General features: G+C 44.1%; 1 protein-coding gene across 1 annotated transcript; it reads right to left on the reverse strand.

The window, feature by feature from the left end:
* Positions 1-4,578: 4,578 nt before the first annotated feature.
* LOC132390337 (NACHT, LRR and PYD domains-containing protein 3-like) lies at positions 4,579-51,635 on the reverse strand. Its single transcript, XM_059962946.1, has 13 exons — positions 51,562-51,635; positions 46,542-46,650; positions 40,638-40,725; positions 36,426-36,518; positions 29,841-30,007; positions 28,761-28,932; positions 20,408-20,473; positions 15,427-17,164; positions 10,226-10,312; positions 5,890-6,060; positions 5,560-5,730; positions 5,233-5,400; positions 4,579-5,070 (listed from the first exon to the last, which is right to left on the reverse strand). Exons 1-13 carry the CDS (start codon positions 51,633-51,635, stop codon positions 4,983-4,985), a joined length of 3,192 nt encoding a protein of 1,063 aa, XP_059818929.1. The 3' UTR covers positions 4,579-4,982.
* Between the last annotated feature and the right edge of the window lie 20,454 nt (positions 51,636-72,089).

Raw genomic sequence — 72,089 nt, forward strand, 5'->3', positions numbered from 1 at the left:
GCCGGGAACAATAAAACCCGTCCTCATAATTCCCCACATCGCCCAATTTCACCTCGCCGGGAACAATAAAACCCGTCCTCATAATTCCCCACATCGCACAATTTCACCTCGCCGGGAACAATAAAACCCGTCCTCATAATTCCCCACATCGCCCAATTTCACCTCGCCGGGAACAATAAAACCCGTCCTCATAATTCTCACATCGCCCAATTTCACCTCGCCGGGAACAATAAAATCCGTCCTCATAATTCTCACATCTCCCAATTTCACCTCACCGGGAACGGCAGAAAAGAATAAAACGCCCGGTCCCGATCTAATCGACATAATCGATAGTCTATATCGTGACTGACGGGTTCCATTCTGTGTGATACCGCACAGATGATTGCCTGCTACCCTAAAAAGGAAAATTTTGTTGCCAACATCTGCATTTTTCGTCTGACAACGATTGTTCAAATGCAAACTCGCAGGTCACTGTCTTTTTCACGAATTTATCCGAGATAATACTTATAATTTCATATTTTATAGGGAATTAGAGAATCGTTCCTGTTATTGCTGATGGACTACATAGTTCAGAGAGATGGGGTAGAAAAAGAATAAAAGGTTGGGGAGATGAGTGGAGAGAGGAGGATAGGGTGGGGAGAGGTGTGGATTGAGGATGATAGGGTGGGGTGAGGGGTGGAGGATAGGGTGGGGAAGGGGGTGGAGAGCGGATAGGTGGGGAGAGAGGTGGAGACAGGAGGATAGGGTGGCGAGAGGAGTGGAGAGAGGAGGATAGGGTGGGGAGAGAGAGGTGGGGGAAGAGATGGGGAGAGAAGTGGGGACAGGGAGAGAGGGGACTGAGAGAGAGGCTGAGGGAGTGGGTAGTGGCTCTCGTCTCCTCTCCTCCTCTTTCTCCCCTCCCCTCCTCAATGTGACCCCTCCCTCTCTCCCCCTCCCCCGCAGAAAATGGTGGTGATCCGCGCCAACCAGCCCGCACCGCCAGACCTCGCCTCCATTTTCTCCGGCAAGCCAGCGCCCACTCCTGCCTTTGACGGGCCCCAGTGACGACTCGTCCCCCTACTCCACCGGACAGACTGAAGGATTCAGGCCGAGCGACCTGAGGCTCAGCCTGAAAGAGGAATCAAGGCGGGCTTTTTGAGACGGAGGGAGGAAGGAGGGGTAACGGTGCTAGCCACATTCCTCCCTGTAGGAACCCCCCAGTTCCGGCTCCCTTGTTACAAGTCGCCCTCTCCCACCCTCGGCATATTCCTGAAACACTCCGCCCGCTGTCCCCTCGGTCTCCCCTCTATCACCGCCCATCTCACCCTGATTGGTGGCCATTTTGTGATGGTTCCCATTGACAACAGCTCTCCCACCATTGTAGAATGGGGCAAACCCTTTTCCTCAACTACTCACTTCCCCTCCTGTTTATTCAACCTCAACTTCTCATCCCTCCTCTCCTTGGTGCCCACTCTCACATCTCTCCATTTAACCTTATGCCGATAACCATATTGTGACGGGGTCTGATCCTCCCTCCAGCACGAAGTGTCACTTCCTCACACACACAATCTTGTCACCCTCCTTCCCATACCATCACTTGCAAACTCCTTCCCTCCCTCCCCTAGCTGTCCTCTCCCCACCACCTCGATGCTCTGCATCGTATGCTGGTTGGCTGCCATTTTGCGATGCCAATATTTGCCTGTCCTCATCGCCCTCTCTCTCTCTGTTACCCAGTGAGTCACTCCCCTACTCACCCCTTCACTCCTGACACCCTTATATTTTCTCATGGGAAATTTCGCTCCCCCACCCGTACCCTTCCCTCCGTCGTTGAGTGAGTCACTCCCCTCTTCCTCCGTTGAGACACTCAACTTTCCATCTCATCAGACCTGACTGGTCCCGACCCCTCCTCCACTTTTCCCCCGATCACGCCCCCTTCTTGCAGCTCGTCTTATTTGCGAAGGAAACGTTCCCACTCATCCTTCCTCCACTATTGAAAAGTCACCCCCACACTCCCCATCCTTTTGCTCCCCACTCTCACCCGTCCTGTTACATCCCCTCCGTTCCCATCACATTCCCCTCCCTCCACGTCCCATTACTTCCCCCCACTCCCCGTCCCATCACTCCCCCTGCCTTCCTGTCTTTTCACACCTCCTCACCCCGTCTTTATCTTCTCCATGTCGGGCACCAGTTTGTGACAGGGAATTTCGCCCCTCCCCTCTCCGTCCCTACTGAGTCAGTGACTTCGCCACGCTCACCGTCTCATCAGTCCACTCCTCGTCCCATCACTCCTCTTCCTCCCAAACCCCTCACCCCTCCCCAAAACCCACATGTATATGTGTATGTGTGAATATCTGAGATATATACATTAGTTTATTCAATGACAAAATTATTAGAATTAAAACATCTATACAATACAATACAACAATCTATACAATACGCAAGAGTATATCAAACACAAATTAAAATACTGTTATTACAATCAATAACACAGTCGATCCCGGGATTGCATCCACGGGCACCGCATGTTCCTTCACCATAGATTCTGTGTGTGACAGTGGCCATTGTAAGTCAGTGTCGCATCCCCTCCATTCCCGCCGCTCACTTTAAACAAGGAATCACTAACCCTAAACTGCCCCGTCAAACATTTTAAGCGAAGCAGCGGACATTTTATGTCAGAGCGTCATTCTCTCCCAGCAGATCATTTTAATCGACCCATTACGCCCTCTCTCTTCACAATGTGCCATTGTCTCCGTTTCGGCCATTTTACCCGGTGCGTCTCACCCTCCCATTTGGCCATTTTACGTCTGTCCATCGCTCTCTCCTTGTCAGCCATTGTGACAAAGGAATCAGGGACTATTTCAGATCGGGCCGCCACGCCCTCTGATTTATAAGTGGGTTACTCCAGTCCTGGGGTCCATTTTCTCTCAGTAAATCCTTAGGTCCCTGGAGACCATTTTCAGTGTGCGCGTCACTCCCTCCACGGTGACAATGTCATGTCGGTGCGTCACTCTCTCCCTGGTGACAATTTTATATTCTGGCTTTAATCCAGAATCCTATTTTTAATCTTCACAGAACTCCCTCCCTGGTGTTAATTTTCAATCAGTTCACAATCCCCACCCTGTCGGTCATCTTAATTCTGCCAGTCACTCCCAATCCCTTGTCAATGTGCCGCTCCCTCCTTGCCGACCATGAGAAACAAGGTGAGCGTCCATCGCCCCCTCCATGGCGCCCATTGTCACTCAGCCCTTCACTTTGTCCCCGGAGACCATTTTGAGTCCTGAGTAACGTCAGTGTTACAATGCCGTCAACGTCCACACGACCCTCGACTTTCAGTATAACTAATCAACCCGTCGGCGTTCTCGTCAAATTCCGTAAACACCGCCCTGAGTTCTGACAAACAGGGAATTCAGACGTCGCGACCAATTTCCAGGATCCCGGTCCCGTTAGAAATGAACAGGAGGAGTTCCAATGGGAGACAGACAGTGGGAGTGAATGGGAAGTGGTGCGTCCCGTTATGAATGCCGATGGTGAGGATTGATGGGAAAGGGGGGCGTTTGATTCGGAAAAGGACGGCTTCCCATTTTCACAAAAGTTTCCTCATCTTCGATTTCATCCTGGGCTACTTCTCGAACCCAGAAATCAATAGTGTTTATTAATTGATAAGGTTCTAATATCCACCTGAACTTGGCTACCCGTTTACGCCCCCTCCCGCCCTCCATGCACCCTGCATCGCTCCCCGCCGTTCCACTTACTTCTCTCCGTCGCTTTCACCATCATCTACTGTGTGTGTGTGTCTGTGTGTGTGTGTGTGTGTGTGGTGTGCGCGTGGACCTCGAGAGTGTGTGATGGGACGGTGCGGAGGGAGATTCACAAAGTGTCTGACCCCGGGAGTGTGTGATGGGACGGTGTGGAGGGAGCTTCACTCTGTGTCTGACCCTGGGAGTGTGTGATGGGACGGTGCGGAGGGAGCTGGGACATCAGTGGACGCAAGTCTGATACAATTGTCCATTATAACTGGTTGCAGGGGACAGGAGGAGGTCAGTTAGTTAGTTAGCCAGCCAGGAAGGGGGTTGGTTGGAGATGAGATCCTGGACACCCAGACTCCGCCAGTCCGACCTCCCTCAGCCTGGAGCTGAGACGCTACTGTGTCAGTGTGAGGAGCTCCGACCCTCTGTTGCAGTGCACAGGGTGTGAGGGCAGCAGAAAAGCTCAAATAAAGCTCGAGTCTGGCACCAGGACAGGAAGTTACAGAGGTTTATTGATTTCTGTGACAAATGTAAATTAAACAATGTGTGAGCTGCTGACGTGCGGGAATAAATAAGCTGCTCCCGACTCACTCACAGTTAGACACAATTAACTGTCCGGCGACAACGATAACAGTTTGAATAATCAGTCCCGTTTCTCACCGTCACTCTGCATCGGGGAACCGATGATTATAAATTCACACTTCAGGGCCGTTTCCGAGATCGCTGCAGATCCAGGGTCACTGCCGAGGGATTTGTCAATTTAACATCATTATCTCGGCCAGGCTGCCGAATGCACCGTCCTCAGCAAAGGGGGCAAAAGGATTCTCTCCCGGCATTATCGCACCCACCCCGGGACACCGGTGTCCCAGACTGAGCCCCGGACCCCGGGCTCTTCCTGTCCGGGTAATTCCCCGGGGTGTCACGTGGGAGTGTCTCGAACACGCACTTCCGGCGGAAGCTGCCACGCCGGACAACAGTCGGAAACAAGTCACTGCGGGACCGTTCCGAGCGACGCACACAACGCGAGGCCCGAGCTGGTTCCGTTAAAACCGTTGGGAATCAGCCCCGGCACGCGGCCGTTAAAGGTAAGGGCGGGAGTTAAGGGGGAGGGCGGGGAGTCGGCCAAATGTCCCCATACCGCGGGCGGGGATGTTCACACTCAGTCCGGGTCTGGGTTCCTCCAGAGATCTCAATTCCTTCCTCCCGGTCTCACTGATCCGATTCCCCTCGGGCGGGGATGTTCACACATTCAGATGTTCACAGGATCACTCTCAGTCCGGGTCTGATTTCCTCCAGAGACTCCAGTTCCTTCCTCCCGGTCTCACTGAACCGATTCCCCCACAGCCTGAAACAGATGGGAGAATAAAGATGAAATAAACAGATCACACAACAGTGTCAGTAACGGGACCGGGGTTAATGTTTCAACAACACTCACAGACAAATATCACCAGAAAACCCGCGGATCCGCTGATATTTTATCACATTGAACATTAACACAAACACTCACCAGATCCACTCCAGACTCGGGAGGGTCAGTATGAGGCGGCGGAGACCGGGGACAGATAGGTCTATCAGCGAGTTTTCACCCAGGCCCAGCCAAGTCAGTGATGGGTTTGTACTGAGAGCGGAGGCGAGATCCTCGGCCCCAGAATCTGTGAGACCGACATTGTTCAGCCTGGAGATGAGAGAGAGTCAGTGAGGGTGAAGGACACAGAGAGACAGGAGATGGTACAAATCCCCAGTGTTTATCAGTAACACAATTACTGATCACATTAATGTTCAGTGTCAGACACCCAGTGACTGTAAACACAATCTCCCACAGTCTGGTACTTACCCCAGTTTCTGTATTTTACACTCTGGGATCCTCAGAGCCTCAGACACCAGTTTCACTCCTGAATCTCCCAGTTTATTATTACTCAGGTACAGCTCCGTCAGTGATGGGTTTGTACTGAGAGCGGAGACGAGATCCTCGGCACCAGAATCTGTGAGACCGACACGGTTCAGCCTGGAGATGAGAGAGAGTCAGTGAGGGTGAAGGACACAGAGAGACAGGAGACAGTACAAATCCCCAGTGTTTATCAGTAACACAATTACTGATCACATTATTGTTCAGTGTCAGACACCCAGTGACTGTAAACACAATCTCCCACAGTCTGGTACTTACCCCAGTTTCTGTATTTTACACTCTGGGATCCTCAGAGCCTCAGACACCAGTTTCACTCCTGAATCTCCCAGTTTATTATTACTCAGGTACAGCTCCATCAGTGATGGGTTTGTACTGAGAGCGGAGACGAGATCCTCGGCACCAGAATCTGTGAGACCGACACGGTTCAGCCTGGAGATGAGAGAGAGTCAGTGAGGGTGAAGGACACAGAGAGACAGGAGACGGTACAAATCCCCAGTGTTTATCAGTAACACAATTACTGATTTTTTTCTTCAGCACGACTGCGCAAGTCGGCAAGTGAGAACAGCGAGAAGAGTTTAAAAGAAAGACAGATTTACAGAGTGAGCGTCAGAGGAGCGGGAGACAGGGTAGGAAGGCTTTGGCTCAACGGGGCTTCGGTGATAAAGGGTCGAGGCGAGGTAGGTTATCTGTTTACAATACAGACAGAGAGTATGTGTGTGAGGCTGGGTTTCTGTGCTCGCTGTCAGATGTGGGAGATCCTGAAGACTCTCAGCCTCCTGGACGGCAACATCTGCACCGGGTGTGTAGAGCTGCAGCTCCTTAGGGACCGAGTTAGGGAACTGGAGATGCAGCTCGATGACCTTCGTCTGGTCAGGGAGGGTGAGGAGGTGATAGAGAGGAGTTACAGGCAGGTGGTCACACCGGGGCCACGGGAGACTGAGGAACTGGGTCACAGTCAGGAGGGAAGGGCAAGAAGCAGGTACTAGAGAGTACCCCTGTGGTTGTACCCCTTGACAATAAGTACTCCTTTTCGAGTACTGCCGGAGTGGGTGGCCTAGGGGTTGGGGAACATCAGTGTCAGTGTCTCTGGCACAGAGTCTGGCCCTGTGGCTCAGAAGGGTGAGGAAAGGAAGAGGGAGGCAGCAGAGATAGGGGACTATAGTTAGGGGGTCAGACAGACGATCCTGTGGACACAGCAAAGAAACTCGGATGGTAGTTTGCCTCCCAGGTGTCAGGGTCCGGGATGTTCCTGATCATGTCCAAGATATCGTGCAGTGGGTGGGAGAACAGCCAGAGATCATGGTACATATTGGTACCAGTGACATAGGTAGGAAAAGGGAAGAGGTCCTGAAAACAGATTACAGGGAGTTAGGAAGGAAGTTGAGAAGCAGGACCTGAAAGGTAGTGATCTCGGAATTACTGCCTGTGCCACGTGACAGTGAGAATAAGATTGAGATGAGGTGGAGAATAAACGCGTGACTGGGGAATTGGGCGGGGGCAGGGATTCTGGATCATTGGGACCTCTTTTGGAGCAGGTGTGACCTGCACAAAAATGATGGGTTGCACTTGAATCCCGGGGACCAATATCCTGGCCGCAAGGTTTGCTAAGGCTACTGGGGAGAGTTTAAACTAGAATTGCTGGGGGGAGGGAACCAAATTGATGTGATGGAGGAGAGGAAGGTCGGCTCACAAATAGAGAGAATTTGGAGACAGTGCGAAAGGGAGGATACGCAGGTGATAGAGAAGGGAGGCACTCAGTCCGATGGTTTGAGATGTGTCTATTTTAATGCAAGGAGTATGATGAATAAAATAAATGATTGTCTGTGTCTGAGTGAGTCTCTGTGGGTGGAAGTTAGGACCAGGAAGGGGTCAATAACTCTACTGGGTGCTTTGTATCGACCATCCAACAGTAACAGGGACATCGAGGAGCAGATAGGGAGACAGATTCTGGAAAGGAGTAACAATAACAGGGTTGTTGAGGTGTGAGATTTTAATTTCCCAGTTATTGATTGGCATCTCCCTAGAGTGAGGGGTGTAGATGGGGTGGAGTTTGTTGTTGACACAATATGTAGATAAGCCTACCAGAGGGGAGGCTGTACTTGATCTGGTTTTGGGAAATGAAACTGGCCAGGTGTCAGGTCTCTCAGTGGGAGAGCATCTTGGAGATTCGGGGATGGGGAAGAGAGATCCCACAGGAGGAAGGGGGATGGGGAAGAGAGATCCCACAGGAGGAAGGGGAATGGGGAGAAGAGATCCCACAGGAGGAAGGGGGATGGGGAAGAGAGATCCCACAGGAGGAAGGGGGATGGGTAGGAGATTCCACAGGAGGAAGGGGGATGGGGAAGAGAGATCCCACAGGAGGAAGGGGGATGGGGAGAAGAGATCCCACAGGAGGAAGGGGGATGGGGAAGAGAGATCCCACAGGAGGAACGGGGATGGGGAAGAGAGATCCCACAGGAGGAAGGGGGATGGGGAAGAAAGATCCCACAGGAGGAAGGGGGATGGGGAGAAGAGATCCCACAGGAGGAAGGGGGATGGGGAAGAGAGATCCCACAGGAGGAAGGGGGATGGGTAGGAGATTCCACAGGAGGAAAAGGGATGGGGAAGAGAGATCCCACAGGAGGAAGGGGGATGGGGAAGAGAGATCCCACAGGAGGAAGGGGATGGGGAAGAGAGATCCCGCAGGAAGAAGGGGATGGGGAGGAGAGATCCCGTAGGAGGAAGGGGATGGGGAGGAGAGATCCCACAGGAGGATGGGGGATTGGGGGTGAGATCCCGCAGGAGGATGGGGGATGGGGGAGAGATCCCACAGGAGGAAGGGGGATGGGGAGGAGAGATCCCACAGGAGGAAGGGGGATGGGGAGGAGATCCCACAGGAGGAAGGGGGATGGGGAAGAGAGATCCCACAGGAGGAAGGGGGATGGGGAAGAGAGATCCCACAGGAGGAAGGATGATGTGTAAGAGAGATCCCACAGGAGGAAGGGGGTTGGGGAAGAGAGATCCCACAGGAGGAAGGGGGATGGGGAAGAGAGATACCACAGGAGGAAGGGAATTGGGGAAGAGAGATACCACAGGAGGAAGGGGGTTGTGGAAGAGAGATCCCTCAGGAGGAAGGGGGATGGGGAAGAGAGATCCCAGAGAGGAATAGGGTGGTGAGATCCCAAAGGAGGAATGGGATGAGGAAGAGAGATCCCACAGGAGGAAGGGGGATGGGGAAGAGAAATCCCATGGAAGGAAGGGGGATGGGGAGGAGAGATGAGAAAGACGGAGGTCACAGGAATAGGGGAATTGGAGCAGGGACCCAAAAGCAGAAAGTGAGATGTGCAAATCTGGGCTGAGAAGTGGCAGATGGAATTCAATCCAGATAAGCGTGAAATAGTTCATTTTGGTAAGTCTAATATGATGGCAGAATATAGTATTAATGGTAAGACTTAGCTGTTTGAAGGATCAGAGAATTTTTGGGGTCCGAGTACATAGGACACTCAATGCTGCTATGCCGTTTGACTCTGTAGTTAAGAAGGCGTACGATGAATTGGCCTTCAGTCATGGGATTGAGTTTAAGAGTCGAGAGGTAATGTTTAAGAGTTGAGAGGTTATGACGGGGATAGATCGAGTTTACGTGGATAGGCTTTTTCCGTTGAGAGTAGAGGAGATTCAAACAAGCGGACATGAGTTGAGAGTTAGGGGGCAAAAGTTTAAGGATAACACGAGGGGGAATTTCTTTACTCAGAGAGTGGTAGCTGTGTGGAATGAGCTTCCAGTAGAAGCGATAGAGGCAGGTTCGGTATTGTCATTTAAAGCAAAATTGGATAGGTAAGTGGACAGGAAAGTAATGGAGGGTTATGGGCTGAGTGCAGCACGGTGAGACTAGGTGAGAGTAAGCGTTCAGCACGGACTACAAGGGCCGAGATGTCCTGTTTCTGTGCTGTTATTGTTATATGGTTATATGTTGCAGCTATACAGGACCCTGATCAGACCTCACTTGGAGTACTGTGCTCAATTCTGGTTGCCTCACTATAGGAAGGACATGGAAAACATAGAAATGGTGCAGAGGAGATTTAGAAAGATTTTGCCTGGATTGGGGAGCATGCCTTATGAGAATAGGTTGAGTGAACTCGGCCTTTTCTCTTGGAGTGACGGAGGATGAGAGGTAATTTGATAGAGCTGTACAAGACAATGAGAGGCATTGATCATGTGGATAGTCAGAGGCTTTTCCTCTCGTGCTGAAATGGCTAGCATGAGAGGGCATAGCTTTAAGGTGCTTGGAAGTAGGTACAGAGGAGAGGTCAGGGGTAAGTTTTTTTACACAGAGAGTGGTGAGTGTGTGGAATGGGCTGCTGGCGGCGGTGGTGGAGGCGGAAACGATCGGATCTTTAAACTCCAGGATGGCTGCATGGAGCTCAGAAATATAGAGGGCTATGGGTAAAACCGAGGAAATTCTAAGGTAGTGACATGTTCGGCACAGCTTTGTGGACCGAAGGGCCTGTATTGTGCTGTAGGTTTTCTATGTTTCTTTATTTCTACTGATCATATTAATGTTCAGTGTCAGACACCCAGAGACTGTAAACACAATCTCCCACAGACTGGTACTTACCACAGTTTCTGTATTTTACACTCCGGGTTCCTCAGAGCCGCAGACACCAGTTTCACTCCTGTATCTCCCAGTTCATTCTGCCCAAGTCTAAACACAAACAGACAGATTGATGAACAAAGTGATTCAAACCGTGGGTCTGAGGGAATTTCTCTCACTCGGGTATTTCAGGAAACATTAAACTCTTCAGTAAAACTCTGATCGGAGTTCCCATCACTGTCAATGTCCCTCACTGCCCAGCTCCAGCATATTCACCGAATGTCGGTAATTTTGTCTGTCGGTGTGACCCTGTTAACTCCACATATTCTGTCCCATTCCCCAATGGAGAGAAAAGTGTTTCTGACCGAATTGCAGAAATGTCAATGGGACACAGCGAAATAGACCCACCCAAGCTAAAGGGATGGGAAAGAGAGATCCCACAGGAGGAAGGGGGATGGGGAAGAGATCCCACAGGAGGAAGGGGGATGGGGAAGAGAGATCCCATAGGAGGAAGGGGGTTGGGGAATAGATCCCACAGGAGGAAGAGGGATGGGGAAGAGAGATCCCACAGGAGGAAGGGGGTTGGGGAAGAGATCCCACAGGAGGAAGGAGGATGGGGAAGAGAGATCCCACAGGAGGAAGGGGGGTGGGGAGGAGAGATCCCAGAGGAGGAAGGGGGATGGGGAAGCGAGATCTCGCAGGAAGTAGTGGATGGAGAGAAGAGGTCCCATAGGAGGATGGGGGAGAGAGATCCCACAGGAGGATGGGGAAGAGATCCCACAGGAGGAAGGGGGATGAGGAGGAGAGATCCCACAGAAGGAAGGGGGTTGGGGAAGAGATCCCACAGGAGGAAGGGGGATGGGGAGGAGAGATCCTACAGGAGGAAGGAGGATGAGGAGGAGAGATCCCACAGGAGGAAGGGAATGGGAAAGTGAGATCCCACAGAAGGAAGGATGATGGGGAAGAGAGATCCCGCAGGAGGAAGGGGATTGGGGAGAAGAGATCCCATAGGATGATCAGGCATGGGGACGAGAGACGAGACAGGAGGAAGTGGGTGGGGAAGCGAGATCATACAGGAGGTTGGGGGATAAGTAGGAGAGATCCCATTGGAGGAAGGGGGATGCTGAGGAGAGATCCAACAGTTGGAAGGAAGTGGGGATGGAAACAGAGAGCCCAGAGGATGAAAGGGGGATGGGAAAGTGAGATCTCACAGGAGGATTGCTACCCATGCCATGTGCTAGTGAGGCTAGAAATAGGAAGATAATGCAGCTAAATACGTGGCTGAGGGGATGGTGCATGAGGGAAGGGTTCATGTTTCTGGACAATTGGGATTTCTTCCAGGGTAGGTGGGGCCTGTTTGAATTGGACAGTTTGTACCTGAACTGGAGGGGACTAACATCCTTGTTGGTAGGTTAGCAAGTTCTGCTCCGGGGATTTTAAACAAGGTTGCAGGGGGAGGGGAACCAGAGTGTTAGAGCAGATAGTGAGGTGGAGGAGCATAAGGGTCAAGCGAGGACTTCTTGCATAAACAGATATCAAAGTTTTGTACGTGATAGAAATGTTCTCAGGTGCATCTATTTCAATGCAAGGAGTATTGTAGGTAAGGCAGATGAGTTTAGGGCACACGATGATTTCGACATTATTGCTATTAGTAAGACTTGGTTTGCAGGAGGGGCAGGACTGGCAGTTTCATGTTCTGAGTTTCCATTGTTTCAGATGTGATAGGGGTAGGGATGAAACGGGGAGGAGTGGCATTACCAGTCAGGGAGAATATCACAGCTGTGTGTAGACGAGACAGCCCGGAGGGCTCGTCTATAGAGGCCATATGGGTGGAGCTGAGGAACGGGAAAGATGTGACCACAATAATAGGGATGTATTATAGACCGTCCAATAGTCAGAGAGAATTGGAGGAGCAAATCTGTAGAGAGTTAGCAGACCGATGTAAGAAACAGAAAGTTGTAATCGTAGGGGATTTTAACTTTCCACATATTGACGGGGACGCCCACTCTAAGAAAGGGTTAGATAGTGTGGAGTTTGTCAAATGTTTTCAGGAAAGTTTTCTAAATCAATATATTGAGGTACCAATGAGAGAGGGTGCAATACCTGATCTCCTATTGTGGAACCAAACAGGTCACGTGACAGAAGTATGTGTAGGTGAACAATTTGGGTCCAGTGACCATAATGTCATTAGTTTCAAGATAATTATGGATAAGGATAGGACTGGTCCGCCAGTTAAGGTTCTGAATTGGAGAAGGGCCAATTTTGTGGAAATGAGAGAGGATCTGGGAAGAGTGGATTGGGATAAGTTGTTTTCTGGCAAGGATGTGTTCCGTAAGTGGAACGCCTTCAAGGGTGAAATTTTGAGAGTGCAGTGTTTGCATGTTCCTGCCAGGATTAAAGGCAAAGTTAACAGGCATAGCGAACCTTGGTTTTCAAGGGATATTGGTGATCTGGTTAAGTAGGTGTTTAGCAGGTATAGGCAACAAGGGACAAATGAGGTACTTGAAGAGTATAGAAAATGTAAGCGAATTCTAAAGAAGGAAATCAGGAAGGCAAAAAGACATGAGGTTGCTTTGGCAGATAATGTGAAGGTAAACCCGAAGGGTTTCTACAAGTATATTAAGAGTAAAAGGATAGTAAAGAACAAAATTGGTCCCCTAGAAGATCAGAGTGGTCGTCTATGTGTGGAGCCTCACAAGATGGGGGAGATCTTAAACAGTTTTTTTGCGTCAGTGTTTACTCAGGAAACTGGCATAGCAGATATGGAATTAAGGGAGACAAACAGTAGTGTCATGGGACATATAGAGATTAAAGAGGAGAAGCTGCTTGCTTCCTTACCGTGAATAAAGGTAGATTAATCACCCGGGCCTGACATGATATTTTCTCGGACCTTGAGACAGACTAGTGTAGAAATTGCAGGGGCCCTGGCAGAAATATTTAAAATGTCCTCAGCCAGGGGTGCGGTGCCGGAGGATTGGAGGGTAGCTCATGTAGTTCCGCTGTTTGAAAAGGGCTCCAAAAGTACACCAGGTAATTACAGGCCAGTGAGCCTGACATCAGTAGCAGGTAAATTATCAGAAGGTGTTCTGAGAGATCGGATACACAAGGATTTGGACAGACAAGGGCTGATAAAAGATAGTCAGCATGGCTTTGTGTGTGGTAGATCATGTTTAATGAATCCTGTAGTGTTTTTCGAGGAGGTTACCAAGAATGCATATGAAGGAAAGGCTGTGGATGTTGTCTACATTGACTTTTGTAAGGCCTCTGACAAGGTCCCACATGAGAGGTTAGTTCTAAAGGTCCAGACACTAGATATCCATGGAGAGGGTGTAAACTGGATTCGAATTGGCTGTGTGGGAGAAGACAGAGAGTGGTAGTGGATGATTGCTTCTCAGACTGGAGGCCTGTGACGAGTGGTGTGTATCAGGGATCTGTGCTGGGACCATTGTTGTTTGTTGTCTGTATCAATGATCTGGATGATAATGTGATAAATTGGATCAGCAGGTTTGTGGATAACACTAAAATAGAGGCGTTGTGGACAGCGAGGGAGGCTTTCAAAGCTTCCAGAGGGACCTGGACCAACTGGAAGAATGGGCCAGAAAATGGCAGATGGAATTTAATGCAGACAAGTGTGAGGTGTTCCATTTTGGAAGGACAAATCAAGGTACGACATACCCGATAAACAGTAGGGCATTGAAGAGAGCGGAGGAACAAAGGGAGTTGGGGGTTCAGATACATAATTCCCTGTAAGTGGCATCACAGGGAGACAGGGTTGTAAAGAAGGCTTTTGGCATCCTGGCATTCATAAATCAAAGTATTGAGTATAGGAGTTGGAATATTACGGTGAGATTGTATAAGACATTGGTGAAGTCCAATATGGAGTATTGTGTGCAGTTCTGGTCACTGAACTATAGGAAGGATATCAGTAAGATTGAAAGAGTGCAGAGAAGATTTACTAGGATGTTGCCGGGTCTTCAGGAGTTGAGTTACAGGGAAAGATTGAACAGGTTAGGACTTTATTCCCTGGAGCGCAGAAGAATGGGGGGAGATTTCAAAGATGTTTACAAAACTCTGAGGGGTATAGACAGGGTAAATGCGACTAGGCTCTTTCCACATAGATTATGAGAGATAAATTACAGGAGGACGGCTTCAGGGAGAAAGGGGAAATGTTTAGGTGGAAACTCTTCACTCAGAGGGTGGTGAGAGTGTGGAATGAGCTGCCATCTCATGTAGAAAATGTGGACTCACTCTTCAGCTTTAAGAATAAATTGGATAGATACATGGATGGTTGAGGACCGGAGGGTTATGGACTGGGTGCAGGTCAATGGGACTAGTGGAATAAGGTTTTGGTACAGACTAGAAGGACCGAATGGCTTGTTTTCTGTGCTGTAGTGTTCTATGATTTTATGATTCTATGTTGATGAGAGATCCCAAAGGAGGAAGGGGGATGGGGAAGAGAGATCCCACAGGATGAAAGGGGGATAGGGAAGAGAGCTCTCAGAGGAACGGGGGGGGGGGGGGGGTTTGTGGAAAAGGCACCCCACAGGAGGATGAGTAAAGAGTAATAGAGAGCCCACGGGAGGAATGGGGATGGGGGCGAGATTCCAAAGAATGGAAGGGAGATTGGGATGAGAAGTCCCACAGGAGGATTCTAAGGGTAAATGATAATACTATAAGACGAGAGGATGCAGAAATTTTTTGTACGTGTGTGTTGGGTCAGAGGCCCTGAGGAGATGCGCCCTCGCTCTTTGCGTATCTGGAAGTGAGCAAAGTCACACACGGGGAAGGGCAGTGGGAGGACAATCTCACAATGGTATTTCTTTCCTTCTCACTGGGACAGTCTGCTGACGGTCTCTTGTCCCTCACCCGGAAGGGGGTGTGAATCTCTGACCCACCTGCTGCAGTCAGTGCTGGTCTGGGTGTCAGTCACAGTGAGAAGGAACATTGTCAATGGACGTGTCACAGGCAGCGAGAAACACGGCCATTCCTGTGATTTACTACCATTAAACCAATGGCCGTTGTTCACAGATCTGATGAAGTCTCCAACATCCCTTCACAAGGATCCACAGAACCCTCCCGTCCTTGGGGAATTACTGACCGATCCCCTGGGCATTTGTCACAATTCTTCACAATCTGATTTAGTACAGTTTAACCCAAATCCCTTTACATTGAAACAACACAATGGAACAGTTTCACACTTCAGAATGGGAGATAAATCAAGTTACCTCAACTCCTGGCACTTGTGCAGCCCGGGTCCCAGCCGTTGGATTCCTTCACACTGAATGTGGCAGTTCTCCAGGTCGAGGTGTTTTATTGTATCACAGAGTCCGATGACATGAGACAGGACCGCGCAGTCAATCGGGGTCAGTGTCATTCCACTGAATGAAAGTGTTTCCGCAGATCCCAGTGCGGCCTGAGCCAGGCCACTATTCTGAGACTCAAACAGGTAGTGCAATGTGTTCAGGAGGCTCCTTTTACCAGCTTCACTCTCTGTGTTTCCACTCCGGCGTTTAACCTCCTCCTTCACCCAGTCAATCACCTGGCAGGTTGTTTGATGAGGAAATGGACCAAGAAACTCCTCCAGGCCCCGAGTTGTCATTGGGGAGGAGAGACCAGCAACAAAACGGAGAAATACCTCAAACCGTCCATCCTTCACGCAGTGGGCTTCAGTGAGGAGTTTCATAATATCTCTGCCATCTGGCATCAGGAATTGTGCGACTGCAGCTACAAACTCTTGGATGTTGAGGTGTGGGAATGTGTACACCACGCTCCGGGCAGAATCCTCTCTCTCCAAAAGCTCCATCAGGAACCCGGACAGGAACTGGGAAGGCTGCAGATTGTAGTTGATCAAATCTCCACCTGTAAACACAATCTTCCTCTCGGACACTCCTCTGTAGGCCATCTGACCAACCCTGAGTAAAACTTCACGGGGGTTCTCAATCTCACGGCCGTGGTTTTTCAGGATATTGCAAATATAGTAGGAGTACAGTTGGGTGATGGTCTTGGGAACTCGCTGCTGGTCCCTGTCGATTTGTGTGAAGAAGGGGCCCAGTGCCAGAGCGAGGATCCAGCAGTAGGAGGGGTTGTAGCTCATGGTGTACAGGATCTCGTTCTCCTTCACGTGTTTGAAAACAGCTTCTGCCACCATCTGATCTTCGAAATGTCTGATAAAATATTCCTTCCGTTCCTCACCAGAAAATCCCAGGATTTCAGCTTCGGTACTGATCTCAGCCTTTTCCAATAAATGTAACGCAGCGGGACGGGTGGTCACCAGCACTGAACACCCTGGGAGCAGCTTGTGCTGGATTAAACCGTACACAATGTCAGACACCTTGCACTTGAATTCAGGATCTGTGCATGTGTACCGAGTTTCCGTGTCTCTCCAACTGTCAGAAAAATTAATTTGGTCATTGAATTCATCCAAACCATCAAATATAAACAGCGATCCCTCTGGGTTCTTCCAGACCTCTCTCAGGATATTCCCAAAGTAAGGATACTGACCCAGAATCAGTTCCTTCAGGTTTATTCGACAGTTAATGGAGTTTAAATCCCGGAATTTGAAACTGAAGACAAATTGGAACTGTTGGTATATTTTCCCCGTGGCCCAGTCATAAACAATCTTTTGTACCATTGTTGTTTTCCCGATCCCCGCGACTCCAGCCACTGCTGCAGAACTCCCAGATTTGGATTTACTCTGGGAAAAGCTGTTCTGGAACAACTGATCAGTCCGGACTTTTTCCAGCTCTCCGCAGAGATGTTTCTCTCTCCACTCCTCGTGGTCTCTGCCTCTTGCCAGCAGCTCATGTTCCACCAGTGTCCGATCTCGAACAGTAGAAATGACCGTGAGCTCAGCATATCGATCAACCAGCTGGAAAACCTTCACCTTCTCCCTCATCAGGATCGTGTTCACTCTCAGTGTTTCAGTTTGTGCCCGCAGAGTCTCCTTGTGTTTCTGTTGAACATCTTCCATGGGAACAGATGCCTCAGCTCAGAACTCAGTATTTAAGCACACAAGAGTTAGCTCACAGCTATTGCATAATGGTTGTTCGTACAGTAAAGTAAATTAAATTAACAGACCGCTGACTGGACAGAGAGGCCTGGTCCAGATAAACACCAGATCATCACATTTCCACATTAACTGTGCTGTGAAGGTGAGTATTTCCCTGGTAGTTTACTGACCCCCAACTGTCCCATACTGGACAACATCTCACTACTGCCACAGATATCATCGCTCCTAAGGAAGTATCTTTTAATCCCTTGTGTTGATGTGGCGTATGGAGATAGAGAAGAAGGTGGTGGGCATTCTGTCAAAGGAACAGATCGGGGAATCACAGCTCACCCTCCCCTCCCACCATCACTGAATCAAAATACAAAGCAGCAGATTTGCTGATCAGAACATGAACTGTGGGTGGGGTGCGTGGGATCTCAAACTGTGTTTGAAACCTGTCGGGGTGTGTGGGGTTATGCACTGTGTCCGGCCTCTGCCAGGGATGTATGGGGAGAGCACAGTGTGTCAGGAAAATGTCAGGTGTGTGGGGTCTCACAGTGTGTCAGGAACATATCAGGTGTGTGGGGTCCCACAGTGTGTCAGGAACCTGCCAGGTTTGTGTGGGGTCTAACAGTGTGTCAGTATCCTGTCAGGGGCATATGGGGTCCCGCAGTGTATCAGGACACTGTCAAGGGCGTGTGGGGTCATAAAGGTTGTCTGTGCCCCAACCGGCATGTGTTGTGTCTCACAGTTTGTCAGGATCCTGCTAGGAGTGTGTGGTGTCTCACGGTTTGTCAATTGATTTTCGACAATAGGTTCAGGAGTAGGCCATTGGACCCTTCGAGCCAGCACCGCCTTTCAATGTGATCATGGCTGATCATCCACAAACAGTACCCCGTTCCTGCCTTCTCCCCATATCCCTTGACTCCGCAATCTTTAAGTGCTCTATCTAACTCATTCCTGAATGTATCCAGAGAATTGGTCTCCACTGCCTTCTGAAGCAGAGCATTCCATAGATCCACAACTCCCTGGGTGTAAAGGTTTTTCCTGAATTCCGTTCTAAATGGCCTACCCCTTATTGTTAGCTGTGGCCTCTTGTTCTGGACTCCCCCAACATCAGGACCATGCTTCCTGCATCTAGTGTGTACAATCCCTTAAAAATCTTATATGTTTCAATCAGAACCCCTCGCATCCTTCTAAATTCCAGAGTATCAGGACCCTATCAGCTGTGTGTGGCATCTCATGGTGTATCACGAACCTGTCAGGGGAGTGTCGCGTCTGACAGTGTGCCAGGACCCTGTCAGGGGTGTGTGGGGTCTCACAGTGTGTCAGGACCCTGTCAGGGGTGTGTGGGGTCTCACAGTGTGTCAGGACCCTGTCAGTGGTGTGTGGAGTCTCACAGTGTGTCAGGACCTTGTCAGGAGTGTGTGGGGTCTCACAGTGTGTCAGGAACCTGTCAGGTGCGTATGGGGTCTCACAGTGTGTCAGGACCCTGTCAGGGGTGTGTGGTGTCTCACAGTGTGTCAGGACCCTGTCAGGGGCGTGTGGTGTCTCAAAGTGTTTCAGGAGCCTCTCAGAGTTGTGTGTGGTCTCACTGTGTGTCAGGACCCTGCCAGCGTTGTGTGGTTTCTCACAGTGTGACAGGACGCTGTCAGGAGTGTGTGGGGTGACTATTCAATGTGTTGGGCTGTGATAGGGAGTGTAGGAAAACACTGATCCTGGACATATTCACTTTACAGAATGTGACAGTGGCAGAAAAGGTGTTCTTCAATAATCAGGGAGTGTATCAGTTTCATATTCAGAAATGGGTTTGGGAATTTCTCTGTCTTGTCTGTTCCCTCTGCAACCAGGATGAAGGACAATGATGATCAAGCTTGTAGCGATTTACTAAACCCGTGTTCAGGGGCACTGAGGGGTTTCATTGACCGGGTGTGGACTGGAACAATATTTACAGAGGTCCCAGAAACGTGAGTAGTTTGTAAACTTCCTGATTCGTCTGTCTCTGCTCCCATATTTAAATTATCATCTTTGGGATTTGTTATTTTAAATTAGAGAGACGGAACCAGGGTTCTGGCCAAGATTCCTTGTATTTCTGGTAAGAGCTGCTCTGTGGTTGAACAGACCAGTTGTGATGTTACCTGCTTTTCTAATTAAAGTGATGCTATTATTACTATTCTGTGACTGGAACTTCAGTGGACACCCAACTCTAAGAAAAGATAATCTGCGGGAACTGGGGGAGTTCAGAAAATGGTTAAGGATGAGGCTGTTCAGGAGGGGGCAGTGCCTGGCAAGAGAAGGTTTTGACTTTTTGGTGTGAAGAAATATAAGATTATTTTTCCATTCTCCAGATCGCCCTTCTCCACTCAGACTCCGGTGGGGATCTGTAGTTGCCGGACTCAGAGCGGTGTGACCACTTTCCTCAAACTCGCCAGCTCTCTGCCTCTTTCCTCCAAATGTCTTGTGAAAACTCTCCCGCTAGCAAACACGTTTCCCTGTGTCTCACTGTGTTCTCTGTCACAGTGCCAACATTTACCTGGTCAGATCTTTTTGGCTCAACAACTGAACTGCCCGACGCAAATTACAACCGTTGGTGGAAACAGAGGTCAAGTTTCAACTTAATGAAATTTGCTTCAGCCTCATCTGGGCCACTGCATACCGTTCCGATCGCCCCACTACCGGAGGGATGTTGTGGCTTAAGAGAGGGAGCAGAAGAGGTTTACCAGGATGCTGCCTGGTTTAGAAGGCATGTGCTATCATGAGAGGCTGGATGAAATTAGGTTGTTTGCTCTGGTTCATCGGAGGCTGAGAGGAGCTCTGACACAGGTTCACAAGATTACGAGAGGCTTAGATAGAGTGGACAGAGAGAATCCGTTTCCCGCGGTTGAAATGTCTATTACCAGAGGGAACATATTGAAGGTGAGAGGGTGTAGAATGAAGGGGGATGTGAAGGATAGCTTATTTTTTAAATCAGACAATCGTGGCTGCCTGGAACGCACTGCCTGGTAAGGTGGTCGAGGCAAATTATTAGAAGCTTTTAAAGGACTTTTGGACAGTCACATGGGTGTAAGGAAGATGGAAGCATGTGGAAATGGTGAAGGAAGGAGAGATTAGTCTTCAGGTTTGTTTGATTTATTTCTTGGCTGTTTCGGCACAATATTATTTGCCTAATGGCCTGTTCCTGTGTTATACTCTTCAGTGTTCAATGCACGTTCACTTACCTTTCAGCTCACTGAGAACCTTTAGTAAAAGTTGAGCGGAAATTGGTCGATGGGAAGGATCACAACCTGTTTGAATTTAAACAAATTGAGGAAATCATTATTGTAAAATTTTAAAGTGTGCTGTATTAAATCCAAATTTAAATTAATCTCTGATATTATCTCACCATATATCTGTATTTCCTTCAGTATTTTGTCCAAATTTGGGACGCCAATCCGCATTTTGGCAAAGGTTTCCCACATCACCCTCCGGGCGCGGGAGCCTTTCTCCATCACCAGGCTCAGGAGGAGTTTAGAACTGTCCGTCCGCTCTCCCTTATCAGCGAGATCAGAGATTTTCTGTGAAGAGTAACAGTGAACGTACTGGGGACTTACAGATTCACACAGAGAATGAGAAGTAAATGATGTGCTCTGTAACGGGATCACACTGAGCAGTCACCCGGACGGGTGCTGATCCTGTCTGGACATGGACTGTACATTCTGAGTGTAGAGCACACGGAGGGACATTCACCATGAACCTGGTCTACCAGTCAATGAGATCCTGGCTGGTCTGTGACCGCTTCGTTAATGTGGCTCCAAATCCAGAAATAATTCCTCACCAGATTTGACCGTGCAAAACAAAATCAGAAAATGACAATGACAGATGAGGAAAGAAGTCAGGAGGGTTTTTATAACAGTGAGCAGTCACAGGAGAAGTTGCAGAAAAGATAATGTTATTCATTTCCTCAGTCCACCAGTGCCCAACATGACAGCGGATTTCCGGCTGACACCTGATGCCTTTGCTTTGCCTTTTCCAGTGGAGGTTTATTCAGTGATTACACATTACAACATGGTAGTATTCCCCGATCCACACTGTTTGCAGTTACGGATTGTCACAGAATGATCTCCAGCCAGAACAGAACACACTCGAGCTCCTGTGGCATCCAGTAATAATGCCCCGGTTCTCACTGAATCCTGCCGTCACACTGTACACTCTTCTCGGAATAAAAATTTCTACCGTATTTCCATTTAAGCTCGTTTATTGCAACATCATTTAACTGTTGCCTACTCTCCTCACTCTGAACATTGAGCCACCAGCAGGAGTATTTACAACTTTTTCAATCATCGCTTGAGATTCACATTTTTAAGAATTATATATATTTATTTCTGATTTGTTTTAATGCTTTATTATCCAGTGAGTGAGAGTTCCGACACCCATCAGTCCTGTAATGTGTGAAAATTCAAACCCGTTCTCCCTCCCACTCACCCGATGTTCCTCTCCGCTGAACTGATTCTCGGCCGTTAACGCCAGGCTCACTCCGTGCACCCCACCTTCCATCATCTGCTCCAGCCTGTCCTGGTAGATATCCGTCAACTGCAGCAGCTGGAAATCGTTCCAGCTTGACAGGAGCTCGGTGATCACTGAGCTTGGACCTGTGAAGGAAAATTAGGAGCATTAAAGAAATTTCAACACCATACTGGGTGGTAACATTCTCTCTGGAACCTAAAGATCACAACAAAACACAGTCCGGGGGAGGGGGGGGGGGAACACGTGATGACGTAGGATCGAGACGCGGGAAACCAGCTCTCCCATAAAAAATCAGTAAATTAATGTTTACGTGAAGAAAAGTTAGTAAATACTTTCTAAAAGTTACTTATAAACTACTCCGCATTGTTTCAAACTGTGTCTCACAAACAGAAGATAAAGCAAACTACTACCGTGAAGACAAGGCAAGTTGGAACAGAATCAAGGGCTGCTGCTGCCAGAGAACCACGGGCTCAGGTACATTTCACCTGCGGTGATACAGAACAGGAAACTAAGGCAACATCGACCATTTCCAAAGAAAAATACCAACAAGAACTGCGCAAACGCGAGCAACCTGAACTACAAATCCCTGTTACGATTGAAACCAGAAGTGAAAGTGAATCTGCGGCAGATTCAGATTCTCTGGATAAATCAGACGAAGATGGAGGTAAACGTTTTTCTGGAAATATAGAAAAAACTTTGATGCAAATAATGCGTGAATTAGAAAAAAATAAACGCATTAAAAGAAATCAAAAAAAGATAAATATGGAGATTATGTTTGATAAAATGATAAAAAGACAGTAAAAAATGGAAAGAGAATTATAGACTTGGAAGCCACAACAGAAGACATGGTTGAAAGAATGAATAAAACGGAAGATAATATCTCTGCCTGGACATCAGAAAGAAAACAATTGTTGGAAAATGTGGATAAGCTAGAAAATTTTAGCAGACGAAACAATACTAAGATTGTTAGACTTAAAGAAGATATAGAAGGAGAAGATCCAATAAATTTTTTTGAAAAATGGATCCCTGAAAACTTGGAAATTGAAGAAGAAATTGAACTTGAAAGGGCTCATAGAGCCTTAAGTTCAAGACCTCAAGCTGATCAAAATCTGCGATCAATTTTGATAAAATGCTTAAGATACCAAGATAAAGAAAAGATCCTGAAGGTGACTGCCCGATGTGCCAGAAAGAGTAAAGGGACATTGGTGATAGAAGGGAAAGCAGTTCTTTTCTATCCTGATATAAGTTATAACCTTTTGAAGAGAAAGAAGGAATTTAACCCAGTGAAAAAAGCTTTATGGGAAAAGGGTTATAAATTCATAATGCGTCACCCAGCAACACTGATAATTTTGTTGGAGGATGGAAAAAGATTTTTTACTGATTATCGAGAAGCGGAGGAATTCGCACGAAAACTCCTCGTTATTCGCTAACTACACAGATATTTCCAAGCGTAAAGGATTAAACATGGATACAGAGACAGTGAATGGAATTGATGGACATTTAAGGATGATACAGGGGGCGAAAGGCAAAATTTAAGAAATATTAATTGCGAGTAGCATTTTTTCTTTTTTTTTCTTCTCATAAATATACTTTTCTATGTCGCGGGGGAGCTGGAGGAGCTTTGGATCGATTGCTACGGGATTCACGTGTGTAATCATGGCGATTGCCATGACCTGTACAACAGATAGGAGTAATGTTGTGTTCTTTTTTATCCAAAACATTAGTAGAGGGGTATTTTGTTTTTTTTCTTTATAATCTATTTTTCTTCTATCTTTTTTTGCCTGGATGATCGGTGGGGCACACATAGCAACATGGAGAATGTTTAAAAAGATTCCCCAAGGTACCACGAAAGTTGAAAGATTAGGTATTATGATAGATTGGAGTATCCCAATTAAAAATAATGACTAATTTACTAAATTTTCAAAGTTTTAATGTTAATGGGCTTAATGGACCTGTGAACAGAAAAAGAATCTTAACACACATTAAAAAAATGAAAATAGATATACATTTTTTTACAAGAAACACACTTAATAGAGAAAGAACATCAGAAATTAAAAAGAGATTGGGTTGGAAATGTTATTGCAGCTTCATTTAACTCATAGGGGAGAAGAGTTGCAATTTTGGTTAATAAAAATTTACCAATTAAAATACAAAATGTATTAATTGATTCAGCGGGGAGATATTTAATTATACATTGTCAATTTTTTTCAGATCTATGGACTCTTATGAATATTTATGCACCACATGAAAATGATGTAAAATTTATACGTCTGTTTGAATTTGGTTAATGCATGACAAAATATTAATAGGTGGAGATTTTAACTTTTGTCTAGATCCAGTTTTAGATAGATCAACAAAGGTTGTCGCAAAATTAACTTTATCATTGATGAAAGATTGATATATGGAGAATTAACAGAAAAGTAAGAGATTATTCATTTTATTCAAATAGACATCCTATTAACGAATATTCAAGATAGAGTGAAAAACATGGAATATAAAGCAAGAATATTGTCAGATCATTGATAATGACAATGATAATGATAGAGGAATCAATTTATAGATGGAGATTTAATTCTATATTACTAAAACATCAAGATTTTTGTGATTTTATGAAAAAGCAGATTCAGTTTTTTTTAGATACAAATTCACATTCAGTTGATGATAAATTTATATTGTGGGAAGCAATGAAGGCATATTTGAGAGGTCAGATAATAACATACTAATAAAATTAAGAAGGAATATATGATAGAAATAGATCAATTGGAAAAAGAGTTTACAAAATTAGAAAAAGAATCTCAAAGATATATGACAGAAGAAAAACGAAGACAACTTGTTAATAAGAAGTTACAATATAATACGCTTCAGATATATCGAACAGAAAAAGCAATTATGAGAAGTAAACAGAGATATTATGAACTAGGTGAAAGATCACATAATGTTCTTGCTTGGCAGTGAAAAACACACCAGACTTCTAAAACGATAAATGCAATTCGAACAAGAGTAAATAAAATTACTTATAAACCTTTGGAAATTAATGAAACTTTTAATAACTCTTCCAAAATTGAATTCGGAAGAACAGAAGGGATTAGATATACCTTTTACATTAAAAGAGGTCGAAGAAGCTCAATGATCATTTCAAAGTAATAAATCCCCAGGAGAAGATGGTTTTCCACCTGAATTTTATAAAAAGTTTAAAGATTTATTAATTCCTCCTTTTATGGAGATAATACACCAAGCGGAAAGAATGCGTAAACTTCCAGAATCTTTTTCGACAGCTATTTTAATAGTATTGCCAAAAAAAGATAGAGATCTTTTAAAGCCATCATCATATAGACCTATTTCTTTGTTAAAGACTGACTATAAAATAATAGCAAAGATCTTATCTAACAGATTATCTAAATACTTACCAAAATTAATACACAATGATCAAACAGGATTTATTAAAAATAGACAATCAGCAGATAACGTAACTCAGTTATTTAGCGTAATTCATTTGGCTCAAAAGAGGGAGGAAATGAGTGTGGCAGTTGCTTTAGATGCAGAAAAAGCATTTGATAGATTGGAATGGGATTTTTTTATTTAAGGTATTGGAAAAAATATGGATTAGGAGTATCCTTTATAAAATGGATTAAAACCTTAAATACTAATCCCAAAGCTAAAGTAGTGACAAATGGTCAAATTTCAACACCATTTCAGTTAACAAGGTCAACTAGGCAAGGTTGTCCATTATCACCTGCTTTATTTGTGTTGGAGATAGAACCATTAGCTGAATTAACTAGAATGGACCCAGAAGGGTTTCAGAGTTAACCAGGAGGAATACAAGATTAACTTATTTGCTGATGATGTTCTGTTTTAACAAACCCATTGTACTCGTTGCATCAATTATCCTCTAGATTCAAGAGTATGGGAAAATATCAGGCCACAAACTGAATTGGGATAAAAGTGAAATTTTACCTCTTACTAAAGGAGATTATAGTCAATGTCGATTAATAACTCAATTTAGTTGGCCGATAAATGGTATAAAATATTTAGGTATAAGAGTTGATAATGATATAAAGAACTTATATAAATTAAATTATTTACCATTATTGAAAAAAATTCAAGAAGATCTTGATAAATGGATGATATTACCAATAACATTAGTAGGTACAGTAAATACCATAAAAATGAATCTATTCACTAGATTACAATACTCATTCTAATCACTGCCAATACAATTACCCTAGAAGTTTTTTCAAGAGTTAAATAAATATGTGAGGAAGTTCCTTTGGAAAGGTACGATGTCAAGAATATCGTTGGAAAAATTGACGTGGAAATTTGATCTAGGAGGGTTACAACTTCCAAATTTTTAGAATTATTATAAAGCAAATCAATTTAGATATATTGCATCTTTTTTTGAGAAAGATAGACCGGCATGGATTAGAATAGAACTAGATAAAATAGGAGAAAATACACAAGAAGATTTTATATATAAATGGGAATCTAAATGCATACAGGAAAAGAAAGAATCTCCTGTATTAAAACCTTTGATTGATTTCTGGAATAAGATAAATGTTGATGATGAGATAAAGAACTCTTTATTAGCAAAGAGATCTTTAATTCAAAATAGACTTATTCCTTTTACAATGGATAATCAACTTTTATATAATTGGTTTCAGAAAGGGATTAGATATATAGGAGATTGTTTTGAAGGAGGTATATTAATGTCATTTGATCAATTAAAGAATAAATATAAAATATCAATCAACACTTTTGTTAGTTCCAATTAAGGGCTTATTTAAGAGAAAAATTTGGTCAAACAATGTTATTGCCAAAATATAATGAAATAGAAACTTTAATTCAAAAAGGAAAAACTAAACAAATTATTTCTTGTATGTATAGTTTGATTCAAAAACAGGCAATTAAACAAGGAATTCATAAGTCAAGACAAAAATGGGAAATTGAATTGAATATTAAAAATTAAGAAACAAATTGGTCAAGACTATGACTTGATAGTATGACAAATACAATAAATGTCTGGTTAAGATTAGTGCAATATAATTTTTACATCAATTATATATTACACCACAAAAAATAAATAAATTAAAACCAAATTTATCTGATCAGTGTTTCCGATGTAACCAAGAAATTGGTACTTTTTTACATTCTACTTAGTCTTGTTCTAAAATTCAACCTTTTTGGACAAATTTCAGAGTTTAACTGGAACAAATTATTGGAACACAACTTCCACATAACCCGATATTATTTTTATTCGGCGATATTGAAGGGATAAAACCGAAACCCAAATTGAATAAATATCAGAAAGAATTCATAAAAATTGCACTGGCAGTAGCCAAAAAGTCTATTGTAGTTACTTGGAAATCAGATTCATACTTAAGTATAGATCGTTGGAAGAATGAAATTTCCAGCTGTATTCCACTTGAAAAAATTACTTATAATTTAAGAGATAAATATGAAACATTTTTGAAAATTTGGCGCCCTTATTTACAAAAGACAGGATTAAATATATAGGTGCTCCGAAGATAAAATAATTGGTTATTTGGGGAAAGAAATAAATATATATACTAAAGTTATTATGAATTCCATGGAGCATGTGGGGATCTTCCGATATACAGGCATTCTTTCTTTCTTTCTTTCTTTCTTTCTTTCTTTCTTTCTTTCTTTCTTTCTTTCTTTCTTTCTTTCTTTCTTTCTTTCTTTCTTTCTTTCTTTCTTTCTTTCTTTCTTTCTTTCTTTCTTTCTTTCTTTCTTTCTTTCTTTCTTTCTTTCTTTCTTTCTTTCTTTCTTTCTTTCTTTCTTTCTTTCTTTCTTTCTTTCTTTCTTTCTTTCTTTCTTTCTTTCTTTCTTTCTTTCTTTTTTCTTCTTCTTCTTTTTATTTTCTTCTATAGGGATGTTAGGGGGAGGGATTAAGGGGAGGGGGAAGGGTAGATATTTTTTTTCTTTCTGTAATCATTTGAAAACTCAATAAAAATTAAAAAAAAACAGAACAGTCCGAAATATATATGTGGGAGAACGGGTTTGAGCCGGAGGGTAGGGGTCGACGGGGGTGTAGGAGGTGGTATAATTCCATCTGTTGAAGTCTGCTGTTTCATGTCCCCAGGAATATACCTCTCTGTTTGGAAAGGACTCTGCTTATTGCTGAGAATACAGTAACCCATCACCATCACTCTCCTGGTACTGCCCATCACCACCGCTTTGCTTTGGGTTACCAAATTTACCTGGTCAGATCCTGTTGGCTCAACAACTGAACCGCCCAAAGCAAATTACAACCGTTGGGGGAAACAGAGGTCAAGTTTCAACTTAATGAAATTTGCTTCAGCCTCAACTGGGTCATTGTGTACCGTTCCGATCACCCCACTACCGGAGGGATGTTGAGGCTTTAGAGAGGGGGCAGAAGAGATTTACTGGGATGCTGCCTGGTTTAGAAGGCATGTGCTATCATGAGAGGCTGGATGAAATTAGCTTGTTTGCTCTGGTTCATCAGAGGCTGAGAGGAGCTTTGACACAGGTTCACAAGATTACGAGAGGCTTGGATAGAGTGGACAGAGAGAATCCGTTTCCCGCGGTTGAAATGTCCATTACCAGAGGGAATATATTGAAGGTGAGAGGGTGTAGAATGAAGGGGGTTGTGAGGGATAGCTTATTTTTTAAATTAGACAATCGTGGCTGCCTGGAATGCACTGCCTGGTAAGGTGGTCGAGGCAAATTATTAGAAGCTTTTAAAGGACTTTTGGACAGTCACATGGATGTAAGGAAGATGGAAGCATGTGGACATGGTGAAGGAAGGAGAGATTAGTCTTCAGGTTTGTTTGATTTATTTCTTAGCTGTTTCAGCACAATATTATTTGCCCTGAGGCCTGTTCCTGTGTTATACTCTTCAGTGTTCAATGCATGTTCACTTACCTTTCAGCTCACCGAGAATCTTTAGTAAAAGTTGAGCGGAAATTGGTCGATAGGAAGGATCACAACCTGTTGAAATATCAACAAATTGAGGGAAATCATTTTTGTAACATTTTAAAGTGTGCTGTATTCAATCCAAATTTAAATTAATCTCTGATATTATCTCACCATATATCTGTAATTCCTTCAGTATTCTGTCCAGCTTTGGGACAGCAATCCGCATTTTCACAAAGGTTTCCCACATTACCCTCCGGGCGGGGGAGCCTTTCTCCATCACCAGGCTCAGGAGGAGTTTAGAACTGTCCGCCAGCTCTCCCTTATCAGCGAGATCAGAGATTTTCTGTGAAGAGTAACAGTGAACATATTGGGGACTGACAGATTCACACAGAGAATGAGAAGTAAATGATGTGCTCTGTAACGGGATTACACTGAGCAGTCACCCGGACGGGTGCTGATCCTGTCTGGACATGGACTGTACATTCTGAGTGCAGAGCACACGGACGGACATTCACCGTGAACCTGGTCCACCAGTCAATGAGATCCTGGCTGGCCTGTGACCACTTCATTGACATGGCTCCAAATCCATAAATATTTCCTCACCGGATTTGACCGTGTAAAACAAAATCAGAAAATGACCATCACAGATGAAGAAAGAAGTCAGGAGGGTTTTTGTATCAGCGTGAACAGTCTCTGGGAAGTTGTAGAAAAGATGATGTGATTCATCTCCTCAGTCCGCCAGTGCCCAACATGACAGCGGATTACCGGCTGACACCTGATGCCTTTCCTTTGCCTTTTCCAGTGGAGGTTTATTCAGTGATTACACATTACAACATGGCAGTATTCCCCGATCCACACCGTTTGCAGTTACAGATTGTCACAGAATGATCTCCACCCAGAACAGAACACACTCGAGCTCCTGTGGCATCCAGTCGTAATGCCCTGGTTCTCACTGAATCCTGCCGTCACACTGTACACTCTTCCCAAAATAAAGATTTCTAGCGTATTTCCATTTAAGCTCATTTATTGCAACATCATAGAGCTGTTGCCTACTCCCCTCGCTCTGAACATTGAGCCACCAGCAGGGGTATTTACAACTTTTTCAATCATCGCTTGAGATTCACATTTTTAGGAATTATATATATTTATTTCTGATTTGTTTTTATGCTCTATTATCCAATGAGTGAGAGTCCCGACACCCATCAGTCCTGTGATGTGTGAAAATTCAAACCCATTCTCCCTCCCACTCACCCGATGTTCCTCTCCGCTGAACTGATTCTCGGCCGTTAACGCCAGGCTCACTCCGTGCACCCCTCCTTCGATCACCTGCTCCAGCCTGTCCCGGTACAAGTCCGTCAACTGCAGCAGCTGGGAATCGTCCCAGCTTGCCAGGAGCTCGGTGATCACTGAGCTCGGACCTGTGGGGAAAATGGGGAGCATTAAAGAAATTTCAACACCATACTGGGTAGTAACTTTCTCTCTGGAACATAAAGACATAAAGATCACAACAAAACACAGTCCGGGGGAGGGGGGACACGTGATGACGTAGGATCGAGACGCGGGAAACCAGCTCTCCCGTGAAGAATCAGTAAATTAATGTTTACGTGAAGAAAAGTTAGTAAATACTTTCTAAAAGTTACTTATAAACTACTCCGGATTGTTTCAAACTGTGTCTCACAAACAGAAGATGAAGAAAACTACTACCGTGAAGACAACACAAGTTGGAACAGAAGGCCCGCTGCTGCCAGAGAACCGGGGCTCAGGTACATTTCACCTGCGGTGATACAGAACAGGAAACTGCGGCAACATCGACCATTTCAAAGAAAAAGACCAACAAGAACTGCTCAAACGCGAAGGAAGGAGCATGAGCAAACGCGAACAACCTGAACTACAAATCCCAGTTACGATTGAAACCGGAAGTGAAAGTGAATCTGCGGCAGATTCAGATTCTCTGGATAAATCAGACGAAGATGGAGGTGAAAGTTTTTCTGGAAATATAGAAAAAACTTTGATGCAAATAATGCGTAAATTAGAAAATATTAAACGCATTTAAAGAAATAAAAAAAAAGATAAATATGGAGATTATGTTTGATAAAATGATAAAAAGACAGGAAGAAATGGAAAAGAGAATTATAGACTTGGAAGCCACAACGGAAGACATGGTTGAAAGAATGAATAAAATGGAAGATAATATCTGTGCCTGGACATTAGAAAGAAAACAATTGTTGGAAAAAGTGGATAAGCTAGAAAATTTTAGCAAACGAAACAATATTAAGATTGTTAGACTTAAAGAAGATATAGAAGGAGAAGATCCAATATTTTTTTTTGAAAAATGGATTCCTGAAAACTTGGAAATTGAAGAAGAAACTCTAATTGAAATTGAAAGGGCTCATGGAGCCTTAAGATCAAGACATCAAACTGATCAAAATCCACAATCAATTTTGATAAAATGCTTAAGGTACCAAGATAAAGAAAAGATCCTGAAGGTGGCTGCCCAATGTGCCAGAAAGAGTAAAGGGACATTGGTGATAGAAGGGAAAGCAGTTCTTTTCTATCCTGATATAAGTTATAACCTTTTGAAGAGAAAGAAGGAATTTAACCCAGTGAAAAAAGCTTTTTGGGAAAAGGGTTATAAATTCATAATGCATCACCCAGCAACACTGATAATTTTTTTGGAGGATGGAAAAAGATTTTTTACCGATTATCGAGAAGCGGAGGAATTCGCACGAAAACTCCTCGTTATTCGCTAACTACAGATAGAGATTTCCAAGCGTAATGGATTAAAGATGGAGACAGAGACAGTGAATGGAATTGATGGACATTTAAGGATGATACAGGGGGCGAAAGGCAAAATTTGAGAAATATTAATTGTGAGTAGTATTTTTTTCTTTTTTTCTTCTCATATATATACTTTTTTTTGTCATGGGGGAGCTGGAGGAGTTTTGGATGGATTGCTACGGGATTCACGTGTGTAATCATGGTGATTGTCATGACCCGTACAACAGATAGGGGTAATGTTGTGTTCTTTTTTATCCACAACATTTGTAGGGGGGTATTTTGTTTTTTTCTTTATAATCTATTTTTCTTCTATCTTTTTTTGCCTGGATGATCGGTGGGGACACACATAGCAACATGGAGAATGTTTAAAAAGATTCCCCAAGGTACCACGAAAGTTGAAAGATTATGTATTATTATAGATTGGAGTAACCCAATTAAAAATAATGACTAAGTTACTAAATTTTCAAAGTTTTAATGTTAATGGGCTTAATGGACCGGTGAAAAGAAAAAGAATCTTAACACACATTAAAAAATGAAAATAGATATACTTTTTTTACAAGAAACACACTTAATAGAGAAAGAACATCAGAAATTAAAAAGAGATTGGGTTGAAAATGTTATTGCAGCTTCATTTAACTCATAGGGGAGAAGAGTTGCAATTTTGGTTAATAAAAATACAAAATGTATTAATTGATCCAGCGGGGAGATATTTAATTATACATTGTCAATTTTTTTCAGAACTATGGACTCTTATCAATATTTATGCACCACATGAAAATGATGTAAAATTTATACGACGTCTGTTTGAATTTGATTAACACTCATGACAAAATATTAATAGGTGGAGATTTTAACTTTTGTCTAGATCCAGTTTTAGATAGATCAACAAAGGTTGTCACAAAATCAAAAGTAGCAAAATTAACTTTATCATTGATGAAACATTGATATATGGAGAAGAATTAACACAAAAGTAAGAGATTCATTTTATTCAAATAGACATCCTATTAACAAATATTCAAGACAGTGAAAAATATGGAATATAAAGCAAGAATATTGTCAGATCATTGATAATGACAATGATAATGATAGATAAAGAGGAATCAATTTATAGATAGAGATTTAATTCTATATTACTAAAACATCAAGATTTTTGTGATTTTATGAAAAAGCAGATTCAGTTTTTTTTAGATACAAATTCACATTCAGTTGATGATAAATTTATATTGTGGGAAGCAATGAAGGCATATTTGAGAGGTCAGATAATAAGATACTAATAAAATTAAGAAGGAATATATGATAGAAATAGATCAATTGGAAAAAGAGATTACAAAATTAGAAAAATAATCTCAAAGATATATGACAGAAGAAAAACGAAGACAACTTGTTAATAAGAAGTTACAATATAATACGTTTCAGATATATCGAACAGAAAAAGCAATTATGAGAAGTAAACAGAGATATTATGAACTAGGTGAAAGATCACATAAGGTTCTTGCTTGGCAGTTAAAAACAGACCAGACTTCTAAAACAATAAATGCAATTCGAACAAGAGTAAATAAAATTACTTATAAACCTTTGGAAATTAATGAAACTTTCAATAACTCTTCCAAAATTGAATTTGTAAGAACAGAAGAGATTAGATATGCCTTTTACATTAAAAGAGGTCGAAGAAGCTCTATGATCATTTCAAAGTAATAAATCCCCAGGAGAAAATGGTTTTCCACCTGAATTTTATAAAAAGTTTAAAGATTTATTAATTCCTCCTTTTATGGAGTTAATACACCAAGCGGAAAGAATGCGTAAACGTCCAAAATCTTTTTCGACAGCTACTTTAATTGTATTGCCAAAAAAAGATAGAGATCTTTTAAAGCCAACATCATAGAGACCTATTTCTTTGTTAAACACTGACTATAAAATAATAGCAAAAATCTTATCTAACAGATTATCTAAATACTTACCAAAATTAATACACATGGATCAAACAGGATTTATTAAAAATAGACAATCAGCAGATAACGTAACTCAGTTATTTAGCATAATTCATTTGGCTCAAAAGAGGGAGGAAATGAGTGTGGCAGTTGCTTTAGATGCAGAAAAAGCATTTGTTAGATTTGAATGGGATTTTTTATTTAAGGTATTGGAAAGATATGGATTAGGAGTATCCTTTATAAAATGGATTAAAACCTTAAATAATAATCCCAAAGCTGAGGTAGTGACAAATGGTCAAATTTCAAGACCATTTCAGTTAACAAGGTCAACTAGGCAAGGTTGTCCATTATCACCTGCTTTATTTGTGTTGGGGATAGAACCATTAGCTGAATTAATTAGAATGGACCCAGAAGGGTTTCAGAGGTAGCCAGGAGGAATACAAGATTAACTTATTTGCTGATGATGTTCTATTTAACAAACCCATTGTACTAGTTGCATCAATTATCCTCTAGATTAGAAGAGTATGGGAAAATATCAGGCTACAAACTAAATTGTGATAAAAGTGAAATTTTACCTCTTACTAAAGGAGATTATAGTCAATGTCGATTAATAACTCAATTTAGTTGGCCGATAAATGGTATAAAATATTTAGGTATAAGAGTTGATAATGATATAAAGAACTTATATAAATTAAATTATTTACCATTATTGAAAAAAATTCAAGAAGATCTTGATAAATGGATGATATTACCAATAACATTAGTAGGTACAGTAAATACCATAAAAATGAACCTATTCACTAGATTACAATACTCATTCCAATCACTACCAATACAACTACCCCAGAAGTTTTTTCAAGAGTTAAATAAATATGTGTGGAAGTTCCTTTGGAAAGGTACGATGTCAAGAATATCAAGAATTGACGTGGAAATTTGATCTAGGAGGGTTACAACTTCCAATTTTTTAGGATTATTATAAAGCAAATCAACTTAGATTTATTGCATCTTTTTGAGAAAGATAGACTGGCATGGATTAGGATAGAACTAGATAAAATAGGAGAAAATACACCAGAAGATTTTATATATAAATGGGAATCTAAATGGATACGGGAAAAGAAAGAATATCCTGTATTAAAACTTTTGATTGATTTCTGGAATAAGATAAATGTTGATGATGAGATAAAGAAATCTTTATTAGCAAAGAGATCTTTAATTCAAAATAGACTTATTCCTTTTACAATGGTAATCAACTTTTATATAATTGGTTTCAGAAAGGGATTAGATATATAGGAGATTGCTTTGAAGGAGGTATATTAACGTCATTTGATCAATTAAAGAATAAATATAAAATATCAATCAACACGTTTTTGCTAGTTCCAATTAAGGGCTTATTTAAGAGAAAAATTGGGTGAAACAATGTTATTGCCAAAATCTAATGAAATAGAAACTTAATTCAAAAAGGAAAAACTAAAAAAAATATTTCTTGTATGTATAGTTTGATTCAAAAACAGGCAATTAAACAAGGAATCCATAAATCAAGACAAAAATGGGAAATTGACTTGAATATTAAAAATGAAGAAACAAATTGGTCAAGACTATGTCTTAATAGCATGACAAATACAATAAATGTCTGGTTAAGATTAGTGCAATATAATTTTTACATCAATTATATATTACACCACAAAAAATAAATAAATTAAAACCAAATTTATCTGATCATTGTTTCCGATGTAACCAAGAAATTGGTACTTTTTTACATTCTACTTAGTCTTGTTCTAAAATTCAACCTTTTTGGACAAATTTAAGAGAACAAATTATTGGAACACAACTTCCACATAACCCGATATTATTTTTATTCGGCGATATTGAAGGGATAAAACCGAAACCCAAATTGAATAAATATCAGAAAGAATTTATAAAAATTGCACTGGCAGTAGCCAAAAAGGCTATTGTAGTTACTTGGAAATCAGATTCATACTTAAGTATAGATCGTTGGAAGAATGAAATTTCCAGCTGTATTCCACTTGAAAAAAAATTACTTATAATTTAAGAGATAAATATGAAACATTTTTGAAAATTTGGCGCACTTGTTTACAAAAGACAGGATTGAATATATAGGTGCTCCGAAGATAAAATAATTGGTTATTTGGGGAAAGAAATAAATATATATACTAAAGTTATTATGAATTCCATGGAGCATGTGGGGATCTTCCGATATACAGGCATTCTTTCTTTCTTTTTTCCTCTTTTTCTTTTTATTTTCTTCTATAGGGATGTTAGGGGAGGGGGGAAGGTTAGATATTTTTTTTTCTTTCTGTAATCATTTGAAAACTCAATAAAAATTTAAAAACAAAACAAAACAGTCCGAAATATATATGTGGGAGAACGGGTTTGGGCCGGAGGGTAGGGGTTGACGGGGGTGTAGGAGGTGGTATAGTTCCATCTGTTGAAGTCTGCTCTTTCGTGTCCCCAGGAATATACCTCCCTGTTTTGAAAGGACTCTGCTTATTGCTGAGAATATAGTAACCCATCACCATCACTCTCCTGGTACTGCCCATCACCACCGCTTTGCTCTGGGTTACTGTCTGCCTGCTTGGTCAAACCCTTCCTCAGCAAATCTCTGGCAAATCTCACAAAATACTGGAGGTACTCAGCAGGTCAGGCAACATCTATGGAGGAGAATAACAATCAATGTTTCAGGCCAAGGCCCTTCATCGGACTGGAAATGAGGGGACAGAAATTCTAGATATTGTTACATTACTTTCTGTTCCCCGTGGTCCTGATCTGAAATGTTGACTGTTTATTCCTGTCCATGGATGCTGCCTGACCTGCTGAATTCTGCCAATATTTTGTGTGTCTTTTTGTTGCACAAAACTTTCAGCATCTGTAGAATGTCTTGTCTTCTGGAGTAACTCGCTATTTTAATGTGCATCACAATCTGTTAGAGGAGCATGAGCAGATGGTAACTGTACTCCTTCCACATGTGACTGTGTTTCCCCCAGAGATGTTAACTCTCTCTCTAATCACTCTGGTCAGTTTTCACAAATATTTGGAGAATTGCCATTATTGAATTAAACCCAGGCGGAGAATCCGCAGAGTATTTATAAATTAAAATACTTCGCCAACATACCCGTGTCATTTCCTGATGTTGACGTCACTGGAGCTCCTCCACTGCTCGAACCTTGATCCATTTTGTGGACAGGAGTTTTCAGTTTTTGCTGCTCTGTAACAAAAAACAAATAACAGTAGGGTCAAACATTAATTGTGTTTAAAGCAAAACACTGTTTTGTTTTTAAACTGAGGTGAGCACTTCCAAACATCTTGGGCCCATCCACTGAACACGTGACATGGCCGGATCCACCTGCACCCACCCACCAACAGTCACACAATGTCCATCTCCACTCTACATGGATTGTACACTGGGCCAGGATTCTCCAGGGTATCTACTCGCTGTATTGCAGGCAATTCCCTTTTAGGAACCAGTCTTATGTCCTGGACCGGGAGTGATGAGTCTCCGGAATGGCAAGCGAGGTTGAGCAGACAGCGCCCACTGCTTTGGTCCGCCTACCGCTGGTGGCGCTGTGGTGAGTAATGGCCAACTGTTCCAGCAGTGTGGGCTGAAACATTTCTGCTGACGATGAGACTTCTATTCCTCTTGTCACTGGATTTTACAGATTTCTCAGTCACAACTGATTCCCACCGTCTCCTTTCAGGTTAACATCGCCTGGCATTGACACCAATGGCAATATATGATTTGTGTCTATACAGAAACACACTGACAACCTGAACAATGCAATCTCACACATAGCACCATGACATCTTGTCCTGAACCACTATAGTTTTTCCGGCAGGACTTTAAAACTATTATTAGCACCAAAACTTGGTTAAGATTTCTTTGAGCATATCACCTGGCTATTATCAGATAGTTAGTTATATGACACCTTGTTAAACACAATGTTGACATGCCATACATCCAAAACAGTCAGTTCGGAAAAATTGTCAATATAATTAAAACAGAATGATGGAATTATTCAACAAGACGAGAGTATGTTAATATTTCATGTGGAGGACCCTGTATCAGAGCTGAGCGTGTGTGCAGGAGCCATGTGTCTGTTCTCTATCAGCATTGTATTCTGCGTTGTGTATTTATGATGCTTTTTTATGGTAACAAGTCGCATCAGTGGGGGTGTGATAAATGCAAAGGGAATCAGTTACATAGTTTGCTTTTTTTCCATGCAGTACACAGGTGGGGACTGACCGATGTCATGTATTTTGTTACTATTAACTCAAATACGATGAATTTATGTTTGGGTACAGATCAGTTTCATCGCTTCAAGATTGTATGTTTACTGATTGCTAATAAAGGATGGAATACATATCACCGACTTTTGTAACAATCATTATTGGAGTTGAGGGTGCATCATGCAAGTACAACAAATCCACGGGGGGTCGCTAGCAATGGCAAATTAGCTTGGTTAAATTTCACCGCTACGTTCTCAACAAATGTTTCTCAACCTGCCGATCATTGAAATATTCGGAGATACTGAGTATTTTGCTTCAGTTTTCACCAGTGAAAAGGACCTTGGCAATTGTGGGGATGACTTACCGCAGACTGAAACACATGAGTGAATGAACTATAAGAAAGAGCATGTGCTGGATCTTTTGCGACGTATTCAGTTATATAAGTCACCGGGACTGAACGAGACATACTCCATGCTACTGTAGGAATCGAGGGAGGAGATTGCTAAGCCTCTGACGATGATCGTTGCATCAACAATTAGGTGGGGAGAAGTACCGGAGGATTGGAAGGTTGCAAATGATGCTCTCTTGTTCAAGAAATGGCGTAGAGATAATTCAGGAAATTACAGACCAGTTAGTCTTACTTCAGTTGTGGACAAGTTTTGGAGAAGATCCTGAGAGGCAGGGTTTATGAACATTTGGAGAGACATGGTCTAATTAGGGATAGTCAGCATGGCTTTGCAAGGGCAGGTCATGCCTTATGAACCTGATTGAATTCTTTGAGGATGTAACAAAACACACTGATGAAGGTAGAGCAGTGGAAGTACTGTATATGGATTGCAGTAAGAGGTTAGCTACGATTCCCCAGGGAAAGCTCATTCAGAAAATAACGAGGTACGGGATCCAAGGAGACATTGCTTTGTGAATCTAGAATTGGCTTGCCCACAGAAGGTGAGGGTAGGTTGTAGATGGTTCGTATACTCCATGGATGATTGTGACTAACAGCGCTCCACTGGGATCTGTTCTAAGACCTTGATCAGACTCTGTTTGGGAGTACTGTGTTCAATTCTGGTCACCACACTACAGGAAACAATATGGATGCTATCGAGACAGTGCAAAGGAGATTGACAAGGATGTTGCCTGGATTGGGGAGCATGCCTGATGAGAATAGGTTGAGTAAACTTGGCCTTTTCTCCTTGAAGCGATGGAGGATGAGAGGTGACCTGACAGAGGTGTTTAAGATGAGAGGCTTTGCTTGTGTCGATAGCCAGAGGCTTTTTCCTCCAGGGTTGAAATGGCTAAGAAAAGGGAGCATAATATTAAGCTGCTTGGAAGTAGGTACAAGGGGTATGTCAGGGGTAAGTTTTTCACACAGAAAGGGAGGGGTGTGTGGAATGCACTGGCAGTGACGGTGGTAGTGGTGGATAAAATTCGGTCTTATAAAAGACTCTTAGACAGGTACACGGTGCTTATAAAAATAAAGGTCTATGCTGCAAGGAAATTGTAGTCAATCTCGAGAGCAGGTTACACGATTGACACAATATTGCGGGACGAATGGCCTGTAACGTGCTTTAGATTTCTATGTTATATCTTCTTTACATTTTACCTACCGAGCTGCCAAGATGATCGTCACTAATCAAATCTCACTGAGATTTCTCAGGTCCTTTTTGAATTTGTTGCCAAGTGAGCAAGTACGGGAAGGTACAGGTACAGAGAAACATTGACTTGTGGCAGCATCACAGGCAAGTACATTCAGATAACACACAGAACAGCAATTATACAATTCTGTGCCACTAACAATATGAACATACAGTCTCCCACTGTTTGCCCACCGAAGAGGTGAATATCTCTGCTTGCCACCTCTGTGGGCTCAGACGTTTCCATAGACGAGCCCCACATTTCATTTTTTCGCTGTCAATGGGCTCCTTCCCGCAACCTGCTCCTTGATCCCCCACCGGGGCAAACAACCTCTCAGACTCCATCCTACTCAACCCCTCACATCATATTTATCCTCTCAGTTAATTCACCCTCCCTCCTCCTCCTGCTGGGTTCCCTCCCTCCCCAGGGAGATGGCAGCAATCCAGTAGGCCGAGTGGTCTCCTCATACCTCTCAGCGATACATCAGACACTGACCGAAGGAGAAGCTTCTTAAACACCCCCAGCTTCCCTCGGAGGGATATTGAAATAATTCAAAAATGGGACATTTACTTTGGGATTTGTTCCGCTTTGACAAATTTATTCGTGGCGGGAGTATGAGATGTCCTTAGCGAGGGTAATGCCCTCTTGGCTGGTCCATCTCTGTTATTGGGTGCAACCAGTGACTGACATCGCTTTGCACCAATGGGAAGAGTGTAACTCCTCTGTAGACTGTGGGGTGGGGTGGATGATTCAGGGATTTGTTACCTTAGCCGGTAAAGTTCAACTGTCTGTTGAAGGCTGCTCTTGCGGGTCCCCGGGAATATACGTCTCTGTTTGCAAAATACTCTGCCAATTCCTGGGAATATAGTAACCATCACCAACCTGGTACTGCCCATCACCACCACTTTGCTCTGCGCTACTATCTGCCTGCCTGGTAATCCTCTTCCGATGCAAATTTCTGGAATATCTCACAAAATGCTGCAGGTACTCAGCAGGTCAGGCAGCGTCTATAGAGGAGAATAAACAATCAACGGTTCAGGCCAAGGTCCTTCATCGGACTGGAAATGAGGTAACAGAAATTCTAGATACTGTTACATTACTTTCTGTTCCCCGTGGTCCTGATCCAAAACATCATACGTTTATTCCTCTCCATGGATGCTGCCTGACCTGCTGAGTTCAGCCAATATTTTGTCTTTGTGTTGCCCAAAACTGTCATCATCCGGAGAATGTCTTGTCTTCCGGAGTAACTCGCTATTTTAACGTGCATCACCAATCTGTTAGAGGAGCAGGAGCAGACGGTAAATGTACTCCTTCCACGTGTGAGTGTGTTTCCCCAGAGATGTTAACGCTCTCTCTCATCACTCTGCTCAGTTTTCACAAATATTTTGTGAATTGCCAATGTTGAATTAAACCCAGACATAGAATCACCAGTGTGTTTATAAATTAAAATAATTCGCCATCATACCCGTGTCCTTTCCCGATGTTGACGTCACTGGAGCTCCTCCACTGCTCGAACCTTGACCCATTTTGAGGACAGCTGTGATCAGTTTGTGCTGCTCGGTAACAAAAAAAAAATAATGACAGGAGGGTCAAACATTAATTGAAAAACTCGGTTTTGTTTCTAAACGGAGGCAAACACTTCCAAACATCTTGGGCCGATCCACTGAAGCTTTGTCATGGCCGGATCCACCTGCAGCCATCCACCCACAGTCACACAATGTCCATTTCCGATCTCTCCATGCATTGTACACTGGAGCAGGATTATCCAGGGTATCTACTCTCTATATTGCAGGCAAATCCCTTTTAGAAACCAATCTTGTGTCCTGGACCGGGAGTGATGTGTCAACGTAAAGGCAAAGCAGGCTGAGCAGACAGCGCCCACTGCTTTGGTCCTCCTACCACTGGTGGCGCTGTGGTGAGTAATGGACAAGTGTTCCAGCAGTGTGGGCTGAAACATTTCTGCTGACGATGAGACTTCTATTCCTCTCGTCACTGGATTATACAGATTTCTCAGCCACACCTGATTCTCACCGTTTCTTTCATTCTGATATCCTCTTGCATGGACATCTATAGCAGTATATGATTTGAGTCTATATAGAATCACTCTGACATCCTGAACAATGCAATGTCACACATAACATTGTGACATCTTGTCCAGAACCACTACATTTTCTCCGGAAGTATTTTATGATCATTATTATCTCCTAAACTCTGGTCAACATGTTATTGAGTATTTAAAGACAAATACACTGCAGATGCTGTGGCCAAATCAACACGTACAAACAGGCTGGATGTACTCAGCAGGTCAGGCAGCATCCGGTGAAATGAGCAGTCAACGTTTCGGGCCGAGACCCTTCGTCAGGACTGAGGAAGGAGGGGGCAGAGGTCCTATAAAGAGGGTAGGGGAGTTTGAAGGTGCAAGTGAAAAAACAATCAGAGGAAAGATCAAGGGCTGGGGGAGCGGATAGGCAGGACGTGAAGAAGGAATGTAAAGGGTATGGGTACCCTTTACTACTACTATGGGTAGTAGAAGGAGGCAGAATCATGAGAGAGCTGAATCCGATGTTCATATCAAGGGGCTGGAGAGTACCGAGACGGTATATGAGGTGTTGCTCCTCCAACCCGTGTTTGGCCTCATCATGGCAGTAGAGGACATATGTATGGACATATCCGAATGGCAGTAGAGGACATATGTATGGACATATCCGAATGGGAATGTGAAGCAGAGTTGAAGTGGGCGGCAATCGGGAGATCCTGTCTGTTGTGGCGGACCGAGCTAAGGTGCTTGACGAAGCGGTCCCCCAATCTGCGTCGGGTCTCCCTGATGTAGAGGAGGCCGCAATAGATTACCCCAACAGACACACATGTGAAGTGTTGCCTCACCTGAAAGGACTGCTTGGGGCCCAGAATGGTGGTAAGAGAGGAGGTGTAGGGACAGGTGTAGCACTTACGCTTGCAGGGATCAGTATCCGGTGAGAGATCTGTGGGGAGGGACGTGTGGACCAGGCAGTCACGGAAGGGAACGATCCCTGCGAAAAGCAGAGAAGGGTAGAGGGGGAAAAATGTCCTTAGTTGTGGGGTGATGCCCTCACACGCATGTCCTCCATTTCCCGCACTTCGGCCCTCACCCCATCTTCTCGTCACCACAACAGGGACCGTGTTCCCCTTGTCTTCACCTACCACCCGTCAGCCTCCGGATCCAGTATATTATCCTCCGCGACTTCCGCCACCTTCAACAGGATCCCATACACATCATATACCTCTCTCATGATTCTGCCTTCTACTACCCATAGTGCTTTCCCCTTACTTTCCTTCTTCACCTTTCCTGCCTATCCGCTCCCTGCTTCCCCTCCCCCACCCCTTGACCTTTCCTCTGATTGTTTTTTCTCCTGGCACCTATCAGCCTTCTCCTTCCCACCCTCCCCCCACGAAACGTTGACTGTTCCTTTCAACGGACGCTGCCCGACCCGCTGAGTTCATCCGCCTTGTTTGTATGTGTTCTTGAGTGTTTACCCGGCTATTAGCAGCTTGTAACATCGCACCTTTGTTAAACACAATGTAGACACGCCATACATACAAAGCAGCAAGTTGGCAAACATCTTTAACATAATAAAACAAAAATGCTGGAATTATTCAACATGACAGAGAGTATGTTAATATATTTCAGGTGGAGGACCCTGTATCAGAGCTGAGTTCTGTGTAGGAGTCAGGTATTATTCTCTATCTGCATTGTAGTCTGTGTTGCATATTAATAATTTTTTTTTTGTTACTCAATCTGTTCCACAACTCTCCGTGCCCTCCCATTCACTATACCAGTCCCATCCTGGACTGACTGTCCAAATGCTCCAACCCTCTCTTGTTCGAGTTGAAAACCATTCGACATTTCTCAGACCATCTCCATCACTAACCAAGATGTCTTTGAAATTTATTGTAACCTGTTGCAATATCAACCAGACTCCCGAATTTAGTATCAAACTTGATACCGTGCCATGTGCATTCATATACAAATCAATGGCACGAATAACACATTAACGAGGTCTCGACACTGAAACGCACGTCCCACTTGTCACAGGCCTCCATTCGCTAAATTCATCTTCAGTGATCACCCTCTGCTTCTTGTTCTCGAGCCCGGTGTGAATCCACCTCGCCAGCTCCCCGTGAATCCCACGTGACCGAACCTTCCCGATCAGCTGCCAAGCGGGATCTTGTTACAGACTTTATCAAAGTTCAGATGAACAACGTCACTGCCCAACTTTCACCCAACTCTCTAGTTAACTCTTAAATAATCTCCAAAATACTTGCCAGATATGATGTCCTATTGGGCGGTGTAGATGGTGACTTCCCCATAACCAATGCCCAACCGCCCGGGATTTCAGCTTCACCGTAGACTGAGGAAATTCCGATCCCAACTGCAGAATTACCAACCTGGACTGAAGCCCGTATACTACCAGTTCCATATCCTCAGAGTCACCGGCCCAATATCATCACCCATACAAAGACGCTTTGGTGCCGGTGATTTACCGTGGTGTTCCTGCCATTTCCGATTGACAAAGTAAGATGAAATTGGAACCTAATGACCTTCTGCCGAGGCTGGTGCTCAGGCTGGTTCCCCGGTCTGTGCAGAGGATGCGGATGCACTTCAGCCTGACCCCAGAAGCTAAACCGAGCACATTTGATCACAACCTTCCTGCTGTTTGGGATCTTGCCCAGCACAGCGGGCTACTATGTTTCCTGCAATGTAGCAGGAACGAAATGTAAAGTTATAAAGTAGAAAATGCTGGGAACTCAGTACATCAGACTACATCTCTGAAAGGACAAATGGTGGAAGACCCAGTTCTAGAACTGAGACTGTCCCAGATGTGCCGATCTGCTGAGCGTTTCCAGTATTTTCTTCTCTTCACTTTAAATTTCCTGCAATTGTGATATTTTCTCCCTCTTCATTTTAATACACAGACAGTAAACTGATTGCAACCCTAAACTGTAAATACCATCCCACCCCAACCAATATTTTATTTCTGAATTCATTCCTACCCTGGTGTAATACATCCCATACAGCCAATGCTCACAACATCCTTTCCTCCCACTATCAATCACTCTGTAACATTTGCTCCTGAGGCCACTGTCTCTACGCTGAGAGGCGGTGACCACAGAGCGATAAAAACAGCAACACTTGCTGCAGCTCTGACGGGCCGTTACCCTGGAAACAGAGGAAGTGGCTCACCGAAAAGAACCGAAAAATGAAGTAACAAACTCAACATCAGATGCTATGAGTTCCATTATGAGAAAGATTAACACTGCAGACATTTTGTAACGGTGAATCCAAATTTGAAATGGCTGCGTTTACCCTGCCACGTGCTGTGTTCAATTAAACCTCTGGTATTTCGAGCTAGCGGAAAACCAATTCTGGAAAAGATGCAAAACAAAACTTCACAATGACGACAAAGATGAAAGAGAGATTGTTGAAATATATCGTTGCAGCAATGATTGCAGAGGCTGAACAAGATGGTTGATATATATCATTGAGGTGCTGGGATGCAGACTGGACAGAGGTTGAACAAGATGGTTGATATATATCATTGAGATGGTGGGGTACAGGCTGGACAGAGGTTGAACAAGATGGTTGATATATATCATTCAGGTGGTGGGATACAGACTGGACAGAGGCTGAGCAAGATGGTTGATGTATATCATTGGGGTAGTGGGATCCAGGCTGGACAGAGGTTGAACAAGATGATTGATATATATCATTGAGGTGGTGGGATACAGACTGGACAGAGGTTGAACAGGATGGTTGATATATATCATTGAGGTGGTGGGATATAGGCTGGACAGAGGATGAACAAGATGGTTGATATATATTATTGAGGTGGTGGGATACAGACTGGACAGAGGTTGGTTGATATATATCATTGAGTTGGTGGGACAGAGGCTGGACAGAGGTTGACCCAGATCGGCAGGGGATGAGCAAATGGAGCCAGATCGGAGAATGGGATCAAGGGCGATCTCTGATGTTCCTCCCGCAATACACAGACCCTGAAATAATAGTACGCACTGGTAGATAACAGATTCCTATATAACAAAACTAGAACAAACAATAACAATTTTGGTATATGCCCTTTTCTACTCTCCACACTTTATCAATGAAACCACAGAAAGTATCCCATCCCGATACTTCACATCTTCATCCGGCTACTGCTCTTCCTTTAACTGAATGAAATAGCGGAGAACTGTGGACACAGCTGAGCACATCATAGAAACCAACCTCCCCTTCATGGAGTCTGTCTACACTTCTCACTGACTCGGTAAAGCAAACAACATAATGAAAGATCCCCACAACCCTGAACATTCTCACTTCTCATGCTCCATCGGTGCGAAGATAAAATAGAAGAGAAACATGTCACCGGGCTCAAGGACGGTGTCCATTCTGCTGTTAGAAGCGAACAGCGTGATGAGTGGACTCCTGACCTCACAGTCTAAATCGATGTGACCTTGCACCACATATCTACCTGCACTGCACTTTCTCTGTAACCAGAAAGATTTGTTTTACCTCAATGTACTGCTGCAATGTATTGATCTGTGTAGAGAATAGCGGAGACACGATTTTCATTCTACCTCTGTACAAAATAAAGATTCCTTATTTCAATCGTTTGGGGATGTTAGACAGCCTGGGTTTCTCCTTTGGAAATTACACATTTCCGGGAAACCCAGATAAATGAACAATTAATTCTCGCATTAATGGGGCCAGGTATCGGGAAACACGGTCAGCATTTCGACAAGTCGTATCAATGGAAAGAAGATGGAAATAAACTTCCCAGTCCCCCGAGAGGACATGAGCGATCTGGATCTCACTGTCCAGTCTGAAAGGGGAAAGATGGAACTTCTCATATACGTGGTGCAGTGTCCCGCGGGTTCGATTACTCTTTTTAACCCTCTCTGTCTGCAAGAACACAACGGGCCGAACGGCCGCTTCCAGTGTGCTGGAAATATGTAAAACAATTATTGACCCCAGTTGTCGATCCAGGTGAAGTTTGGATCCGATCCCGGGCAAGGTGATGGAGGTAAATTTCCCCAGGTACATCTTAATGGATGGGTTCAGTCCCGGCATCACCACCTCATCCCGCTCCTGGGACCAGAACACCAGGGGCGGAGCGGCGGGTCATCTCGGGCGGTTCGGTGTGAAGGTCCCGTAACCCAGACCGACCACGACAGGTTGTGTCCAGGAAGCGGGACGAGACCACCGGTTCGAGGATGTTAACGGGACTCCCTGCCCATCATCAGGTGCCCCCCTCCCTCCGGGATCGGCTTCAGTACTCACCGATGGCAAAATGTCGGTCGCGTTCATCCCTATTGATCGGTTATCAATACTCACCGATGAGAACTTGATCAATTGTTCCCGCTGACAGCGATCGGTCCTCCGGCTCCCAGCCGACGACCCGGTTTTACAGAGAACGGAATGAAAACCATCGCCCATCCGGAGACTGTGAGAGCGGGGGCGGGGCCTCGGAAGCGAAAACCTCAAATGCTGCAGATCTGCGTTTGGAATGGGAGCGAGAACCTGGATCACGTGACGGGTGGAGGGTTTCCCACCTGAACCAGTGACTCTGCTCCTCGCCCCTCACACACTGCCCGAACTACGAAACGCATTTTACATATTATTTCTTATTTATCCCAGCTACACTTTTATTCTCTGCATCTTCCCCGTATCCATCGCTCCACCAACCGGTTCTCAGAGTTACTGGATCAATTCTCATCCCGGTCCGACACTGAATTCCCAGCCGAAGAAGAATTGTGCAGGTTTCATTGAAATCACGTCTACGTTTATAAACACTAATTTCTATTCACATTCCCCCGGAGCCTCACTGGACAGGAACACTGAAACATCAAGTGAGAAACAGGAGGAGGTGGCCATTCAGCCCCTCTAACCATCAACAAGATGGCGGCTGCTCTCCCATCTCACCCACCGCCTTATCCTGATTTCCTCGATCCCTTCAGTCTCCACACATCTGCCGGCCTGTGTTTTATGTGAAGACGATCACTGATCTTCATCGTCCTCCAGGAATCAGTCTGGTGAATCTCTAAAACAGACACTCTCTACCTTCTTATAATCCTCCGTGAAATTAAATTCCATTTCTGCAGCCCCATGTTGCCCCAACCACTCACCACCCTCCCCGTCGCTATTTCCACCTCCCCCCTCACCTGGATCCCCCTCTCACTCTCCAGCTCTTGCCCCATCCCCACCCTTCACCTCTTTTCTCTGACTATTTCCCGCCCACTCCCAGTTCGGAGGGAGGGCCTCGGCCCGAAATGCTGACGGTCCATTTCCCTCCACAGATGCTGCCCGACCCATTGAGTTCCTCCGGCAGTTTCTTTGGTCTGTATAACCCGTGTTAGTATGGGGAGCGGGATTTTACACCATATTCCAGGTACAATCTCAACAAACCCCAAATAATTGTTACGGTAATTGCCACACTTAAACACGAGAAAGCTTGCAAATGCTGGAAATCCAGAGCAGCACACACAAAATTCTGGAGGAATTCAGCACAGCAGGCAGTGACTATGGAAAAACGTTTTGGACCACGAGCCTTTTTCATTCCTGAGGAAGAGGGGGAAGTGATCTGAATACAAAGGTCGGGGGGAGAGTGGGGATAAAGAGGGGATGTGGAAGGTGATAGGTGAAGTCAAGTGATGGTCTGTTCAAGGGCTGGAGAGGAAAGAATCAGAACGTTGTCAATAGGAGAAAGGGAATGAGGGGACCCAGGGAGAAATGAAAGTTCAGAATGGGTGGGGGGGGGTTTGTTTACTGGAAGGAGAATTCAATATTCATACAATCAGATTGGAGGGTACCCAGATGGAATATAAAGTGTTCTTCCTCCACCCTGACGGCGGTTTCTTCTTGGTACAAGAGGAGGCCATTGATCGAGACGTCGGAATGGGAATCAGAAATAAAATGTTAGGCCACTGCAAAGTCTCCCTTGTGGCAGATGATACAGAGATGCTCGACAAAATGGTCTCCTAATTTATGGCTGGTCTCACCCATGTAAACGAGGCCGCATCGGGGGCACTCGACAAAATAGATGACACCAGCAGATTCGCAGGTGAAGTGTTGCCTCAGCTGGAAGGAATGTTTTGTGTCTGAATGGAGATGAGGGTAGAGTAAGTGTAGAACTTAGGCCACTTGCAGGAATATGTGGCTGGAGAGAGATTAGTGAGGAGGGATAAATTAACAAGGGAATTATGGAGAGAGTGATCCCTGTTGAAAGAAGAGGGTGGGGTGATCGAGGAAGATAAAATATGTTTAGTTGGAAGATCTCTTTGGAGATGGTGGAAGTTGCAGAGGCGGAAGGGGTGGTAGGTAAGGACATGTGGAACTCTATCACTATTACGGGTGGTAGGAAGATGGAGTGATCACTGAGTACGGTAAATGTGAGTGAGGAGAATATCAATACCCGAGGGAGGACAGCAACATCCTGGAAACAGATGCAGCAGAAGCAATGAAACTGAGAAAAGGGTAGAGCATGTTACAGGCGATAGGCTGGGAAGAGGTATGGTCGAGATTATCATGGAAATCAGTAAGTTTATAAAAGATGTTGTTTGACAACCTGGCTCTAGAGATGAAGAGATCAGGAAAGGGCACCGATGTGTCAGAGATGGACCAGCTTACACTAAATAGCTCTTGGCAGGCTAATGTAGAGACTGCAGGAGCCCTGGAAGACACGGATGTTGCTGGCGTTTAAGGAGCCGAGTAACAGGGCTACATTGAACAAGTTAGAAATTGATTCCGTGCAGCAGAAGAGATTGTGATTCTAGCGGAGGTTCCCAAACTTTTTTTATGTCACAGACCCCTACCATTAACCGTGGTGTCCGTGGACCCCAGACTGCGAACCCCTGCCAAATGTATACAAAGGATACCGGGGCTAGAGGTCTGCAAACTATGAGGGTATAAATAGGGTGAATTCATGTAAGCTTTTGCCACACAGGTTGGGTGAGGTTATGTGTTTAGGGCAAAAAGTGAAATATTTAATGGGAATCTAAGGAGGAAGTACGTCACACAGCGGCTGGCAAGAATGCAGAATCAGTTTCAATTGCAAAATTTAAGAGAATTTTCTATGGGCACACGGATAAAGTAGGTATTGAGGGCTATGGTCTGGGTGCACGTGGATGGGTCTAAGAAGAGAATGGCAGAGACAAGATTGGCTAAAATCCCTGTTTCTGTAAGAGAATGAATTACATTGTGTGTCCTACACAATTCCATTTTCCAGGAGACATAATTCATTCCAACGTAATGTTCTAAAAAAACGCTGCAAGTACAAGAAACACTCAACAGGTAAAGAATATCTGTGGAGAGAGAAACAAAGTTAATGCTTCAGCTCCAACTCGCTGCGTCGGAATGGCTTCAAACATTTTCTGATTTGAATTCAGGTGTCCAACAACTTGAGTATTTCTTTCATTTCCAGTTGTCACAGACAGCTGAAAGTAAGTGGGAATTTCCAAACACGATGAGAATGCGGATCCCGAGGTAGATGAACAACGATGCAAACACTGAACAGGTACCTCTGCGGTGTCTCTGGTCTCTCTGCTCCATTGTATCTGCGACCTTTGGCTTTAGACTCCCCAACCCTGGGGAACAATCCTTGGTATTTTTGACTGGACATCAATGGCTTTGCAGACTACGTTTGGAAAAATAGCGCTGACTACATCAGTCACGTCCCCATCCCTGGCGGATGTTTCGAGGCCCGCAACTCGAGCAAGTCACGAAAGCTATCCTCTCCGAGGAGAGCAGTCACACATTGTAACAGCAGCAGATGAGAGGACTCTGCAGAGATTCAATCCCTGTGAGGCTGTCGGGCCAGAAATCATCCCAGGCCAAATATTCGGGCAGTGTGGACACCAGATCACTGATGACTTCATGGCCATCGTCAACAATTCACTCATGTGTCTTCAAATCTACACCTTCAGAAGCAAATTACTACGGACTGGCCTCTTCTTCAACGTCAACGAGACAAAGGAGATGGTTATCCATATCAGGAGAACTTGCACCACTCACATATCTTTACATCAGCAGCATAGCTCTGGAAACTGCAAGCAGTTTTAAACTCCTGGGCATACTCCTACACACACACACACACACACACACACACACACACACACACACACACACACACACACACACACACACACACACACACACACACACACACACACACATATTATATACACTCTGGTGCCAGAAAATGGCCAGTAACAACATAACACCATGAAGGCTCCCGCCGACCCTGTCCATGAACTATTTGTTCCACTCCCATCAGGGAAGAGGCTACGTGGCATTCACACCAGGAACAGCAAACTCAAAAAATATTTAATTTCCGCAAGCAAACAGACTGATCAACGCTTCCACCCTCTAACCCACCCTATAGAACTCCCATCAGCACTAGATTAACATTTCTTTTCAGTCGCGGCATGTCCAGACACTCCTCTGCTTAGCTTTATTTCTTGGACATACAATCAATGTATTAAGCTATCATATGGTGTGTGTGTGTGTGTGTGTGTGTGTGTGTGTGTGTGTGTGTGTGTGTGTGTGTGTGTGTGTGTGTGTGTGTGTGTGTGTGTGTGGTGTGTGTTATTGTTTATGTTAAAGAATCCTGAATCTTGAAACCTGGTGGAAGTATCACGACCAACCACATAATCTATACTCACTCTTCATTTTATAAACTCCTACAACGTCACGCTCAATCCCCTGTGCTCCATGGAATAAAGATTCAGCTCCACTAACATGTTAGGAGGCCTGTTTCCGTGCTGTGATAGTTATATGGTTATATGGTTAACCTCTCCCCGAAACTCGGCCCTCTAGATCAGGCAGCATCGTCATCAAACTCTTCTGTGCTCTGTGAGCTTGATAATGTCAGTACTACGATAGCGTGAACAAAATTGTACATAATACTGAATGTAGCGTCACCAGTAATTTACTTAACTAGAATATTATGTCCATAATCCAGAACACAATGCCCTGAATGAATAAGGCCAGAATAAGTAAAGACTACCATTCGACCCTCTATTCTTGCCCGTTAACCTGCAGTGAACTGTACACTTGGACTCTCTGGTCGCATTGTTAAACAACATTCTGTCCCCGCCCATTCACTATATCAGTCCCAGCCTTGTTTGACTGTCCAAAATGCACCATCTCTCATTTGTCCAATATGAAACCATTTGCCATTCCACAGCCCATCTTCATAACTGGACAGGATCCCTTTGAAATTCATTGTAACATGTTGCAATATCAACCGGAGTCTCGAATTTGGCATCAAACTTGCTAACCGTGCATTGTATATTCATATAAATAACAATAGTATGAACAATGAGTTACCGAGGTCTCGACAAAGTCAGGCACATACCTCTCGTCATTGGCCTCCATTCGCAAAATCACCCTCTGCTGCCTGTCCTCGATCCCGGTGTGAATCCACCTCATGTGACCGCACCTTCCAGATGAGCTGCCATGGAGGATCTTGTTTGACGCTTTGCTGAAGTCCGTTTAGGCAAAATCACTGTCCTACTTCATCTATCTCCACAGTGACCGCCTCAAAAATCTCCAGAAAACTCGACAGGTGTGATGTCCCGCTGGGTGGAGCGAATAGCGATGTCTCCATAACCCATGTCTAACGACCCGAGACTTCAGCCTCGCTGCAGACAAAAGAAATTCCAGTCCCAGCTGTAAAATTGACAACCTGGATTGAAGCCCGTATACTGCCAGTTCTGCATTCTGAGAGACTCCATTTATATTATAAGCGACACACAGACAATTTGTTGCCGGAGATTTGCCATTTTCGATTCACAAACTAAGATGGGACGGTAAATTAAGAATCTTCTGCCTGCGCTGTTGCTCAGGCTGGTTTACCAGGCTGTAGATAGTGAGAGCATACGGATACACTTCAACTTGGCTCCAGTATCTGTCTTTGATCACTGACTTCTTGTTGTGTGGGGTCATGCCCTGCACAGTTTGCTGCGATGGTTCCCTCAGGGTATCAGAAACACAATGTAAAATTATAAAATAGAAAATGCTGGGAACTCAGCACACCAGACTACATCTGGGAAAGGAGAAATGCCGGGAGACCCAGTTCCAGAACTGGGACTGTTCGAGTTGCTGCAGATCTGCTGAATGTTTCCAACATTCTCTCTTATCTACTTTAAATTTCCTGCAAGAGCAGTTTTTGATTATTTTTAATGCGCAGATATTAACTGACTGGAGGGTTGCGGATATTTTCCCTTATTCATGAAAGTGAGTAGAGATAGCCCAGGAAATTATACACCATTGAGACTTACTTCAGTGGTTGGGAAGCTGATCGAGAAGATCCTGAGAAGCAGGATTTATGAACATCTGGAGAGGCAAGATATGAATAGGAATAGTCGCCATGCCTTTGTCAAAGGCCTTATGAACATGAATGATTTGTTTGAGTATGTGACTGAGCACATTGATGAAAGTAGAGCAGAAGATGTAGTGTATATGGACTTCAGCAAGAGATTTGATAAGGTACCCCTATGCAAAGCTTATTGAGAAAGTAAGGAGGCATTGGACCCAATGAGACCTTGCTTTCTGGATCCAGAATTGACTTGTCCACAGAAGGCAAAGAGGATGTTTGTCACCAGTGGAATGCCTCAGGGATCTGTTATGGCAACACCTCTCTTCGTAATTTTCAGAAATGACCTGGATGACGAAGTGGAGGGATAGGTTAGTAAATTTGCTGACGACCCCTAGGATGGGGGTACTGTGGATAGTGTGGAGGGCTGTCGAGTTTACAGCGGAACATCGACTGGGTGAAAAACTGGGCTGAGAATTGGCAGATGGAGTACAACCCAGATGAGTCTGAGGTGGTTCATTTTGCTAGATGATCTATGGTAGTAGAATATAGTATTAATTGTCAGACTCTTGGCAGTGTGGAGGATATGTGTGATCTTGGGGCCCGAGTCTATAGGACACTCAAAGCTGCTGCGTATGCTAAGAGTGGTTCAGAATGCATGCGGTGCATGGTCTTCATTAACCGTGAGACTGAGTTCAAGAGCCGAGAGTTAATGTTCCAGCTATATAGGACCCTGGTCAAACCCCACTTGAAGTACTGTGCTCATTTCTGGTTACCTCACTATTCGAAGGATGTGAAAGCTATAGAAAGTGTGTAGAAGAGATTTACAAGGATGTTTCCTGGATTGGGGAGCATGCCTTCGGAAAACAGGTTGAGTTAACCTGGCCGTTTCTCCTTGGAGCGATTGAGGATAAGCGGTGACCTGATAGAGGTATATAAGATGATGAGAGGCAATGACCCTGTGGATAGGCAGAGGCTGTTCTCAGGGCTGAAATGGCTAATACGAGAGGTCACAGTTTTAAGGTGCTTGGAAGTAGGTACAGAGGCGATGTCAAGGGTAAGGTTTTCTTTTATGCAAGCAGTGGATTGTACGTTCCACGGGCTGCCGGCAACGGTGGTGGAGACGGATAGAGTAGGGTCTATTAAGAGAAACTTGGATACGTATGAGGGGTAATTGATATGTTCGCGGCCTAAAGTAGAAGTCATTTTTAGAAAACCGTGCAAATTTACTTTTCAACATAGTCCCATCCTACATGTAAACACTTAGTCCAGCGGTCGTGGAGTATACGGATCCTTTCATTGTAGAAGTCAGCATCTTGGACTGCCAGAGTGGTCGCCAGTACGAGTGATTGATAAGTTTGTGGCCGAAGGTAGAAGGAACATATCAATCACCTACATGTAGCTTAGAAAACAGAGGGCTACGAGTAACCCCAGGAAATTAATAAAGTAAGTAAATGTTTCGGACAGCACTTTTGGCCGAATTGCCTGTGTATTATGCTGCAGGTTTTCTATATTTCTATATTCCCAGCTCATTCCATACAGCCAATGCTCACAGCACCCTTTCCTCCCACTATCATCCTGTTGCATTTGCTCCCGAGGTTACTGTTCTACGCTGAGAGGAAGTGAACACAGAGCGATGAAATTGTGCAACACCTCTTACAGTTCTAGTGGTTTGTTACCATGGAAACGGGGGAAGTGGCTCAACAACGGTAACTGAAAAAAGAAATAATAAACACAACATCACATGCTATGAGTTACATTGTAACAAAGGTTAACACGACAGCCACTTTGAAATGATTTATCTAAAATTGTAAATGCTGCTTTTACCCATGTCTCGTGCTGTATTGAATTAATCGTACAGTAGTTCTAGCTAATAAAACATGATTCCTACGCTCGTGATCAATAATATATTGCCATAAATATACCAAATGACAGCCTCAACCACCATCGGTGCAACAAACTCCACAGTTCCACCACTCTTTGGCTGAGGAAGTTTCTCTCATCTCAGGTTTAAAGGGAAACTTCTTGATTCTTGAAGCCCTTTAGACTTTTACTTCCTTCAGAAATTACTCAGAGTAACCAGTAGCTCTCTATTTTTCTGAGCTCTATGTCTCTATTCAAGAATCTCTTCAAAAGGCCTATCGTTTCCTGCTCCAACACTGTCGGCGACAGCCCATTCCATGCACTCACCACCCCTTAATTAAACGTATTACCCCTGAAATCTCCTCTGTATCTACTTCCCTGCAACTTAAAACTGTGCCCTCTCATGTTAGTGTCATACGGGGGCGATGAAAGCGGACCCAAACGCAAGACACAAGCGCTGAAACACTAGGAACTAAACTATGTTTGGTGAGAATGCTGGGAATGCCAATCAGCGAGGACAAAATGATAACACGAAGGTAGACGAAGAGTGACAAACCGGAAGCCTGGACTTGGAGTTGGGACTAGAACTTGACAGGGAACTTAGGTCATGATTCGCTTCACATGTCCTGGCAGGAACTTGGCTCGGACATAGCCTGGACTTGACTCGGAGTTGACTCGGACTAGACTTTGACTTAGCTATCGCATTGGCTTGGAACTGAGCTCTGGACTTGGACTTGGAACTTGACTCTTCACTTGGACTAGGCTTAGACTTGACTTCGACACAGGACATGGAACACTGATCCAGGGTTCCTTCTTGGACACAGGACATAGGGCCGTGACTCTTCGTAGACACAGGGCACAAAACACTGTGACCGTTTCCCATTCAGGGTAGCGGCAAACGGCCGGACCTACCCAGCGGAGGAGAGAACATGGGGAAGAAAACGACACAACAATAGACTGTCCTTTTAACTTGACACGAAAAGACTCCAAGTAACGGCAATCCTCCGACGTGACCCAGGAAACACAGACAGCGGCTCCAGTCTCAATCTGGTGGGTTAACTTGACGGGAATTCAGAAGAGGTTACTGACGAGGACGGCCCAGCAAGGAATCAATGGAACACACAGCAATTTAAGTTGCCAGCCCGAAAAGAGAATCGGGTGCCTCAATTAAGGTGCCGAACGGAACAAGGGAGAAAAGGAATAGCCGGAATACGCAATCCACGGACCGGACTGTGAAGCGAAATGCGGTCTTCACGGACCGGACCGTCAGATTTAGCTAGCTATTTCAGCCTTGGGAAAAAGACTCTGACTATCCACATGATCAATGCCTCTCATCATCATTTACACCTCTATCAGGTCACCTCTCATCTTCCGGTGCTCAAAGGAGAAAAGAACGAATTCACTTAACAAATTCCCATAAGGCACGCTGCCGAACCCAAACAACTCTCTTTTCGGGCTGGCAACTTAAATTGCTGTGTGTCCCAGTGATTCCTTTCTGGGCCGTCCTCGTCAGTAACCTCTTCAGAATTCCCGTCAAGTTAACCCACCGGAGTGAGACTGGAGCCGCTGTCTGTGTTTAATAAGTACTTCAGATCTGCCTTCACTAAGGAAGACACAAGCAATCTCCCAGATGTATGGATGGGCCAAGGACAGAGGGTAACAGAGGAAATGGAAGGGATTGACATTAGGAAGGAAACGCTGATGAGTAGACTGATGGGACTGAAGGCTGACAAATCCCCAGGTCCAGATGATCTGCATCCTAGGGTACTAAAGATGGTGGCCCTGGAAATTAACGGACGCATTGGCAATCATTTTCCAATGTTCCTTAGATTCAGGGTCAGTTCCTGAGGATTGGAGAATGGCTAATGTTTTCCCACTGTTTAAGAAAGGAGGGAGGGAGAAAACAGAGAACTATCGACCTGACAGCCTGACATTGGTGGTGGGAAAACGCTAGAGTCCATTATTAAAGATGGAATAGTAGCATATCTAGATAGCAGTGATAGGATTGGGCCGAGCCAGCATGCATTTACCAAGGGTAAATCATGCTTGACTAATCTGTTGGAGTTTTTCGAGGATGTAACCACGAAGTTAGACGGGGGAGATCTAGTGGATGTAGTGTACCTCGATTATCAGAAGGCATTTGATAAGGTCCCACATAGGAGATTGGTGGGTAAAATCAAAGCTCATGGCATTGGGGGGAAGACATTGACATGGATAGAAAACTGGTTGGCAGATAGAAAGCAAAGGGTAGCGGTGAATGGGTGTTTCTCGGAATGGCAGGAGGTGAATAGTGGGGTGCCACAGGGCTCGGTATTGGGACCCAAGCTGTTTACAATTTACGTCAACAATTTAGATGAAGGCATTGAGAATAACATAAGCAGATTTGCTGATGATACTAAGTTGGATGGCAGTGTGACATGTAATGAGGATGTTAGGAGAATTCAGGGTGACTTGGATAGGCTGGGTGAGTGGGCAGATACTTGGCAGATGTAGTTTAATGTGAATAAGTCTGAGGTTATCCACTTTGGGAGTAAGAACAGGAAGGCAGATTATTATCTGAACGGTGTAGAGTTAGATAAGGGAGAAATACAAAGAGATCTAGGAGTCCTTGTTCATCAGTCACTGAAGGTGAATGAGCAAGTGCAGCAGGCAGTGTAGAAGGCTAATGGAATGTTGGCCTGTATTACAAAGGGAATTGAGTACAAGAGCAAGGAAATCTTCTTGCATTTGTACAGATCCCTGGTTAGACCACACCTGGAGTATTGTGTACAGTTTTGGTCTCCAGGGTTAAGGAAGGGCATCCTGGCTGTAGAGGAAGTGCAGCGTAGATTCACGAGGTTAATTCCTGGGACGTCTGGACTGTCTTACGAAGAGAGGTTAGAGAGACTGGTCTTGTACACGCTGGAATTAAGGAGATTGAGAGGGGATCTGATTGAAATATATAAGATTATTAAGGGATTGGACAAGATAGAGGCAGGAAATATGTTCCAGATGCTGGGAGAGTCCAGTACGAGAGGGCATGGTTTGAGAATGAGGGGTAGGTCATTTAGGGCAGAGTTAAGGAAAAACTTCTTCTCCCAGAGAGTTGTGAGGGTGTAGAATGCACTGCCTCGGAAGGTAGTGGAGGCCAATTCTCTAGATGCTTTCAAGAAGGAGCTAGATAGGTATCTTATGGATAAGGGAATCAAGGGATATGAGGACAAGGCAGGAACCGGGTATTGATAGTAGATGATAAGCTATGATCTCAAAATGGCGGTGCAGGCTCGAAGGGCCGAATGCTCTACTTCTGCAGCTATTGTCTATTAACATCTTTGCAAGTCTCCCATGCAGCCTTTCTATGGTTTCCACATCCTTCCTGCAGTGAGGTGATCGGATAGGGTAGGGTCTTTTAAGTGTTTTTTGATACGTACATGGATCTTTGGCAAATAGAGGGCTATGTGTATCCCCAGGAAATTTCTGAAGTGAGTACATGTTTCGGACAGCACTTTTGGCCGAAGGGCCTGTGTATTATGCTGCAGATTTTCAATATCTCTATATTCTCAGTTCATTCCATACAGCCCATGCTCACAGCATCATTTCCTCCCACTATCATACTGTTGCATTTGCTCCCGAGGTTACTGTCTCTACGCTGGGAGGAAGTGAACACAGAGTGATGAAATTGGGCAACAGATTTTGCAGTTATACTGGTTTGTTCCAAAGGAAACGGAGGAAGTGGCTCAACAAAGGTAACTGAAAAAGGAAATAACAAACTCAACATCACATGCTATGAGTTACATTGTGACAAAGGTTAACACGGAAGCCATTTTGAAATGATGAATCTAACATCGAAAAGACTGCTTTTAACCATGCCTCGTGCTGTATTGAATTAATCGTCTAGTAGTTTTGGCTAACAAAACATGATTCCTACTCTAGTGATCAATAATATATTGCCATAAATATACCAAATGACAGCCTCAAACACCATCTGTTGCAACAAACTCCACACGTCGACCACTCTTTGGCTGACGACGTTACTCTCATCTCAGGTTTAAAGGGAAACTTCTTGATTCTGAGGCTGTCCTCTCAGATCATATACTCTCCTTCTGATGCAAACATCCTTCCCTTGTCCAATGTCACCATGCTGTTCAGTATTCTCTGGGTTTAAATAAGATCCCGTCCACCTCCATACTTCTGAAATCCATAGAGTACAGGCCCAGTCATCAAACGTTTGTCAGACATAAACCCTCTCATTCCTGAGATTATTCTTGTGAACCATGAGAGCAACAGTTGTACTGAACACATTTCCATGAACAACAGGGAAAGTGGTACCAGGAAAATTCACAGGGGAAAACTGTGGTTTCTTCACTGTTCCACTGAGTATCACAAAACAAGCGCTTGTGCACAGGAGCTTTTCCAGAGGAACAAAGTTAGCGATTTCGGTTCACAACCGTACTTCAGAATAGCTTCAACTATTTCATGATTTCCAGCATCTTAAGTTTCTGCCTGTTTTCCACCGACGAGAGACAGATGACAGTGAGGGGGTATTTCCACACACAGTTTGAAGACCAAACTCACCGGTCTATTTCTACTGTTGTGAACACAGAACAGCCCATTTACTCACAGACTCTTTCTGTGATAGATGAAATGGAAACTCATCCTCTCCTCAATATAGCAGTCATTGCTCCCAAAGAAACCCCAGATATAAACATCTGAGCTTAGAAAATAGATACTCACTCAATAACACATATACCTGCGCAGCTTGATCCCCGGGTCCATTGTACTTGGATCTAAAACTGTGATATCCCAGGACTCTGTGATATCTCAGGCCAACAGTTCTGTGCAGAATCTCTACTTCCTTTAGAAATTAATGACGGTTACCCATAGACCTCTATTTATCTAAGCTCATCGTCTATCCACAAAGGCCCTATATTATCCGCCTCCACCACCGTCGCCGGCAGCCCATTCCATATACTCACCACTCTCTGCGTAAAAATATTACCCCTGACTACTCCTCTCAATCTACTTCCCAGCACATTAAAACTCTCTTGTTCGTGTCATACGGGGCCAATGGAAGCGGACCCAAATAGAAGACACAGACACTGAAATACCGGGAACTAAACTATATTTATTAAGAATGCTAGTGAAGCCAAGAAGCGTGGACAAAATGATAGCACGAAGGTAGACGAAGAGTGAGAAACTGGAAACATGGACTTCGACTTGGGACTAGAAGTTGACAGGGAACTCAGGTCGTAACTCGGGACTCAGGGCGGCAGACTCATAGTTTCAGCCTGCCACATCTTGACTGGGTCTTGGCTTGGACTTGACTCGGAATTGACTCGGATTAGACTCGGACTTGGCTGTCGAATTGGATTTGGAACTCAGCTCTCGTCTTCGATTTGGAACTTGATTCTCGACTTGGACTTGGACCTAGACTTTTGACTTGGACTAGGCTGAGACGTGACTGAGACACAGGGCGCAGATCACTGAGCCGATGCTCCGCCTTGGACATAGAGCCGGGACTCCTCTTAGACACAGGGCACGAAACACTGATCCGGGGCTCCTCCTTGGACACAGGACATAGAGCCGGGACTCTTATTAGACACAGGACACGCAACACTCAGGGTAGCGGAAAACGGCCGGACCTACCCAGCGGAGGAGAGAACACGGAAAGACAAAACCACACAAAGATAGACTTTTCTTTAACTTAAAACAAAAAAGATGTTCAAAATAACTACAAGTCGCTGACGCCGCCCAGTTACCACAGACAGCGGCTCCAGTCTCACTTCGGCGGGTTAACTTGACTGGAATTCTGACGCGGTTACTGACGAGGACGGTGCAGCAAGGAATCACTGGATCACACAGCAATTTATGCTGCCAGCCCGAAACGAGAATCGGGTGCCTCAATTAAGGCGCCCTACGGAACAAGGGAGAAAAGGAATAGCCGGAATACGGAATCCACGGACCGGACTGTGAAGTGGAATGCGGTCTTCACTGATCGGACAGTGACAGTCAGCCATTTCAGCCCTGACAAAAAGCTTCTGAATATCAGTGACTCTCATTATTATATACACCTCTATCAGGTCACCTCATCCTCCGGTGCTCCAAGGAGAAAAGGCCGCGTTCACTCAATAAATTCCCATCAGGCATGCTCCCCAATCCAAACAACATCCTTGTAAGTCTCCCCTGCACCCTTTCTATGGTTTCCACGTCCTTCCTGCAGTGAGGTGACCAGAACTGAGCATAGTACTCCAAGTGGGGTCTGACCAGTGACCTATATAGCTGCAACGTTACCTCCTGGTTCCGAAACTCAGTCCCACGGTTGTTGAAGGCCAATACACCATATGTCTGCTCAACCACAGAGTCAAGCTTTGAACAGCTGTGTAGCAGCTTTAAGTGTCCTATGGACTCGGACACCGATATCCCTCTGATCATCCACACTGCCAAGGGTCTTAACATTAATTCCATATTCTCCCATCATATTTGTCCTACCAAAATGAACCACCTTACACTTATTTGGGTTGAACTCTATTTGGCACCTCTCAGCCCAGATTTGCATCCTATCGATGTCCCGCTGTAACGTTCGACATCCCTCCACAATATCCACAAAACACCAACAGATGTGTCATCAGCCAATTTATTGACCCATCCCTCCACTTCTGCATCCAGGTCATTTATAAAAATCACGAAGAGAAAGGGTCCCAGAACAGATCCTTGAGACACCCCACTGGTCACCGACCTCCATGCAGAATATGACCTGCCCATAACCACATATTGCCTTCTGTAGGCAAGCCAATTTTTGGATCTACAATGCAATATCCCCTTGGATCCCATGCCATCTTACTTTCTCATTAAGCCGTCCATGGGTTACCTTATCAAATGCCTTGTTGAAATCCATACACACTAAACCTATTGCTCTACCTTCATCAATGCATTTAGTCATATCGTCAAACAATGCAATTATGCAGGTCGCCTTTGACAAAACAATGTTGACTATTCGTAATCATGTTCTGCCCCTCCAGTTGTTCATAAATTCTGCCTGTCAGGATGTCTTCCATCAACTTAGCAACCACTGAGGTAAATCTCACTGGTTTATACTTTCCTGAGCTATCTCTACTCCCTTTCTTGAACAAGGGAACGACATCCGCAACCCTCCCATTCCCGGGAACTTCTCCCGTCCGCAGTGATAATGCAAAGATACTCGCCTAAGGCCCAGCAATCTCCTTCCTCGCCTCCCACAATAGCCTGCGGTACATCTCGTCTGGTCCCGGTTACTTATCCAACTTGATGCGTTCCAAAAGCTCCAACACATCCTCTTTCTTAATAGATACATGCTCAAGCTTTTCAGTCAGCTGTAAGTCATCCTTACAATCGCCCAGATCCTTTTCTGCAGTGAATACTGAAGGAAAGTATTCATTAAATACCTCTGCTATCTCCTCCGGTTCCAGACACATTTTTTCCACTCTCACACTTGATTGTGCCTATTCTCTCATGTCTTATGCTTTTGCTGTTCACATACTTTATTAATGCCTTAATCCTGCCCTGCAGTCCTTCACGTGGCCCCTTTTGACTCTCCTAATTTCATTCTTCAGGTCTTGCCTGCTAGCCTTATAATCTTCTGGATCTCCATCTTTACCAAGTTTCTGAACAATTCGTACGCTTTCCCTTTCTTCTTGACGAGTTTCGCAACAAAATTTGTACACCACGGTTCCTGTACTCTAACATTCTTTCCCCGTCTCATTGGAACGTACTTACGCAGAATCCCATGCAGCTATCCCCTCAACGTTTGCCACATTTCGTCCGTACATTTCCCTGAGAGCACCTGTTCCCTATTTATGCTTCCATGTTTCCACCTGGTAGGCTTATTTTTCCCCTTACTGAAAATAAATGCTGTCCTAACCTGTCTCTTCCTATCCCTCTCCAATACTATGGTAAAGGAGATAGAATTGTGATCACTATCTCCAAAATGCTCTCCCACTGAGAGTTCTGACACCTGACCAGTTTCAGTTCTCAATAACAGATCAAGTACAGTCTCTCCTCTTGTCGGCCTATCTACAAATTATGTCAATAAACCTTCCTGAACACATTTAGCAATCTCCACCCCATCTAATCCCCTTGCTCTAGGGAGTTGCCAATCAATACTTGTGAAAATAAAATCTCCCACAACGACGACCCTGTTATTATTACACCTTTCCAGAATCTGCCTCCATGTCTGCTCCTCGATATCCCTGTTACTATTAAGTGGCCGATATAAATACACAGAGTAGAGTTCTTGACCCCTTCCTGTTCCTAACGTCCAAGCACAGAGATTCAGTAGGCAATCCCTCCAAGGATATACGGTGTGTCGGAAAGATAGGTTAGTCAGTAGAGGGGATGGAGTGGCCTGTGTATAAGGATATACGGTGTGTCGGAAAGATAGGTTAGTCAGTAGAGGGGATGGAGTGGCCTGTGTATATACGGTGTGTCGGAAAGATAGGTTAGTCAGTAGAGGGGATGGTGTGGCCTGTGTATAAGGATATACGGTGTGTCGGAAAGATAGGTTAGTCAGTAGAGGGGATGGAGTGGCCTGTGTATATACGGTGTGTCGGAAAGATAGGTTAGTCAGTAGAGGGGATGGTGTGGCCTGTGTATAAGGATATACTGTATGTCGGAAAGATAGGTTAGTCAGTAGAGGGAATGGAGTGGCCTGTGTATAAGGATATACGGTGTGTCGGAAAGATAGGTTAGTCAGTAGAGGGGATGGTGTGGCCTGTGTATAAGGATATACGGTGTGTCGGAAAGATAGGTTAGTCAGTAGAGGGGATGGTGTGGCCTGTGTATAAGAAAAAAATATTAAATCATGTGAAAAGTATGACATAGGATCGCAAGGAGTAGGGTCTTTATGTGTTGAGTTAAGAAATGGAAAGGATAAAAGGACCCTAATGGCAGTTTTATAAAGGCCTCGAAACAACAGTCGGAATGTGGATTAGAAATTAGAGCAGGAAATAGAAAACGCCTGTAGGAAGGGCAATGTTATGATAATAGTTGGGGATTTTTAACATGTAAGCCTGGAGAACATGCAAGGTAACCTCAGGGTAGCAGAAACACAGTGTAAAATTATAAAATAGAAAATGCTGGGAACTCAGTACATCAGGGTACATCCGTGAAGGAAAATGGTGGAAGACCCAGTTTCAGAACTGGGTCTGTCCGAGATCCTGCCGATCTGCTGAATGTTTCCAGCATTCTCTATTTTTACTTTGAATTTACTGTAACAACTGTTTTTGTTGATTCTTAATGCACAGATATTAACTGATTGGAAGGTTGCGGATGCTGTTCCCTTATTCAAGAAACGGAGTAGAGATAGCCCAGGAAATTATACACCAATGAAGTTTACATCAGTGATGGTAAATTTGTGGAGAAGATCCTGAGAGGCAGGATTTCTGAACATTTGGAGATGAATAATATGATTAGGAATAATCGGCATGGGTATGTCAAAGGCGGGTCGTGCCTTACGAGCCTCATTGATTTTTAATGATGTCACTGAATACATTGATGAAGCTAGAGCAGTACATGGATTGTATATGGATTTCAGGAAGGCGTTTGATAAGGTACCCCATGCAAGGCTTATTGAGAAAGTAAAGTCGCAGCGGATCCAAGGAGATCTTGCTTTGTGGATCCAGAACTAGCTTGTCCACAGAAGGCAAAGAGTTGTTGTAGTCTGCATTGAGGTTGCTGACCAGTACTGTGCCTCAGGGATCTGGCACCCTTCCCTTAGCAATTTTTAGAGATGACCTAGATGAGGAAGTGGAGGGATGGGTTAGTAAATTTGCCGGTGACACTTATGTTGGGGCTATTGTGGATAGTGTGGAGGGCTGTCGAGGTTACAGCGGGACATCGATTAGATGTAAAACTGGGCTGAGAAGTGGCAGATTGAATTCAATCCAGAAAAGTGTGAGGTGGTTCATTTTGCTAGTTCATCTATGATGGTAGCATATAGTATTAATTGTCAGACTCTTGGCAGTGTGCAGGATCTAAGTGACCTTGGAGTCCGAGTACATAGGACACTCAAAGCTACTGCGTAGGTTAACTGTGTGGTTCAGAAAGCATACGGTGCATTGGCCTTCATCAACAGGGGGACTGAGTTCAGGAGCTGAGTGCTAATGTTGCAGCTATATACGATCCTGGTCAGACATAACTTGGAGTATTGTGCTCGGTTCTGGTTACCTCACTACCCGAAGGATGTAGGAACTATAGAAAGTGTGCAGAAGAGGTTTACAAGGATGTTTCCTGGATTTGGGAGCATGCCTTCAGAGAAAAGTTGAGTTAACTTGGCCTTTTCTCCTTGGAGCGACGGAGGATGAGAGGTGATCTGATAGACGTGTACAAGATGATATGAACATTGATCGTGTGGATAGTCAGGCGCTTTTTACCAGGGCTGAAATGGCTAATACGAGAGGGAACAGTTTTAAGATCCCTGGAATTAGGTACCCAGGCGATGTCAGGGGTATGTCTTCTCTTTTACACAGACAGTGGTGTGTACGTGGACAGGACTGCCGCCGACGTTGGTGGAGGCGGATAGAGTAGGGTCTTTTAAGAGCATCTTGGATATGTACATGGATCTTAGAATAGACCATAGGGCTATGGGTCTACCTAGGAAATTTCTGAAGTAAGTACATGTTTCGCACAGCACAGTTGGCCGAAGGGCCTGTGTATTATGCTGCAGATTTTCTATATTCCTATATTCTCAGTTCATTCCATACAGCCAATGCTCACAGCACCCTTTACTCCCAATATCATTCTGTTGCATTTGCTCCCGAGGTTACTGTCTCTGCGCTGCGTGGAAGTGAACACAGAGCGAGGAAATTATGTAACATTCCTTGCACTGCTAGTGGTTTGTTACCATGGAAACGGAGGAAGTGGCTCAACAAAAGTAACTGAAAAAGGAAATAACAAACTCAACATCACACGTTATGAGTTACATTGTGACAAAGGTTAACATGGCAGCCATTTTGAAATGATGAATCTAAAATTGTAAAGGCTGCTTTTAACCATGCCTTGTGTTGTATTGATCTAATCGTATCATAGTTATGGCTAATAAAACATGATTTCTATTCTAGTGATCAATAATATATTGCCATAAATATACCAAATTCCAGCCTCAACCACAATCTGTTGCAACAAACTCCACATGTCGAACACTCTTTGGCTGAGGAAGTTTCTCTTATCTCAGATTTAAAGGGAAACTTCTTTATTTTGCGGCTGTCCTCTCAGATCACAGGCTCTCCTTCTGATGCAAACATCCTCTCCATGTCCACTGTCACCATGCTGATCAGCATTCTGTGGGTTTAATTAAGATCCCGTCCACACCTATACTTCTGAAATCCATAGAGTACAGGCCCAGAGTCATCAAATGCTTGTCCAACATAAACCCTCTCATTCCTGAGATTACTTTTGTAAACCGTGTGAGCAGCAGTTGAACTGAACACATTTCCCGTAACAACAGAGAAAGTGGTACCAGGATAATTCACAGGGGAAAACAGTGATTCCTTCACTGTTCCACTAAGTATCACTAAACAAGCGTCTGTGCACAGGTTCATTTCAAGAGGACAAAGTTCGCGATTTGGATTCAAAGCCGTTCCTCAGAGTGGTGTCAACTATTTTCCGTTTTTGTGAAGATTTCCAGCATCTTGAGATTCTGCCTGCTTTCCCCCGACTGACAGGCAGGTGGCAGTGAGGGGCGATTTCCAACCACAGTTTGAACACCAGACTCACGGGTCTATTTCTGTTGCAAACACGGAACAGCCCATTTACTCACAGCCTCTCTCTGTGAGGGATGGGATGGTAACACATCCACTCCTCAGTATAGCAGTTATTGCTTCCAAAGGGACTCCAGAAACAAACATCTGAACCCAGTACAGAAATACTCACTCACACATCATAACTCTAGGCAGTTTATCCCCGAGTCTATTGTACTTGGATCTAGCACTGCGATATCCCAAGATCCAACTACACAGATTCACACAGCTGAATCTGCCACTCAGCGAACCTGTAATCCTTGTACGTCATCCCTACATCTCACAGTGCGTGATGTAATCAGCGATTTCCCCAAAACGAAGGCCCAGCATCCCAAGAATTTTGATTCATTGTGAAAGGAGGAACATTCATCTCCCATCTGTGGAAGTACTGTCCTGGGCCAAATCACAAATACTGACAGGTCTATATGCCCAGTGTTGCCCAGGATTACAACTCAAACTGCAACTCGCCCAGGACTCCTTGTTGCCAGTAATATGCTGCAGTGTCTCGGCCATTCAGAGTTCAAACACCAACACTCCGACATCAACCTGTGGCAGAACGGGAACCTGATGATCTTCAGACTGAGTCAGATGTTGGGCTGGAAAACCTGGGGCGGGGCAACTGCAGGCATGTTTCACATTTCACATTGTCTCCATCAGCTAAACTGAACACATTTTATCATTTTCCAATTGTTAAATGAGATCTTGCCCAGCACAATTGGCCTTTGCATTTCCTGTAGGCTAACGGGAATAAAACGAGTTTAATATCAAATTGAAATTAAAGTGCTGGAAACTCGGTACATCAGATTGGATCTGTGGAAAGAAGAAACTGTAGAAGATCCAGTGCCGGAACTGGGGCTGTACAAGATGTTGCCCGATCTGCTGAACGGTTATAACATTTTCACTTTTTACTTTAAATGATGCACAACTATTAACTGATTACAAGATACTTGTGATGGCCTGAACAAAGTTGCACAGATATAATGCCAATATTCGTTAGTTTTCTCTTCAATCCAATACAGGGATAAGCAGTTAATACACATAACATCCTCCCCACCCCACTATGAATCCGTTATTTCTGCTTCCAAGCCCCCTTCGGACAAAGGTTAACACGGCGGACACTTGGTAACGTTGAAGCTAAAATCGCAGTGGCTGTCTGTACATTACCTGGTGCTGTATTCAATAAATCCTCTGGTAGACCCAGGTAACAAACAATGATTTCAGAAATAACTCAGTAAGGCAAAATACGTCACAATGGTTGAAGATAAATTGTTGATGTATAAATTGATGGGATACAACTAAACAGAGTATCTACAAGGTGGTTGATATATATCATTGAGGTGTTGGGATATAGACTGGACAGAGGTGGAACAAGACGTTTGATAAATATTATTCAGGTGGTGGGATACAGGCTGGACAAAGGTTGAACTAGATAGTTGATATATATCATTGAGGTGGTGGAATGCAGGCTGGACAGAGACTGAACAAGATGATTAATATATATGATTGAGGTGGTGGGATATAGACTGGACAGAGGTGAAACAAGAAGTTTGATATATATATCATTCAGGTGTTGGGATACAGGCTGGACAGAGATTGAACTAGATAGTTCATATACACCTTTAAGGTGATGGGATACAGGCTGGACAGAGGTTGAACAAGATGGTTGATATATATCATTGAGTTGGTGGGATACAGGCTGGACAGAGGTTGAACAAGGTGGTTGACAAATATCACTGAGGTGGTGGGATACAGACTGGACAGAGGTTGAAAAAGATGGTTGATATATATCATTGAGGTGATGGGATACAGTTTGGACAGAGGTTGAACAAAATGGTTGATATATATCATTGAGATGGTGGGATACAGACTGGACAGAGGTTGACCAAGATGGTTGATATATATGATTGAGTTGGTTGGATACAGGTTGGATAGTGATTATCCCAGATGGGCAGGGAATTGAGTTGACACTATTACTTACATCCTTTATATACCTGAGTAAAAATCTTTACTTTTCCGTCTGAATATGCAATGTGCAATATCATAATTTATCATAAATTGCATGTCCAACAATATAACATAGAAATACTATTTTGTCAGCATGAATTAATCAATCCGATGGCCTGTTGGCCCTGTCTTTTATGCAGCGTTATCATTTCCCGGATGGTAGCAGCTGGAATAGTTTCTGGTTGGGGTGACTCTGGTCCCCAGTGGCCTGAGGTGAACTAAGCTCTGCTTTGCCTTTTTCCCCCACGCAGCCGGTATGTACAGACCCCGTGAGATCCTCGGTGATGTGTGAAGGAACTTAAATCTGTAAACCCTCTCAACTCCAGATCCATTGATATCAACTGGGGCTTCCCTCTGTCCGTTCCTCCTTTTGTCCACAACCAGCTCCTTTGCTTTTGCTACATTAAGGGAGAGTTTGTTTTATTGACACCAGTGTGTCAGGGTGAATGACTCCTTCCTTGTAGGTTGCCTTATTGTTATCTGAGATTAAGCCAATCAGTGTACTATCGTCAATAAATCTGATTAGCTGTTTGGAACTGTGGCTAGCAACACAATCATGGGTGCACAGAGAGTAAAGAAGGGGTCTAAGGAGAAGACCCTGTAGGGTATGTGTACTGAGGGTCAGAGGGAGAGAGGTGAAGGAGCCCACACTTAACACCTGCCGGCGATCTGACAGGAAGTCCAGATTCCAGCTACACAGAGCAGGGTGAAGGCCCAGGTCTCTGAGCTCCTTGTCGATACGCCTTCGTATGCCTACTGCTCTGCCCATGACTGCAAGGAACTACAGAGAACTTTGGAGAGCAGAGAACATCAGAGAATCAAGCCTCCCCTCCATGGACTCTTCCTACACTTCCCCTGCCTCGGAAAAGCAGTTCATGTATTCAAAGACCCTCACAACCTGGACATTCTTGATGCAAAACCCGCTCCCCCATCGGGGAGAGATACAAAAGCCTTAAAGTGCGTAACACCCGGCTCAAGGACGGCTTCATGCCTGTGGTTATAAGCCAAATGAATGATAAAATGGACTCGGCCTCACAATGTAACTCGACGTGACCCTGCACCATATGTCTATCTGCACTGCACTTTCTCTGCAGTCATAATGCTTTGCTACAGTTATTGTTTATTCGTATATCAGCTTAATGTACTGTTGCAATGTATCGATCTGTGTGGATTTTCGCTGTATCTCGGTACATGATGAGAATAAACAAATTGCCCATTCTAATTGTGTGGAAATATTAGACAGACTGAGCATCTGCTTTGGAACATCAGAAGGAAACTGAACTGTTGTCATTTCTGAGGAATGCAAATAAATAGAAAAGGCTTCAATCTCGCATAACGATCCGCGGTAACTGGGAACAGGTAACCGGGTCTCCCATATCAATATCTGAATCAGGTTTAATAGCACTGGCATATGTCATGAAATTCTTTGTCTTTACGGTAGCAGTAGAACCTAATTCATAACAGTAGATTTTAACAATTATGAATTACAAAAACATACACTTTAAATCGTTAAATTATATAAGTAGTGCAAAAATCAAAATAAAAACTGTAATAAACACTTTTAATTGTGTGGAAATTCTGGAGCAAAGCTTAACTAAAGTGTACACATTTATGACGAGCTCAGAAAAAGAGAAAAGCCTAAATTCTCATTTGAATGGGCCATATATCCAGAAATATTGGCTGCACTTTGTCAGGTCGAAACAGTGAAATAGACTATAAGACCACAAAATATTGGAGCAGAAGTTGGCTATTCGGCCCATCGTGTCTGCTCCGCCGTTCAATGATGGGTTGATCCAATTCTTCCAGTCATCCCCACTCCCCTGCCTTCACCCCGTAGCATTTGATGCCCTGGCTAATCAAGAACCTATCTATCTCAGCTTTAAATACACCCAATGACTTGGCCTCCACAGCCGCCATGACAACAAATTCCACAGATTTACCACCCACTGACTAACGTAATTTTTCCGCATCTCTGTTCTAAATGGACGTCCTTCAATTCTGGAATCAGGCCTTCTTTTCCTCGTATCCCCTACCATGGGAAATTAAATCGGTTCAGGCCTTTTAGTATTCAGAATGTTTCTATGAGATCCCCATTATTCTCCTGAACTCGAGGGAATACAGCCCAAGAGCGGCCAGACGTTCCTCATATGGTAAACCTTTCATTCCTGGAATCATTCTCGTGAATCTTCTCTGAACCCTCTCGAATGTCAGTATATCATTTCTAAAATAAGGATCACAAAACTGCACACAATAGTCTGTGTGATCTCACGAGTGCCTTATAGAGCCTCACCATCGCATCCCTGCTCTTCTATTCTGTACCTCTAGAAATGAAAGCCAACATTGCATTTGCCTTCTTCACCACAGACCCATCCTGGAAGTTAACCTTTAGGGCATCCCGCACAAGGACTCCCAAGTCCATTTGCATCTCTGCATTTTGAATTCACTTTCCATCTAAACAATAGTCTGTCCGTTTACTCCTTCCAGCAATTTGCCACTTCTTTGCCTATTCCCCTAAACTACCTAAATCTCTCTGCAGGCTCTCTGTTTCCTCAACACTACCCGCTCCTCCACCTATCTTGGTATCATTGGCAAATTTAGCCACAAATCCATTCATGCCGTAGTCCAAAGCATCGACACGCATCGTAAATTTCTTTATTCAGCCTGTAGAGACTCTACACCTTCCAATCCTATGTCATCTCTTTCCAATGATTTAATATTATTTCTTGTACACATGGCCACACCACCTCTTGTGCCCACTCACCTATCTTACTGATACACCTTAAATCCTTGGACGTTCAGCTCCCAATGGCAGCCATTCTTTAGCCAAGTTTCACAGATGGTCACAGCGTCACGTTTGCCAATCAGGAGCTGAATTCCAAGATAGTCCATTTTATTCCTTATGCTGCGTGCATTCAAATACAATACTCTCAGTCCTGCATTTGTTGCTTTCTGTTTCAATTGCCCCACGACTCTATTGCCCTGTAACTCATGCCACTAGCTTTGATTACCCTTTACTCACAAGTTTGGGTCGATCATCAGCACGCAGTGCACAACGGATGTGTGACTGTCACTTCGTATAATACATTGATGCAGATGTAAAAGATGCTGAGAGGCATTGGTCGTGTGGATAGCCAGAGGCTTTTTCCCAGAGCTGGCGACAAAAGAAAGATCAGAAGCATTTGGAAACTGGTTGACCGAAAAAAAAAGTGGTTAATTTCTGCAAAATACTGCTGGAAATCAACCGATCCGGCAGTAAATGTGGAGAGGAATAGAAAAAGTTTAGACCAAGCCCGCTCCGCATGCCGAGTGTGTACTCCTCTGCTTAGTTGCTGCCTGAACTGCAGAGTTCCTCCAGCATTTTGTATGTGTGTGTCCCTGTATTTCCAGCAACTACAGAATCTCCTGTGTTTTACACCTGCGTTTTACTTTGGCATTAGATACACTTTGATATTGAGTATATTGTTTATGGGAGCCGCTTTCCGCGTTAAACCAGCTGCTGATTTTTCTATATACACGAAAAAAATGAGGTATAGACGTTGAACCGGTGCTTGCAGAAATGTTTAATGGCACCGTGATTACCCATAAGGCGCTGCGTTAAAAATTTCCCAGGCGCCGAAGCACCGATGAAATGCGCAGGCGTCAGCGCTGATGACGTCTACGAGTATCACGCATGCGCGTAGTACACCGAAGGCCTTGAAAATTTCTGGTGCAGGTAAGAAAGTTTCTCTGTGTTTTTATCTTAAACACCGACTTCAGGACAATTCCTGTGAAATCCAGTCACCGTGACCCGCAATCCCGGGATAGTCCTGCTCTCGTCCCTTACTCTCAGTCCCACTATCTGTACACGGACCCCGGGGAGCTTCCGGCTGATGAGGGAATGGGAACCGATGGATCTCTGAGACAGAGCTGAGCTCCAGCTATCTAAATGCAAGGATTAGGAACTCGGAGAAA

The sequence above is a fragment of the Hypanus sabinus genome, unplaced genomic scaffold, assembly GCF_030144855.1.
Source record: "Hypanus sabinus isolate sHypSab1 unplaced genomic scaffold, sHypSab1.hap1 scaffold_863, whole genome shotgun sequence".
In the NCBI taxonomy this organism is placed as follows: domain Eukaryota; kingdom Metazoa; phylum Chordata; class Chondrichthyes; order Myliobatiformes; family Dasyatidae; genus Hypanus; species Hypanus sabinus.

What these genes read in the sequence shown, in the direction of transcription:
- LOC132390337 (XM_059962946.1), bottom strand. Translation starts at nt 51,635, where the DNA reads ATGAGGTGGATTCACACCGGGATCGAGGACAGGCAGCAGAGGGTGATT. An exon ending in AACATCGGGAAAGGACACGG is followed by an intron (nt 36,519 to 40,637) that starts GTATGATGGCGA and finishes TTTTTGTTACAG; the next exon opens with AGCAGCAAAAACTGAAAACT. An exon ending in AACATCAGGAAATGACACGG is followed by an intron (nt 30,008 to 36,425) that starts GTATGTTGGCGA and finishes TTTTCCCCACAG; the next exon opens with GTCCGAGCTCAGTGATCACC.